At 36.4% G+C, this 72,089-nt stretch overlaps 2 protein-coding genes across 2 annotated transcripts; both read right to left on the bottom strand.

Moving 5' to 3' along the window:
• Positions 1 to 46,971: 46,971 nt before the first annotated feature.
• Positions 46,972 to 48,714, bottom strand: LOC143600113 (uncharacterized). Its single transcript, XM_077077891.1, has 4 exons — positions 48,458 to 48,714; positions 47,288 to 47,452; positions 47,153 to 47,203; positions 46,972 to 47,056 (listed from the first exon to the last, which is right to left on the bottom strand). The coding sequence occupies exons 1-4, from the start codon at positions 48,712 to 48,714 to the stop codon at positions 46,972 to 46,974; spliced, it is 558 nt and encodes a 185-aa protein (XP_076934006.1).
• Positions 48,715 to 59,539: 10,825 nt separating this feature from the next.
• LOC143600112 (mediator of RNA polymerase II transcription subunit 17-like) lies at positions 59,540 to 64,208 on the bottom strand. Its single transcript, XM_077077890.1, has 8 exons — positions 64,108 to 64,208; positions 63,805 to 64,027; positions 63,610 to 63,723; positions 62,630 to 62,715; positions 62,189 to 62,561; positions 61,391 to 61,771; positions 60,981 to 61,271; positions 59,540 to 59,863 (listed from the first exon to the last, which is right to left on the bottom strand). Exons 1-8 carry the CDS (start codon positions 64,194 to 64,196, stop codon positions 59,540 to 59,542), a joined length of 1,881 nt encoding a protein of 626 aa, XP_076934005.1. The 5' UTR covers positions 64,197 to 64,208.
• Between the last annotated feature and the right edge of the window lie 7,881 nt (positions 64,209 to 72,089).

Here is a 72,089-nt window from a genome sequence, read left to right as displayed (position 1 = left end):
GTTTCTAGAAATGCATTCTTCCCCCTCAACATGATGTTCTCAAACTCTAAGGCAACATTTTTTGAAATCAAGTCATTGGTATTTGGGCTGGATGGTGGCGTTTCTTGAGTAGGTTTAGGTGCTGGTTCTGATGATGGTTCAGATGCAGAGGTTTCTGGTGAGGGTATTCTGTATGGTTCAGGTTCTGTGGTAATGGGTTGGGAAGGTTGAGTGGTGACAATGAGAAGTGTTTGTTGTGGAGGTGAGGTTGGTGGGGTTAGAGTACATGCATCCTGAGTAGTTTGGGCTGGTGGGGAAACATGTGGTAAGGAAATGATTGGTTCTTGTATTGGGGATGGAGGTGGTGAAGGAATATTTGTATCATGAGGTTGTTCAGTGTCAGACAATGCAGGTTCAGTAGTAGCAGGGGAGGAAGGGATATTGTCATCAACATCTTCAGCCTCAAAAGAGTCAGTATAACCATTATGTTCTTCAGGTGGTGGTGACTCTGGTGGAGTGATCTTTTGGATAGTTTCAGCAACATCTGATATTACAGAGGCTATGAAGTCATCATCGTCTATCTGCTCATTTGCCTTGCTTCTTGTACCCACAACTGGTTCATTAGTCTGTTCATTCGCTTCAACTTCTGGTCCTTTACCACCTTCTTGAGTCTCCATGTTGACATCAGAATCAACACCAGTGAATATAGTCATCTCATTCCCAACAGGGTCCAACACAGGTTCATTCACTTCAGCATCGCCACCCAAATTCTCTACCACTTCCTCCTCATGAGAAATTTTTTCAATAACTGGCTCATCACCAACAACACCACCTTCATTATCATCATCACCATCAACTCCATCATTCCCAGCATCCATATCATCATCACCATCTTCACTATTATCATCTTCATCATCACTGTTTCCTGGAGTTCGAGGTAGATCAATGGCACCCAATGCAGGAACAAGCAGCCATGGGAGAACATCCCAATCATTATTTTTCAGTGAATTTGCTCTTGGCATCCTTCATTCGTTGAGATATGTTTGGATCTTGTAGTTCCAGTACTTCTCCTATCTGCTGTAGGTTCTGCAAAGACCTATTTATAAGAATCTGTAGAAATCTCGAGTACATAAGGAATCGTTGGTTTACAGCCTTCTCAGCATTGGAAACTAAACCATTGAAAATTATTCTTGAAACATTAAAAGGTTGCTGATACAGAATAGCTACTGTCAAGGTGGCAAGTTCCCTGCTCAGTAAAGTCCAAGTCCCTCTCCTTGGAGATAGAGACTGGATGACATGATGAATAAGGAATCTGTAAATCAACGGAAAGCTCCCTTTCTGGAACTGTCCTTCCTTCACACCCCTTGATAACCCATTGTTTCTTGAAATACTCTCAGCAGTCTTGGAACAGAGTATAATGGTTGATCTTCATGATTGTCGTTTAAGTGTAGTGCTGCTCGGATTGAAGCTTCAGTAACTTCAATATCATGATTTAACACAGAGGCCTCAATCCTCTTTCCATTCACATCGTCCGCATATGTAGTTGAGCCCCAAAAGTCAGTAATACGATTCCTGTAGATTGTTGAGCTCTCAATCAAAGCTACCCTCAAGTTGGAATTAGTTAGGAAATTTAGCATGAGCTCAAGTTCCATGTTGTCATTGTCAACCTCCAACCGGGCACACATGTTGTGCCTCTTTTCGAATTTCATTACCATCAGTTTTGCAAAAAAAAAAAAATAATAGTGAGTACAAGTAGATGCAGAAACAATAATCGAGGATAGTTAGAGAAGAGTAGCGTCTTCAGTAACCTGTTCTGTAGTAATATTCGTACCTGCACAAATAAGTAAATGATTAGTAAGATAATCAATTAGAAACCCTAATTCCTAAATCGGTGATATGATAATCGAGTATCGATATCTTACCAAAGTTGAAACAGAGCTAATGGCTATTCTTTCGAATTATAATCGAGCAGTGATTGAGTATTCGAGTAAGCAGGGAATGCACGAGCAAGAGGGTTTTGCAATTAGGTTTTGAGAGGGAAATGAAATGTGTAAAGAAGTTTCTAAGTCCCCCTTTTATACCTAACGTTTGGGTAGTACAGTACCCTTTTGTCGTCTAGTGCAGACAGTTGTCATTTAATTCAAATTTAATGTACCTCCCTTGCTCGAGCATACAGCCAAAAGAACAGCTGTCCCCCACTATACTCAAGGACATAGTACAATTTATTCTTGACATACTTGTATGTTTAAGATGCTTGAGAACCAGTATACTCGAGATAGGTTGCTCGAATACACTTGTGCTCGATGCCTTAAGCCAAAATGTAAATTGAAGTCTTCACTTGCTCGAGTATAGGATCATGCTCGACATGAAGTGTAATCGATAGTACTTTGCAAAATTAACAGTTATGTATACTAGAGATACACTCATTGCTGAACCTTACTCGACTATGCTTTATGCTCGACATTACTTAGAACTCTATCATGACAAAACATATGCTCATGATGTAACTCATCTTAGCAGTGTTGTAGCCTATGCTCGAATGACTTAGATTACTACACCCTGTTGTGCTCGAAATACATTCATGCTCAAAAGCCTTAGCAGATTTTATCCTTCCTATGTCTGTACTCAAACACGTAAACCTAAGAGTCTAGCACACAAGTTTGCTCGAACCACTTAATAAATATATCCATCAAGTTCCTAAGCTCGAACTCACAGGCATAGGTATCTAGCACACAAGTTTGGTCGAAATACTTAACATCTCGTATCTTTCAATTCCTTGTGCTCGAATACATAGGTCTAAGTATCAAACATGCAATCATGCTCGAAACACATAACATCGAATATCATATCATAGAAGGTGCTCGAAAATAAGATGCATGCTTGAATACTTCACAAAATTTCAGTTCATACAGGATGCTCGAAAGTAACATGCATGCTCGAAATACATAGATGAATCTAACAGTTCACATAGCATACTCGAAGCAATGTAATCACACAAACAAGCACAGTATCTTTACTCGAAACACTTAAATGCTTTTTAATTCAGACTGTGAAACCAATACATCATATGTCTATCAATCTAAACATTTTCACTCATAAACTTTGCTCAATTTTGCAATTTTGCAATTTTGCACAAAAGATAATCATTTGGAACATTGAGCTGACATAAGCAATTTGTTTAAGGTGAAATAAGAGATCAAATTTCAGTTGAATATTTCTTTAAAAACATTTTATAGAAAGATCTCAACATGGGATCAGATTGTTTAAGGCAATTTCACACCACTTCATGGTCAGTGTTATTATGACTTTAGTCAGGTTGACAGCAGGTATACTTAGCATAATTTTCATTGCTTTTCTATGATACATTTTAATGTTCAATTAAGGCATGAGTTAGGAATGGTTATCACTATATTTTCAGGTTGCCTCTAATCTCTTCTCAAGGCTTATTTAGCTTTCTCTAAGTCACCCCAATTTGACTTAAACCTAATGAAGTATGGTCAGTACATTCTAAATTCTAAGTAAACATAAAATTTGTGAAACTTTCAGAATTTTTTTTTTAAGCTCTTTAGATGACTTTGAGCTTTACATATCTATTTATTCACATTATGTGAATTATCCTTAATCATAAATACATAAGTTCCTAATGACCAATACGTCAAGAGGCTTGTGTATGACTGGATAATTACCTTTCTGCCTATCATTCGGGAAGATATGCTAGAGAACATACCTTATCTTCTAATGGTTCGCCACATCAGACTTAGCAGAATTTAGTTTTATATCACACATACCAGCTACAGATTATGGAAAGCTACCATACAATGCCAGTGACTATACTTCAAGTCTTTTAGACTTATAATCCATGGGTTAGTTATCTTAAACAATTTTCTATCATTTCCCATAGGTTGGATACGATTTCTACAAACCTTAAGCTTCTACAAAGCTTGTAACTGAATAATCTTATCATGTCTCATATGATATCACCAAAAACAGTGTTGCTTAGTCATAAACATTTTACAGTTTCAAAACCATTTCTATTGAAAGTTCATTTTAAACATTGATTTTGAAAACAGTGTCGTCATTTAAGCACATTAGACAAGCACACACTTCAACAATATCAAACACATTCATTCAGGCAGCATTAATTCATTCAGATAAGCACATAAGTCTGTCAAGCATGCTCAAAATCCATCGAGCATACTCGGAAGTCTATCGAGCAGCCTTAAAATCTATCATTACAGAGTCTGTGCTCGAGAGACTTCATGAAATTCCATGAAGTTAATAATGTGCTCGAGTTGTGGACTTGTGCTAGAAATATTTAGAAAGCTTTCCAGGACATGTCCATGCTCGAACAGCCAAACATTACTTTTGTGCTCGAAATACTTGAAAGTTCTCAAGTGTGGTTTGTTTGTGCTCGAGGAGCAACAAGACACCATCAAACACAGAATCATGCTCGACACACTTGGAAAGTTTTTAGAGCACTTTTCTATGCTCGAGCAGCTGAGTCATGCTATCTGTGCTTGAATTACTTAGAAAAGTCGTCAAGTAGCATTGTTTGTGCTCGAAGAGAAACAAACACAGTATCAAGCACAGATTCATGCTCGAAATACTTAGATCACAAAAAAATGTATCATATATGCACATATCTAAGTACAGAAAACAATAACATCAAGTTCACAATAATCAATCATACAGAAACAGTCACAAACATGATTCATGCAATCAGAATAATCAGTCAAGCAAGGCAATAAATCATGCAAACGTTCATACTAAGAAACATAGATAATCAGTAAGCACCTCACATAAGCACACATCATCAATTAACCTTCATCAGCACTTATCATACCTAGACATTTTAACAGAAAGTGAAACCTAGTCTTATCTAAAGGTTTGGTGAATAAATCAGCCAGATTATCAGAGGTATCTACCCGTTTCATTTCTATCAAGCCTTTTTCATGACAGTCCCTAATAAAGTGATGTCTAATCTCAATGTACTTAGACTTAGAATGTTGGACTGGATTCTTAACAATGAACATGGTAGCAGTATTATCAATTAAAATTGGAGTGAGTAAGAAATTAAGACCATAATACAGCAGTTGATTTTGAATCCATAGAACATGTGCACAGCAGGCAGATGCAGCAATGTATTCAGCCTCAGCGGTTGAGATAGACACTGTTGTCTGCTTCTTGCATTGCCAAGACACAAGCCTGTTCCCTAGAAACTGGCAGTCTCCTAAGGTTGATTTTCTACTCATGTTGCAACCATCATAGTCACTGTCTGTGTAGGCCATCAAATCGAAAGAGGATTTCTTTGGGTACCAAATTCACAACTCTGGCTTCCCTTTAAGATATCTGAAAATTCTTTTTACTGCTAGCATGTGTGAGACGTTGGGGTTAGCTTGGAATCTTGCACAGACACACACGGCAAACATAATATCTGGCCTAGATGCTGTCAGATACATGGCCCTATATTCATGTTGGTCCACCGGCTCCCCTTTCTCATCAGGTACCATCTTTTCATGTGTGTATATTAGTGTAGACACTGTCCTGAAATCCTGGCACTTGAACTTGTTAAGAATCTCTTGGACATACTTTGATTGATTGATAAAGATCCTATCTGCCTTTTGCTGCACTTGAAGTCCAAGGAAGAAATTCATTGTAGGTTCCCAGCCGGATCAACACAGGATTATCTCGTAACATGAGGGTGCGGAATCCCCTACGTATACGATACAAGTGTTTAAACGAGAGACACGTAAAGAAACATGTAACACGTAGGACAAAGGTTACTTTGTTATTAGATGTGAATGCCAATCACACCGAAACCTTGCTGTGGCTTACAAGACGAACACTACAAAAACCTTGGCAACAAACGGCGCAAGTTAGGTTAATATAGCACGACAACTTCGCCTAACACCCTAGGCGAAGTTGTCCCTAACTTCGCCAGAACATAAGTTCACCAAAACCAAACCAAACTAACTAGTTTATCAAAACAAAACAAACATCGTAATGATTACAGACACGATAAACTCGAGACAAATGAACTACTGGCACAATGCACCAACATTCATTTCTCCCATTGAACTCATCTTGTATTTAGACTTCATTACTTGCTCAAACTCTTTGCACATTTGTTCATTAGTAGAGCCAAATATGATGTCATCATCATAGACTTGTAACAGCAACATATCCTTCTTCCATCTCTTGTAGAACAATGTCTTGTCAATAGCTCCTCTGCAGAAACCATTGTCTAACAAATGGTTTGACAACTTATCATACCAAGCACTAGGAGCTTGATGTAGTCCATACAAAGCTTTGCTGAGTTTGTACACCTTGTTATGATGGATTGGATCTTCAAATCCTGGAGGTTGAGTCACGTACACCTCCTCATCAATCTTTCCATTCAAAAATGCAGATTTCACATCCAGTTGATAGACTATTATGTTCATGGATGCTTCATATGCTAGAAAGATCCTGATGGCCTGTAGTCTTGCAACTGGAGCAAATACTTCTTCAAAGTCCACTCCTTCTACTTGTAAGCACCCTAGAGCCACTAGCCTTGCCTTGTTTGATGACAATGCATTTTTCATCTTTCTTGTTTCTGAATACCCATTTGGTTACAATTGCATACTTGCCACTTGGTTTGTCTACCAAGTCCCAGACATGTAAGTCCCTGAACTGAGCTAACTCTTCCTGCATAGCTTTTACCCAGCTGTTGTCTTTTAACGCTTAATTAATATTCTTTGGTTCAACTTGGGATAGAAAGCAAGCATATAGACAGACGTTTGCTCTTTCAGAAGAACTTCTTGTCACTCTCTCATGCAAGTCCCCAATTATATTCTCTACAGGATGATTTCTCTCAACAGAAGCACTCTTCACAACTTGTTGTGCTAAAACCTCTGTTTCAAGATTTGTCATGTTCATTTCAGCAGCTTCACTTTCAGATCCTTCTTGATTCTAAGAAGCTTCTAGAGTTTGAATAGTTGCAAAATATGATGCCTCATTTGACCCAATTTGGAGAGAGTCAAACAAAGACTGGAACCTGTCTTCAACTTGATTTGTCATTTCAGGTTGAGCCTATTACTGACTTGGCACGGGTTCACTCTCCATATCACTTGGTCCTTCATTTGATACTTCAATGGCTGCTTCTTGACTAGTGATATCTATTTAACATGCTCCTTGATTGTTTCTTACAAAAGTAAATCCATTTGTTTCAGGAGCAAATGATGACCACAGTTTGTCCAGATCAAGTTGCTTTTGTTTTCCTTTGTCTTCAAAACTTGTTCTGTACATGTTGTCATCCATGTCTTCATTATAAATCTTGAAAGATTTGATCATCTTCTCCAAATCAAAGAGCCATTTGGGGCATTCAACATTATTGAAATAGTTTTCATTGAAGATTATGTCCGAAGATTCAATGACTACCATGTGTTCCTTCACATATACTCTGTAAGCCTTGGAATGAGATGAGTAGCCCAGAAAGAAGCATTCCGGTGATTTTGTGTCACACCCCGACTAGCACAATGCGGAAGCGTAAAACGGGAATGCAACAGACACCTCTGGTATCCACACATTGTTTATAAAGAAACATTTCAAACTAATTTACAATATATTACATTTCCTTGTTTTGTCATCGTTTTACAGTCTAGGTGATACAAACCAAACTAGTTCGTTAACTATACGATCTTACTACTAACTCCCTTGCTTCTATTCACATGGCATCAACCACACATCTTGGGCAAGTAACAGATCACCAAATCATTCCGATTTAGATACACCTGAAAAGTAGTTTAAAACGGGTCAACTACTAGAGTTGGTGAGTTTCACGAGTTTCAAGAAAACAGTTATGAATATTCAAAAATTAACACTTGTAATCATGATACAAGTATGTATGTAAATGATGTAATTATGCTAACCTACAGTGAAGCCTTGACTGTATGTGCTGCGTGCATCCATTTCCCACGTTCAATCAACCACTGTGGCTCCCTTTCCGCCCACAACAAGCCCCGGTAGCTATGTCTAACACTACATAGCCTGTTTGTATAAATATGGTCATGTGCAAACGGCGATATGTGACACGGAAACCAGGCCGATTCCGTTTGGGTTTGTCAAACCAATAGTACTATTCACAAGCCACCGGCTCGAAGTTAATCACTGTGATCGTGGGGACTTTCGTGTGTTAGCACTTAGATAATTCACGTCAATACATGTTTCAGGTATGTATATATAATCAAACATGCTTTTCACCCCAAAAGTTCGTAAAACAGTTTAGAAGTGGGGTCATGAAACTCACTGTTTAGTAGATAATTAGTAGCACGTCGGTTCGAGGTTTGTATAACTTGCAATCACAGTTTCCTATAATCAATATTATAATAATATTAATATTTTAATATTATTATAATCTCAATACTAAACTGGCCTGTATAACTAATTTGGTTATAGTTGGAATGCCCAGAAAGTGGCAATAGGCTTAGGTTGTGATGTTGTTCAATATCTAATACTTAAAACCGAACTTGGCTCAGATTCCCGTTTTCCCAACTGGCCAAGTTGTTCTTTTACGCGTTAAGAAAACAGTTATGGGAAAATAAGCTTGGATAAATGTATTGGTTAATAAAATGATTAAGTTATAAAGAAGGATCACATGCTGGGGTCTCGGATTAGCCACGGGGCCCGTTTTCGTTTATTCAATTTGATTTAAAAAGAAACGCGCACAATCCATCCGGATTGTCCAGGTTTCTCATAGAAAAGTTCGCTTTTACTTAATTAGTCCAAAAATATGATTTTTGATCACTCTTGGTGTTTTGATATTCCCGCAGGTTCGTTAATCGCGAACTTGCCGGTTTTTATAAAAACTGAATTTGTTTAATCTTCAAATTAGTTTAATTAATTAACCGTTAATCGTTAAATTATGAAATTTTAGCCACTTATCAACTAAAATATGTAGATTTTAATAAAAATATTTCTGGAATTATTTACTGATTTATTAATTTATAAAAATTCATTTTATCAGCTATATTTCGCTTGAAAATCGTCCGTTTATCCCAAACGATTTCCAAAAATTCCACAAAAATTCTTGAAAACTCAAATCACGTCCCAAAACAACCTGTATCAATTCCAGAACATAAAAAGCTCATGCAATATTCTTTTCGGCCTAAATTCGGCAATAAAAATTCACACAAACGCATATACACAAAACACCTTTAGACTTCACCAAATGATATCAAAAATCATATGTGATCAAAATACATCAAATCTGAGTTCCCAGAAAAATTTCATAATTTTTTAACTATTTTAGCACTTTTTCCCAAATAAACATCCCAATTCGGTAATAAATTCGCCAAATATTCTCGGATAGTCAAAAAATTACCAAATTTGAACAGGGACTCAATGACATGGTCCCTGATGTCCCTAAAAAATTTTAAGGCCTAAAAATATACACATCACAACCTTAACCTAAACAGCCCGTAAGCGAGTGTTTCGGCATTACCTTAGCGGTTTTGGTTCGTTTCCGCCTTTCTAATCAACTTTTCAATCTCTTGAGCTCCTATGTAGGTTAGATACAAGTCCTATATCACAAAACAAGCAATTTTCATCAACATAACAGCCCTTAACTTAGGGTTTCGGCTAGTGCACAAAATCGAAATTTTGAACCGTAAAAACGCCGTTTCAACCCTTTAATCCGTGTTTATGGCAAAAAAAACTATCAAAACAGGTTCCTTACCATGTGTATGATCAAAACATGTTTATGGACCATTTTTAGGATTTTTACACGGGTAGGAATGATTTTTGGCAATCAAACTATGTTTATTTGGTATTAATCAATGTTAAACAAGTGTAAAAGTAGCTTATTTAAGTTGTTACCTTAGGGTTTTGAAGAGTTTCTGGAAAAACTGATTTGCAGCTGCTTTGACCTCAACTTCTTATCAAATAAAATGAATAAACAAGCTTACATAACAAGTTTTATAAAAAAATGGGGGGTGGGGTGAACTGGCCGATCGGAAGACTCACGGGCCCATTTTGGCCCAAGTTTCTGATTCTAATGGCCCAAAAACGAAAAGCCCAGTCCAAATTTAGTTCGGGTTTTGTTTTTGGCGCGAAAAACTTATCGGGTGCGTTAAACAGTGCGAAAACGAGTGTTTTTCGGCTAGTTTTGTGTAAAATTATAAAAAAGATACTATACGTTTGTAAAAATCAAAAATATTTTCATGGATCGCTTAAAACATTTCAAAGAAGTGTTTGGTAAGTCTTTTTCGGCTTAACGGATGATACAATGCTTGGTTTGTAACTATCTTTCGCGTTTAAATCTATAGCGGGTAGTTAAACGAGCATGTTTTCGTTTAACTTGGTTGCTATCGAACTAAGGCCATATTACTAATATTTTAGCTTGTATTAAACGTATATCACTTATAGAAGGCCCCTGGAATATCTGGGTCATAACCCGACCCGTTCGGTTAATCGTTCGTTTGTTACGCAAAAAGCGTTTATTTGCTAAATCGGTAAATACGTACTGAGGTGTACCTTGTTTTGGTAAATACGTACTGAGGTGTACCTCGTTACGGACAGTAATGGCCCTATACCAACTGTAGAAACGAACAGTACTGAACCGATTCCTGCATCCAGGGGATGTTCAATCAAAGACTTTATGTTGTGCAAACCTCTAGAGTTTAGCGGGTCTGAAGGACCAAATGGGTTGGTTAAGTGGATCGAGAAAATAGAATCCGTTGTGAATATCAGCAACTGCCCCGAGGATTGTGTTGTTAAGTATGCTACCTGCACATTCACGGACCATGCCTTGACATGGTGGAACACGATAGTGCAGACCCGGGGTCAGGCGGCGACAAACCGCATGACCTGGACAGAGCTCAAGGCTCTTGTACTGGAACATTTCTGCCAGAAAAACGAATTGCAGAAATTAGAAAATGAATTGTGGAACCTGGAAATGCAGGGGGCAGACCATTTGGGTTATACGAACCGGTTTAATGAGTTGTCGCGATTGGTGCCATGGCTGGTCACCCCAGAGTCGAAGAGGGTTGAGCGTTATATTTGGGGGCTAACTCCAGTTGTAAGGAGTATAGTCAATTCTGGGGGACACCAGACGTATTAGGGTGCGGTGACGCAGGCTGGTATCGTCACATATGATTTCGTAAGGAGCGGTTCACTGAAGGTGGCAGGAGAATCCGCTGGGGGAAAGCGGGGTACACATGACTATAGGATCCAGGAAAAGCAGCAAAATAAACGTGCTAGGCCCACTGCCCAAAACTACGCCATGACTAGTTCAGGCGGAAGGCAAGAACCGCAGAAGGGAACATTTCCTAAGTGTGGGAAATGCGGTTACCACCATGGTGGCGTGTGCAAAGAGGTGGTGTGCCACCGGTGTGGCAGGATTGGGCACTACGCACCGAGTTGTAGGACAAACCTGAACAACCTGAACCGACAACCGCAACCTATCCGTGCTCAGCCATTTAAGACCCAACCAGCCCGACAGCAAAACCCGCAAGGAAACCAAATGGTGACCACCAGCCGTGCTTGCTATGAATGCGGCAGCACGGATCACTTCAAAAGACACTGTCCGAAACTGAACCAGGGAGGAAACGGGAGGCAACCCACGGGTCAGGCATCGTCGTCCAATCCGGCGCGAGGCCGAGCATTCGTGATGGGGGCGAACGAAGCACGCCAGGACCCCAGTGTAGTGACAGGTACATTCCTCGTCTCTGATCATTACGCTTCTGTATTATTTGATACAGGCGCCGATAGAAGTTTTGTTTCCGCTAAATTCCTGTCGATAGCAAACCTTCCAATTGGTGAGACCATAGAACCTTATACAGTAGAAGTCGCTAACGGTAAAACCATGATGGTTAATCGAATAGTTCGGAATTGCCCTTTTATTCTGAACGATCAATCCCTTCCGATTGACTTGTTACCGGTAGAATTGGGTAGTTTTGACGTGATAGTGGGAATGGATTGGTTAGCACGCAACAAAGTAGAAATAAACTGTGAAAAGAAAATCGTCAAGATCCGGGTGTCGGATGACGAAGAGATATTAGTGCAAGGAGAAAAGTCAGGCACCATGATACCATTTATATCCCACCTCAAGGTGTTAAAATACATACGCCAAGGATGCGTGGCGTATCTAGCAAGCTTGACGGCCACTGATTCTGAGGAGAAACGGGTGGATGATATTCCAGTGGTACGCGAATTTCCACAAGTTTTCCCAGAAGAACTTCCTGGATTACCGCCAACCCGACAGGTCGAATTCAGAATCGACTTATTACCTCAAGCTGGCCCTTTTGCTAAGGCGCCCTACCGACTTGCACCATCTGAGATGCAAGAATTATCCAACCAGTTGCAAGAATTGTTGGATAAAGGATTTATACGTCCCAGTTATTCCCCGTGGGGTGCACCTGTACTATTCGTGAAAAAGAAGGACGGGAGCCTTAGAATGTGCATTGATTACAGGGAATTGAACAAGTTGACAATCAAAAATAGGTATCCTCTCCCCCGAATCAATGACCTGTTCGACCAACTACAAGGTGCGAGCTACTTCTCAAAAATAGATCTTAGATCGGGATACCATCAGGTTAGAATTCAGGAGGAGGATATCCCAAAAACCGCATTCCGGACTCGCTACGGCCATTACGAGTTCTTAGTTATGCCTTTTGGGCTAACAAATGCGCCAGCAGTGTTCATGGATCTCATGAATCGAGTCTGTAAACCCTACCTTGATAAACTCGTCATCGTGTTTATTGACGATATTTTGATATACTCGAAGAGTAAAGGAGAGCACGAGCAACACTTAAGATTAATTTTAGAGCTTCTAAATCAGGAGAAGTTGTATGCAAAATTCTCCAAGTGTAACTTCTGGTAACAAGAAGTGCAATTCCTTGGTCACGTTATAAACCATCAAGGAATACACGTTGATCCAAGTAAGGTGGAAGCAGTTAAGAATTGGCAAGCGCCTAAATCGCCAAAGGAAATCCGCCAATTCTTAGGCTTAGCTGGATATTATCGTCGATTTATAGAGAACTTTTCCAGCATCGCCCAACCTTTAACCCTTCTGACCCAAAAGGATCGAAAGTATGAATGGGGTGAAGAACAGGAAACGGCGTTTCAAACGCTAAAACAAAGATTGTGCCAAGCGCCGATCTTAAGTCTCCCCGACGGAGACGATGGTTTTGTCGTGTATTGTGACGCATCCCGGAGAGGGTTAGGATGCGTATTGATGCAAAATAATAAGGTTATAGCCTATGCTTCTCGACAGTTAAAAACACACGAGAAAAATTACACTACTCATGACTTAGAACTGGGAGCAGTTATCTTCGCACTTAAAATCTGGAGACATTATCTCTACGGTACAAAGTGCACCATCTTCACCGATCATAAAAGTTTGCAACACATATTCGATTAGAAAGAACTGAATATGAGGCAACAAAGATGGGTCGAGTTGTTAAGCGACTATGACTGTGACATCCGTTATCACCCCGGCAAGGCTAGCGTCGTAGCCGATGCCTTGAGTAGGAAGGATCGGGTTAAGCCATTGCGAGTGCGAGCACTGGAAATGATAGTCCAGTCGAACCTTTCGGACCTGGTTCGAGTCGCTCAACGCGAGGCGTTGAAAGAGGAACAATTGGAAAAAGAGGGACTTTACGGTAACGAGAAGAATTTCGAACAGCGCGTGGACGAAATTCTCTATTTCAAAAATCGGATTTGGATCCCGACCCTCCATGACCTTCGAGAATTAATCATGGACGAAGCGCATAAATCGAAATATTCCATACATCCGGGATCGGATAAGATGTACAAGGATGTGAAGGAGTTCTACTGGTGGCCGGGTATGAAAAAGGATATAGCCACATACGTCGGCAAGTGTACGACGTGTGCGAGGGTTAAGGCGGAGCATAAGAAACCCTTGGGGATGTTACAACAACCGGAAATTCCCGAATGGAAATGGGAGCAAATCACGATGGATTTTGTGACACATCTCCCTAAGACGTCCCGTGGACACGATGCAATTTGGGTAATCGTGGATCGACTAACCAAGTCGGCACATTTTATTCCGATTAGAAATAATTATAACACCGAAAGACTTGCGCAGATTTATATAAATGAAATTGTGTCTCGTCATGGGATACCCATCTCAATCATCTCCGATCGAGATAGCCATTTCACCTCCAATCTTTGGCAAGCTGTACAAGAAGCGTTGGGAACGCGTATTGATCTAAGCACAGCTTACCACCCTCAGACCGACGGTCAGTCTGAGAGGACCATCCAAACACTGGAGGATTTGCTTCGTGCATGCGTACTGGATTTTAAGGGAAATTGGGATCAACATCTCCCACTCGTTGAATTTTCCTATAATAACAGTTACCATAGCAGTATAAAGGCAGCACCTTACGAAGCATTGTATGGACGGAAGTGCCGATCACCACTCTGCTGGACTGAAGTGGGCGACACACAGGTTATTAGATCAGATCTGGTCCAGGAAACGACCAGCAAAATCCTGGAAATTAAGAACAATCTGAAGGCCGCACGGGATCGGCAGAAGAGTTATGCCGATACCCGTAGAAAACCGTTATCATTTGAGAAAGGTGATAAAGTGTATTTGAAAGTATCACCTTGGAAAGGAGTAGTCAGATTTGGAAAGGCGGGGAAGTTAGCCCCTAGATACATTGGACCATTCGACATTACTGCAAAAATCGGTCCTGTAGCATACCGATTAGAACTGCCTGATGAATTAAGTGCAGTTCACAACGTGTTTCACGTGTCGAACTTGAAAAGGTGTCTGTCGGATGAGACATCGGTGTTACCCTTAGAGGGTGTCCAAATAAGTGATCAGCTTAATTTCGTAGAGGAACCCATAGAAATAGTGGACGGGAAAATCAAGCAACTTAGACACAATAAGATCTCGCTGGTCAAAGTTAGATGGAATTCGCAACGAGGCCCAGAATATACATGGGAACAAAAGGACGAATTTCGGAAGAAATACCCCCACCTATTTCCTCAAAAGGAAGTAGTTGACGCGTAAAATTTCGAGGACGAAATTTTTGTAACGGGGGGAGAATGTAACGATTCCGGCAAATTCAGGTATACCCTAGCCGGTATATACTATTTACGTGTTATTTAATACCGAATATATGAATTATAATGTGTTTGTACGAGTATATAAGATTCACAGTACGAATTATACTCGAATGTACAGTTAGTCGTATTGGAATTACGATTAACCGATGAACGGTTATTGAAACCCGAACGAATCGGGGATTACATTATAGACGAAATATATGATGTTTAGTAAGGTTTACGAATTATTAAGGCTTCGGGATAAGTGAATTATAGCACGGAAAAAAAGGATTTCGATTTATTGGTACGTCGGTACGTTAAACGAAACCTTTAACATCAAACCAAGCAAGAGACGATCGATCAAGCCGAAAAAGATGCACAACTACCGACAATATGATGTGTTAAGTCAATAAATGTCATGGTTTATGTTTTTAAAGTTTTTAAATCGGTTTTATATAAATTTCATTTTTAAGCCGAAAAAACGACCGTTTTAGCCTCGTTTTAAGCCGAATTAAACGTTTAACCGAAAAACGAACTGAACCAGATTATCCAAAACATTATCCAGATTGCGTAATCTGAACTTGTGGCCAAGAATGAGGGAGTGGGCCCCACCCCACCCCCTTAAGGTGGACCGATCGGACCAAGGGGGGAACCCCTTGGCTTCCATTTTCTTTTTTTTATCATCATACTCTCAAAATCCTCTCCATCCTCCACACATTCAACCAAAAACCTTTGATTTTTAAGAAGATCCACAAGGTATAAACATGTTGTTATGGTTTAATCTTGGTTTTTAATTCCAAAATCTTGAGAAAATGAGGTTTCAATTGAAAAATGGGTGAAAACCCGAGATGAAACCGATTCTTGCATGATCAAGTGATGCATACAAGTTATACAAGGGATCTTGGTCCAAGAAAGGAGTTAAAAGAGTCAAAAACGAATTTTTACGGTTAAAATCTTTGTTTTGATGTCTTAACCGAAACCATGAAAGAAATGGCTTGATTGTGGGTATAACTTGCTTGGTGTGGTGTTGTTGTGCTTGTAGGTGTTGTATCTAGTTGCTAGCAAAGGCTAGAAAGCAAGATCTTTGCGATCTAAAGCTAGAAACACAAGGTAGTTCGGTTTTTCGTATGATTTGTATGATTTAGACAGATTGTGGTAGACTTAGAGTTGGGTCATGAAATTTCACAGAGATGATCTACACATGAAAATATGAGATCTGTGAAAATTGGGTAATTTTTGGATAAAGGATGAATATTTGGTGAATTTAATGCTCTTTTTTGGCTAAAAATGGTGAAAAATAGCTAAACATCATGAAAAATTATGGAAAACTTCAGATAAGCTTTTTATAACATATAAAAGTCACACACAAAATTTCAGGTCCATTGGAGAAGTCTAAGTAGGCTTTTCGGTAAAACGAGTTCTAGGGTTTTCTAGCTCGGTTTTGGTGAAAATGGCATGTAAAATGAGATTTTGGTTCTGGAAAAATTACAGGGAACTATGTGGATGGCAGGGGTCATCCCAGAAAAATTTGGGATTTTTCTAAGGTCGTTTGGTATTTTCGACATATTTGGTGTTTAAATGACGTTTAAAAATAGATAAATAAATGTTAAATATAGAAATTAATTCTGGAAATATTTTTATAAAATTCCTTACTGTCAAAAACTGATTTGTGCAAAATTTCAAGATCCGAGACTAAGCGGATATTTATTTGTGCTAAAAAGAACATAAAAACAAACTTTTAAAGCTTAAAACGCGTAAACCGGTAAAGTTCGCCTAAGCGAGCTGACCGGTGTATAAAAACCTTAAAAATGGACTATTTTCATGAAACTAAGTTAATCAAGTAAAAATAAATCATCCGAAAATAATTCGGATGATTTGGGTATTTTTACCCGATTTAGCAGTTTCCGGTGTATTAAAGACGGAAACGGGCCCCGCGGCCAAACGGGGTGTCTAAACCGAGCTCTAATTTCACCACTATAATTAAAATATCAGTAACAACTATTTTCGGGTCGTATGTGACCAAACTCATTTTTGAAAACATAAAGACGGATAACCGTGCTAGGCACGCAAAACGAGAAAACAAACTAATGGTAGTTTTGACTAAAGAACTCTAAGTGATATCACAATCTAAGTCATGAGAAGTGTTTCGGGGTTAACATTGTTCCCGGATCGTGTACGGTACTGGGTTAACAGTGTCCCCAGACGTACCGGTTAACACGAATTTAAGTTATATTAATAGAAATTGTGTAGTAACGACTTAGGGATCGTATTACAGATCCGGACCGGTAGCCGCGCACAGTATTACATCTTTACTCACGAAAAGGTGAGTTTCACGAGCCCCTTTTTACTGAACTGTTTTAAATATTTTCCCGGGGCGGAAAGCATGTTTTTATCAAAGTGTTTAATTACATGCCGATCGCATGGAAATGAATGTATTTATATAATGTTTATTGTACGGGAATCGTACGGTAATGTATTAAGATGGTAATTGTCTGAGTTGCTAATATTGTAAGGCCCGAAACAGTGTTCTGGGTTAACAGTGTCCCCAGAGGTTATTAAATGTGTTTCTGGGTTAACAGTGTCCCCAGAGGTTATTAAATGTGTTTCTGGGTTAACAGTGTCCCCAGAGGTTATTAAATGTGTTTCTGGGTTAACAGTGTCCCCAGAGGTTATTAAATGTATTTCTGGGTTAACAGTGTCCCAGAGGTTATTAAATGTGTTTATGGGTTAACAGTGTCCCCAGAGGTTATTAAATGTGTTTCTGGGTTAACAGTGTCCCCAGAGGTTATTAGATGTGTTTCTTGGTTAACAGTGTCCCCAGAGGTTATTAGATGTGTTTCTGGGTTAACAGAGGTTTCACTTGTAGGCTCAGCATAATTACATCGCTAATTTATGATTATTATAATGATTTGTCATGGTTTATTTAAATTAGTGAAACTCACCAACTATTCGTAGTTGACCCGTTTCCTTTACATGCTTTCTAGGTACACCCAAATTGGAATGAGTGATACGTGCTTGATGATGTGTGCTATTTTGTGGAAGCTTAAGGGTCTATATTTTGTATTAAACATGTTAACGTACTATCGGTAAAACTTATGTGATAACGCCTAGACGGTAACGAAACTCGGAACAATGTAATACGTTTAAATTAATGTAGTGGTGTTTTCTTTATAAGCAATGCTGTTGATATCAAATGTGTCTGTTGCATCCCGTTTACGTTTCCGCTGCGGTTACGGGGTGTTACACATCTGTAGCCGGACAGATCAGGCACATTTCTGGGCAGCTCTCTACAAATAACTTCTTCTTCCACATCTTCCTCCTCCTCCGGTTCCTCTTCTAGGTCCTCCTCTTCTGGATCCTCCTCTGATTCCTCCTCTAGATCCTCCTCCTCTGGATCCTCCTCTGATTCCTCCTCTGGATCCTCCTCCTCAACAGAGATTACCGGTTCTTCTTCCAGTACGTAATCATTATTCCTTGACATGACTCTGCACAAAGGTTAGTTATAAGAATAATATCTATTGCTAGCGCTAACTATTGTCGAGAAGATTAATTAATTAAACCAAATTTAATATTAATTATATTAGAATATAATATTAGTTTTATTAAAATTTTAATTTTAATTATTATTAAAATCAATACTGAATATAAATGAATATAATATTCGTAATAAAATTTACCGTCATCAACAGTATCGTACTTACACGTATTCATACACTTTGTTCCAAATAAGCACGTATGGGTGTTAAATATATATATACTTACCCATTACCTTTTATACACATATGTTGCCATTTTTACCTAACCACACGTTCCGCGACTTCTCTCCGAATTCCCTCGTACAAGCAAGTCTATTATTATGTTCCGAACCACAATAACTCACTTGCCCTACAAGTTCATCCCGACATCCATCAGAATATAATATTAATTTATTATTTAATTATTTTCCCAGAGTTAATCGAGCCTACGGTTATATTTTAGGTACCCTAAGGGATAACCTAATCCTTTATAACCAATGGCTCTGATACCAACTTATGTCACACCCCGACTAGCACAATGCGGAAGCGTAAAACGGGAATGCAACAGAAACCTCTGGTATCAACACATTGTTTATAAAGAAACATTACAAACTAATTTACAATATATTACATTTCCTTGTTTTGTCATCGTTTTACAGTCTAGGTGATACAAACCAAACTAGTTCGTTAACTATACGATCTTACTACTAACTCCCTTGCTTCTATTCACATGGCATCAACCACACACCTTGGGCAAGTAACAGATCACCAAATCATTCCGATTTAGGTACACCTGAAAAGCAGTTTGTTGGGACATATATTTTCATTGCAACGAAAATGGGGGAGTAAAAATTCTTGAATTTCATTGCAAATTGCTTGCTTCAAACCAAGTGAAAAAACTCAAGTTAAGGAAAAGTTGATCAAGATCGATAATCCAAGATTCTTTAGAGATGTTTCAATGTTTGTGAGTTTTCAGATTTTCTAGTACGGTTGAGAAGATAGAGTCATCACTAGTAACATGGTGAACGGATGATCAGTAGAGTTTAACCTCCTATGAAAACAGTTACTTGACAATCAAGAACGGGTTATGGTTGACTTGAATGCTATATTGATTCAGGGAATGGTTTGAAGATGATTTACAAGGAAAGAAACAAGTTTGAAGAATGGAAGATTATTTGATGATCACGTTGAGTTTATTTCCCTTTGTGATGACCTTGCTACTTGAAGTTGATCTTTGAAGTTCAAAGCCTCATTCATATGCCCATACAACTGTATCCAAAAGTGATATAAGAGATATGATTCGAAATGAACAATGGCAGAAGCTTAACGTGAGGGGGAGAAGTTCAACGAAAAACAACGGGTTTTTGAGCTATGTCTAACACTACATAGCCTATTTGTATAAATATGGTCATGTACAAACGGCGCTATGTGACACGGCAACCAGGCCGATTCCGTTTGGGTTTGTCAAACCAATAGTACTATTCACAAGCCACCGGCTCGAAGTTAATCACTATGATCGTGGGAACATTCGTGTGTTAGCACTTAGATAATTCACATCAATACATGTTTCAGGTATGTATATATAATCAAACATGCTTTTCACCCCAAAAGTTCGTAAAACAGTTTAGATGTGGGGTCATGAAACTCACTGTTTAGTAGATAATCAGTAGCACGTCGGTTCGAGGTTTGTATAACTTGCAATCACGGTTTCCTATAATCAATATTATAATAATATTAATATTTTAATATTATTATAATCTCAATACTAAACTGGCCTGTATAACTAATTTGGTTATAGTTGGAATGCCCAGAAAGTGGCAATAGGCTTAGGTTGTGATGTTGTTCAATGTCTAATACTTAAAACCGAACTTGGCTCAGATTCCCGTTTTCCCAACTGGGCCAAGTTGTTCGTTTACGCGTTCAGAAAACAGTTATGGGAAAATAAGCTTGGGTAAATGTATTGGTTAATAAAATGATTAAGTTATAAATAAGGATCACATGCTGGGGTCACGGATTAGCCACGGGGCCCGTTTTCGTTTATTCAGTTTGATTTAAGAAGAAACGCGCACAATCCATCTGGATTGTCCAGGTTTCTCACAGAAAAGTTCGTTTTTACTTAATTAGTCCAAAAATATGATTTTTGATCACTCTTGGTGTTTTGATATTCCCGCAGGTTCGTTAATCGCGAACTTGCCGGTTTTTATAAAAACTGAATTTGTTTAATCTTCAAATTAGTATAATTAATTAACCGTTAATCATTAAATTATGAAAATTTAGCCACTTATCAACTAAAATATGTAGATTTTAATAAAAATATTTTTGGAATTATTTACTGATTTATTAATTTATAAAAATTCATTTTATCAGCTATATTTTGCTTGAAAATCGTCCGTTTATCCCAAACGATTTCCAAAAATTCCACAAAAATTTCTGAAAACTCAAATCACGTCCCAAAACAACCTGTATCAATTCCAGAACATAAAAAGCTCATGCAATATTCTTTTCGGCCTAAATTCGGCTATAAAAATTCACACGAACGCATATACACAAAACACCTTTAGACTTCACCAAATGATATCAAAAATCATATGTGATCAAAATACATCAAATCTGAGTTCCCAGAAAAATTTCATAATTTTTTAACTATTTTAGCACGTTTTCCCAAATAAACGTCCCAATTCGGTAATAAATTCGCCAAATATTCTCGGATGGTCGAAAAATTACCAAATTTGAACAGGGACTCAATGACATGGTCCCTGATGTCCCTAAAAAATTTTAAGGCCTAAAAATATACACATCACAACCTTAACCTAAACAGCCCGTAAGCGAGTGTTTCGGCATTACCTTAGCGGTTTTGGTTCGTTTCCGCCTTTCTAATCAACTTTTCAATCTCTTGAGCTCCTATGTAGGTTAGATACAAGTCCTATATCACAAACCAAGCAATTTTCATCAACATAACAGCCCTTAACTTAGGGTTTCGGCTAGTGCACAAAATCGAAATTTTGAACCGTAAAAACGCCGTTTCAACCCTTTAATCCGTGTTTATGGCAAAAAAAAACTATCAAAACAGGTTCCTTACCATGTGTATGATCAAAACATGTTTATGGACCATTTTTAGGATTTTTACACGGGTAGGAATGATTTTTGGCAATCAAACTATGTTTATTTGGTATTAATCAATGTTAAACAAGTGTAAAAGTAGCTTATTTAAGTTGTTGCCTTAGGGTTTTGAAGAGTTTCTGGAAAAACTGATTTGCAGCTGCTTTGACCTCAACTTCTTATCAAATAAAATGAATAAACAAGCTTACATAACAAGTTTTATAAAAAAATGGGGGGTGGGGTGAGCTGGCCGATCGGAAGACTCACGGGCCCATTTTGGCCCAAGTTTCTGATTCTAATGGCCCAAAAACGAAAAGCCCAGTCCAAATTTAGTTCGAGTTTGGTTTTTGGCGCGAAAAACTTATCGGGTGCGTTAAACAGTGCGAAAACGAGTGTTTTTCGGCTAGTTTTGTGTAAAATTATAAAAAAGATACTATACGTTTGTAAAAATCAAAAATATTTTCACGGATCGCTTAAAACATTTCAAAGAAGTGTTTGGTAAGTCTTTTTCGGCTTAACGGATGATACAATGCTTGGTTTGTAACTATCTTTCGCGTTTAAATCTATAGCGGGTAGTTAAACGAGCATGTTTTCGTTTAACTTGGTTGCTATCGAACTAAGGCCATATTACTAATATTTTAGCTTGTATTAAACGTATATCACTTATAGAAGGCCCCTGGAATATCTGGGTCATACACCGACCCGTTCGGTTAATCGTTCGTTTGTTGCGCAAAAAGCGTTTATTTGGTTAATCTGTAAATACGTACTGAGGTGTACCTTGTTTTGACTCAAATGTCACATTTTGACTGAAATTTGTTGAGATAATCCTTTGTATTCAAAAGTGAGCATCTACATCCAAAAGGCTTTAAGAACTTCACATAAGGTTTTCTTTTTAAGAAAACCTCATATGGAGTCTTATTTTGAGTCTTGTTCAGTAGAACCCTGTTCTGCACATAGCAGACAGTATTGATTGCCTCCGCCCATAATGTAAACTGGCATATTTGCATCAGCAATCATGGTCCTTGCAGCTTCAATTAATTTTTTGTTTCTTCTTTCTACGAGACCATTCTGCTCAGGAGTTCTAGGTGCACTATTTTGCTGAAAATCCCCTTCGAAGTGCAGAATTCTTCCATTAATCCATTCTTGAATTATGTGCCATTGTCACTTCTAATGACCTTCACCTTCTTATCAAGTAGATTTTCCATTCTGATCACACATCCTTTGATCAATTCAGGTGTTTCATCCTTTGTTCCCAAAAAGTAAACCCATGTGAATCTTGAGTAGTCATCAGTGATGACTAGATAGTATCTTTTCTTTCTAATGCTTGGAACACTCACAAGACCAAACAGATCCATGTGGAGTAATTCCAATACCTCATCAATTGTATTGATCAGTTTACTCTTATAAGAGGATTTATGTTGTTTTCCCTTGAGGCAAGATGTGTATTTTTCTTCAAGCTTAAATTCTCTTGTTAGAAGGCCAACAACATGTTCACCTTTCACTAGCTTGTTCATATTCTTCAAGTTGACATGACACATCTTCCTATGCCACAACTTAGTCTCATTTTCAGTGGCTTTAGAAACAAAGCATGAACCACCTCCAGATGTAGCAGTATTCATTCTAAGCTCATAGAGGTTGCCATTCCTTGGAGCCATCATCATGATCATATCAGCTGGAATCACAAATTCAGGCTTTAGGATTAGATAGTGTTCATCATTGAATGCCACTTTGTACCCTTTATCACAGACTTGAGAAATGTTTAGTAAATTGTATTGCAGTCCTTCAACATGCAGCACATTCTCAAAGGATACCTTGCCATTGGTGAGAGTGCCTCTTCCAACAATCTTCCCTCCATTTTCATCACTTCCAAAAACAACTGGACCTTCATACTTTCTTTCATAGTTGACAAGAGCTCCCCTATCACAGGTCATGTGCCTGGAACAACCACTATCCATATAACATGTATCATTGCAATTCATGGACAGTTCCTGCATAAACATACATAAGAGAATCAGTTAGATTCTGAGTCACAAACTGTATCAGTTTGCAAATCATATTCAATTGGAGATTCATCAGGAGTTGGCACTGGAGGTGGAAGTGGATCTTCATAGACTACTTCACATTCTTCATCTGAGTTTGAGTCTGACCCAACTGACAAGACTGGTGACTTAATGCTGTTTTCAATCTGATCAATCACATAGTCTTTCCACTTATTTAGCTCCTTCTTTGTCTTCCACTGAAACCCTCTTGGTTCAAACCCTTCCTTCATCAAAAATTTCTCAACACCATTAAGAACACCAAGTCTCATTTTGGCTTTTTCTTTGTTATTTGACCTTTTGTTCTTCACTAGTTTTCTTGATTCTTTTGAATCACCTTTGATTTTTAGAACCTTCTTCAATCTTCTCTACAAAAATGGTCTTTTCTCTTCATCACTTGAGCTATTCTTCTCTTCATTCAAATACCTTTGATACATCTGTTTGTATCCTTTCATATCAAACCACAAGCAACATCTGGCACAACAAACTCATCTTCCTCAAACCAGCAGGAATCTGTATAATGACTATAAGCATCACATTTTTTGCACCATACCTTAGCATAACTTCCCATATCTTCAAGCAATTGCTTGTCTTTGATTCTGTCACTTGGCTTGGGAAAGTCAAAGCCTAGGGATGTCTTTCGGCACAAGGTGTTGCTAAAATCCATTTTGATTGGCCTATTCACATCAGGCACTAAAGGATATTTCTCCTTGACAAACACAATTGGCTTCACTTTAGATGCTGATATTGAGGAGCTTCTTTCTGGTTCATCAGCAAATCTTCTCATGGGCACATAATCCACATCCCCAATATCAAACAGCTCATGATTAGAGAAAACGGGAAAAATTGGCGGATGGGTTTGATCATATGTGGACTTCTTTGGTACATCATTCCTTTTCTTGATTTTTGACTGAGGTCTGGCACATATATCAAACACCACATGCTCTCTTCTCATCTTCTCAAAGTTCTTTTTCATTTTTGAGGTTATTTTTGGCAACATTGAAATCTTTTCTTCATTCTTTTTGCTTGATCCCTTCTTCTTTTTATTTCCTTTTGATGATTTGGTACTGCCACAGCTGCAAGTACTCCCCTCACTGGAGTATTCACTCCATTTCTTCTTCACATCATCATTCTTTGCAACTTTCTTCTCCTCTGATTTCTTATTTTGCTTCATTACAAACTTTCCTTCTTCGTCAACAATCACATTTTCATCCTGTTTTACAAACTCAGTTCTGTCTTCAAAACATTCTTAAATTGTTTCAAATACTCATTCCTGCTCTCCTTGTCTACTCTTAGTGGATACTGTTACACATAGGTGGTGGAACCTTCTTGTATTTCTCTTCATCTGTCATTTTGTCCATGAATCCAACTATATTTCCAGTAGATACCAGTTTCTTTAGGAATTCCATTTGAATCATCAATTCAGCATTCTTAAGCTTCTCATCAGCATATATCTTTTTTAGTCTCTCAATCTCAACAGTCATTCTTGATTGAGTTCTGTATGCTTGCATACAATCTTCTTCTAATCCCTTAATCTGGTTTTCGTAGGTTGCCTCACTAGTCTCATACACATTCAGAAAGGCTTCCTTTCTACCACATTCTGACTTCTACTTTCCAATCTCCTGATTAAGTTCATCAATAGTCAAGGAAGATCAGACATAGAGATATCAGAATGTACCTGTGCATTTGAAGATTCTGCTTTGTCCTACACTTTGGCCATGAAAGCAACGTTTGCTTTTTCCATCTCTGTCGCATGATTACTCCAGTCAAACTCCCCATCTTGAGGTACTTTTGTGACTGCAACATTCCCTTGGTCTCTAACCAGATTCACAGTATTTGGATTGACTCTTTTCTGGTTGTTATGAATCTGTATTTGGTTATTTCTTTGAGGTTGGAAAGGTTGTTGCTGTGGTCTGTTCTGTTGTTGGTATGGGTTTTGATTGGCCATTTGATTTCTCTGATGCTGGAAGTTTGGTTTTGATTCTGGTAGAACTGATTTTGATTAACCTGGATTCCCACTTGCTTGGTTTGATTGCATTCTCTGGCAAAGTGACCAGGTTGCTGACAGTTGTAGCAAATTGCTTTTGATTTGTCAAACCCTATTCTATCATTAGGTCTAGAGAAGCTTGTTCTTCATGTCCTGTTGTATAACCTCTTGCTTCTTACAGCTAACATTGCAGCCTGCCATTTGACGTCCATATCTTCTAATTCATCTGCATCAATTTGCTCAAGATCTTCCCGCACAATGCTTGTGTTGATCATGTTCTTGGCCACAAAGGCATGATATGAATCAGTGAACATAGAAAATAGAGCTTGATAGTCTGTTCCATGGCTTGCATTGCTTGGCATGTACGGAGGGTGTCCACTTGCTGATGAGATGTTGTCATCTTCTATCATTTATACATTGAACCTTGACTGACTTCCTCTACACACCGAGCTTGTTTCAGCTGGTTCTTCAATAATTGGTTGTTGCTGGTTCTTGACAGAAAGATTTCCCATTGGTGCTACAAGAGCATTTGTCACTGGGAAGTTGGGCTTATCCTCTCTGATCATGTGATTTTCAATCATCTCATGCTCAGCAGCTTTTAGGAAAGCTAACACATCATCCAACTTAAAGTTGGGAAAATTGGCCTTTTCCTTGATAAATTTGCTAGTTGTATACCATTCACCAAATAACGAAGATAACAGTTTCTTGTTTAGGTCAAAGTCAGAGATTTGCAAGTTAGTCGTCCTAATCTCATTTACAATGACCATGAATCTCTGCAGCACAGACTTCAATCTTTCGCCTTCCTTGAATTGAATTTATCCAACTATTGCTTCAGTCTATCCTTTTTAATGTCGCTTAGTTCAGTATTTCCCTCAAACATGTCAATAACTGCATCATACATCTCCTTTTCATTTTTGTGATGATTGACAGTTGTCAGTATTTCCTAGGATAGACCTAGCTTCAGCATAGATAGAGCTTTGTCATCTCTTTTCTTCATTTTCAGTTCAATAGTAGCACTGTTGTATGCAGCAGTAGAAGGAACATACTGTCCTTCTGTGATAGAAGTCCAGAGTTTGGGGTCTTTGTAGTTCACAGCCGCTTCAAAAAGCACCTTCCATTTTATGAAGTTCTCTTGTCCAACAAGTCTTGGAATCTTGTTTGTAGATACTTCCTGGTCTTCCATTTCAGCAGATCTGACCTTTCAAGCAGTCAAACACAGTAAAGCTTCAAGATTTATCACAAACCTTCAGTCCTGTGGCCTTCAGGGAGCTTCCAAAGCTCTGATACCACTTGTCAGGACCGGGAGTCTGGTGCAAACCTTAGTAAAGCTGACAAGAACACACAGACTCAATAACCCAAAGGCCTATTGAATATCCCGGCGGAATCAGGATATCCAACGGATGGGAGTGAAGGCGTGATAAAATAACAAACAAAACAATAAATGATAATTAGTAAAGACAGATTCAAAGACAAAGATTCACTGTATTTAATACATCATTCAATGAAACAGTGAAAGGAATGTCTAGGGTTTCGTAAAAGGCGGTGGCGGCTCTACGAGGAGACAAAATGAATATTCATTAGAATGTTTCTCGTAATCCGTGTCTACCCTAAATGGAAACCTAGGACCCTATTTGTAGAACCCTGACATTCCTTCTAGAATCCCTAATTATTACATAATGATTGACAAAATAAAATACAAGTGTTAAGTGTCTTCGAGCATGATGTGTATCTTGCTCGAGCACACTTCTTTGTGAAGAGTATACTCGATGAGTGTCTTCCAGTATACTTTACTTAGAATATTTTCAGAGAAAATATTCTCCTCTGGCAGACTTCATTCTTCTTGACTAATCCATGCTTTGCTCAAACTAGTCCATCGAGCAAGCTCTGTAGGTTCCTGGACGGATCGTACACGGGATATCGCTAACAACGCAGGTGCGGAATCCCTGCGTAGGTAGTTACGAGTGTAGAGATAGAATCACACGAGCAATAAATCAACCACGTTATATTGATAACCGAACACGTGACTCACGGTCACTATTACAGAAAATAACACGTAACACCAATATGAAACACACTGAAACAAACCCTAAACTACCAACACTCAAACTGTTTCAGCGAAACAGTTTTATACACGACAACTTCGCCATTGGCGAAGTTGTCCATAACTTCGCTGATTCAACAAGTTCGCCATAGCGAACTTGTTGACAACTTCGCGTATTACAAAACAATCATAAACAAAACATAATTACCTTACAGACTCGATTACAAATGCTAGACTATGAACTACTGACACACATGTACCAACAGACTCCCCCTTGGCAGTAGCTTCATATCTTGATCTTCAAATCTTGAGTCTTGTAATCTTCACCTCTACGCGTGCGCCCCTTCTCTCACACATACCGACACTACCCCTTGATATTTCCTAGCTTGATCCTTCCAAGCAGGAATGTAGAAGATCTTCTTCTCGTTGAGCACTTTCAAATCAGCCTGCGACAGATTAACAAGATGCATCGGGTCGTACACCCGAAGTACTTCTTGTTCATCCTCATCTTCCATTACCGCCTCAGCTGTCTCACAATCCACGTACCACCATTTTAAATCTTTTAGGACGTTCTTGGGCATAACTTTCATCGGTACTTCTTTCAAATGACGGACTGGTTTATACTTCATAACCATCCATGGTTTGCCGTCAGCCCTCATTCCACGATCTTTGTCTTCTATCAACTTTCCTTTTTGAGGCTTTAGCAGTTCAAACTTTTTGTCTTTAATGGCTTCTTTCCATACGATCTTCTCAATGATTCTTGCCATATCATCATTGCTTCTATTGATCAGCCCCAATCTCGCTAAATCTTTCACCTCACATTCTGGTAAGGAATTCAGAGATCTCAACAATCTCTTAAAGTACTGAATGCCGTCGTACCGTTTGATCACAAATAGTTTCAGCTCTTTGTCGTACAACCAGCATATGATTCCCTTCTTTGACTCTGCATAGCCCTTTATATTATAAGTCTTTCTGAACATCGTTGGCACTGCAGGCTTCTTGGTTTTAACAAACCACTGAGCACAGCCTTCTTTCCAGTTCGGCTGCTCCTCCCATACTGTATCTTCTATCACGCTCTCATCCCCCAATTCTGATCTCTCAACAGCTGGAATCTCATGTTCCACTGAATCATCCACAATCTCACCTTCTTCTAATACATCTTCCACATTAATCTGTTCTCCAATCCTCTCAATCTCATCCATAGGCAACACGTCGTCATCATCCATCAACTCATCGTCCTCCTCCTCATCCAACTCCTTCAAAGCATCGATAACGTCTTCAACATCAGCGTCGTCATCCACAACTACAACATCATCACCAGCTGCATTTGTAGACTCCCCCTCAGTTGTGGAAGCCCCAAGAGCCTGAGAGGTTCTTGGCAGCTCACCACCTGCACCGGAAGGTGCATTGGGATCATCGTCATGATCTTCTCGTCTTTTCGTTCTCAACTCATCGCCCCTACAAGTATTCTCCCCCTGAGATGCCAAGTAATCCTTGAAGGCATCTATTATTCTTCCATGTTCAACCAGGAGGGCAGCTTGTAGTCGATTGGATTCCACTAGGCGGTCAATAGTCTTTGACTGTTCAGTAACAATCCGCTCTAGCGAAAGAATCCTCTCGGTATCTGAAGTAGGCAATGGAGTTGGTGGAACATCAGTAGCTGAAGTGACCGCATGTGGTACACTTGGTAATCCTGCAGTTGTTGTAATTGTAGAATCAACGAATCGTGCAACTACCACCGGTGGATTAAACGGTTGGGGTGGTAGAGACATAACTGCCGGTGCCGACGCCTCGACAGCAGTAGTAGTAACCCGTTCTGATGAAGGAATAAGAGACATACCGGACAAGGCAGGCGGAGCAAAACGTACTAGTCTTGAAGATTCTCCCGCTCCCGAACCCCTACCTGTCCGTTCTCTACGTGAACGTCTGAGCACAATCTGTACTGCCTCCTCTTCATCCACTTCATCCTCATCCTCCTCCACAGTTCTCGGCCTCTTTCCCGTAATCCTTTCCCGAGATACCATGAGCCGTCTCGCCTCAGCAAACGTTTCGTCTAAATCGGAGTCAGCTACCGAAGTAGCTTCTCTAGTAACATCAACCAACTGAGGACCCGAGACATCTATATCAAACAAACCATGTCCACTAAAAGCAGCATCTAGATCAACGTGTTCAGCAGTGGACACAGCCTGAGATATAGTAGCTGGCACAGCAGCAGAAGATACAACAGGCGCAGCTGATACAGCATGAGGTGCTGCCGCCTGATGTGGTTGCGGATCCCTGAACTCGTCCCCTCCTGCAGGAACATACTCCGGGTTGATGAGATACCCGAAAAGTGGAGTATGCCTGGGACGCCGCTCAGGGTTGCTACGAGTGCTCGACGTCCTGTACTGAGCAAAGATACGTTTTGTTACGCACTCAACGTATCTGATAGGGCGTCTTTGCGGTATAGACGGAGCGACATGATTAATAATCATTTGTAGAAACCGAGGATACATAATAAATCGCTCGCGCGCCGTCGCCCGTCTCTGACGATCAATCTCGTAAAAGATTAGCTGACTAAAAGAATATCTGCGGTTGTAAGTCAGCGCAATCATGGCCGATTGCATCGTCGCACCCATCCCGTCTGTTCCTGCCTTTCTGCCGGACATGCATACTATTAACACATGCATCAGAAAGCGCCATTGATCCAGCAGAAAGCCTTTCCTCCTCTGCGAGTCCCCCAGCGGACCCGAATAACCCATCCTCAAGTAAGCTCCGTCACGGAAAGGAGCTACGAACTCCGTTGGGTCGTCTCTCGTTTCATCACCGAACTGCAGAGCCAACCGTATGTCTTCCGAGGAAAACTGTATGTCTTGACCATTGACAGTTGCTCGCATCACTGGAGGCTCAGGTCTGCAATCATAATACACCGTCTGCCAGAAATCTTCAATGTTAGGCAGAGATATGGGTAGTGTATTAGTGATCGCGTGAAAAACTCGTGATCGTTGGAGAAATGTGATAATCTCCCTATAGTCTTCAACGCCTCGTGCGTCTGGATCCAAAGTGATGTATTGGTTATGGGCTGGAAAGAATTGTCGTTGCTCATCACCATCATCACCACCAGCACCTCCAACAGCAGCCATATCTGCATAAAACAAATCAAGTTAGAGACCATATAACCATCTCACAAGTTCGCTGTGTACCATGTGCGAAGTTGTGATGTAAACAGAACAGGCGAATTTAAAGGTGAGGCGAAGTTGGGAACAACTTCGCTTCATCTGTAAGTTCGTCTGAAATCTTATAAAAAATTTGAAATAGGCGAAGTTGTGTTCAAGGCGAAGTTATGGATAACTTCGCCATAGGCGAAATTAAGCTTCAAGCGAAGTTGTGGATAACTTCGCTGAAGGCGAACTTAAGCCACTGGCGAAGTTGAGAATAACTTCGCGTAAACCTTAACTTCGCCTGAATCTGAAACGGCGACTGTTCAGATTCAAACAAGTTTTATCCGACGTTTCGGACCGATTTAAGGATATAACAATGAAGTCCAACATATTTCAATGGTGTTAGGACGAAAAGGTCGTCCATGAACACGTAACGTGAGGTCGAAAAACTTGGTTTCGAAGGTTCGACGACCCGAGGTCTCGAACCGGGTAAAACTATAAAGAGAAAGATAGGATGATATTGACAACACATACCACTAGTATAGTAGAAACAAGGAACACAAGATCGAAATCGAAAGTGAATAACAAGATCGCCGGAGAAAAAATAAAAAAAATATAAGTTCGCCGGAAAAGTTAAAATCTGAAACTGTTACTGTTCAAAATCCCTTATATAGGGCAGAGTTGGTTCAGGCGAAGTTACGCTTAACTTCGCCAAGGCGAAGTTAAGCACAACTTCGCCGAATTCAACAACTTCGCCCGTAATTTTCAAAATCAGCCCTTTAAGTTTGAATAATCTTGAATTTAACCTTATAAGTTACCAAAAAGAGTTAAACAAATATGATCAAGACCCAGTAACCAACAATAAAATAATATAACTACAAAAACTAAAAAAAACTTAGAAAAATTTTAACGAAATAAGGGATCAAATTTCAGTCTAGTCAGGGACCACTACGTTTTAGAAAAGATCCTAACAGGAATCATACTAACGATGTGACTGTCACTTAGATCCGTGTTTAGCTGTATTATGACATAGAGACACAGGTTGTAAGCATGTAAATAACGTAAATGGTTTTCATCGTTTCTGTGATACGGATTAAGGTTCAGTTAAGCTCAAAAATTTAAGTTGGCAACATTTCAGAGATAATGATGTCTTCTATCTATTCTCAAAGCGTATTTGGCTATACCCAAGTCACCCCGAATTGACTTCGACCCATAGTGTCTGATTATCTTGTAGATACACGATGTCTGCCTCCCGTTTTCTTCTAACTCCAGACTTGAGAAGTCTTGATTGTTACTATGTCTCATAAGTATTTAAAAATATACACGTATATATATATATATATATATATATATATATATATATATATATATATATATATATATATATATATATATATATTTTTTTTTTTTTTTTTAAACAAACATTTTTATCGACTTCGGAGTACTAAACCACTGCAAGTCCCGAATCTGGATCACTGCAGTATCTTGAAATGCTTTCTTCACGGGAATCAGAACACTCACGGGCTCGTGTATGACTGGGTAGTCGCTTTTCTGCCTATCCTTCGAAAAGATATGTATGAAGACATACAAAACTCTTAAGGAGTTTCCACGTAAATTCGAGTAAATTTAAGTTAGTATCACATACACTTTTACGCACCATAAAAATTACCATGACATACAATGACTGTTCTAAAGCCTTTTAAGCCTAATAACTTCACTAGTTAAGCACACACAATCAGTATATATATCATTTTCCAAGGTTGGATCAATTTTCTGTTAAACACAGCATAGAACTTCTTACGAAGTAACAGACTTGAAAAGTAATTTCATTTCCCGAAAAAAACTTTAATTTCAATCGCCCCAATCACGTCAAAGTCGTCAGGTAAACGGCTATCCTGAAGATCCAATGGATCAACTGGACCGACCACATACAAGTATGTGTCCTTCTTACTAAGTATGACCGACTAATTTTCAGCAACTGAAAGAACACACGTCATAGCTGCCCCGGGTACTTTCAGTCTTCCGGTTAATGGCTATCCTTATTTTCTAAGTCGAAAAACGAGGACCAAAACATATCCGAGGATATGTCCATCAAACTGAGGTAACCGACTAATTTTAAGCAACAATGACCCTTGTTTTTTTTTTTTTTTTTTTTTTTTTTTTTTTTTTTTTTTTAAAACAAAGACATGGTTACTCGGGATTGATCATCCCGTTTAGCTCAATTAGGTTTTGAAATCTGGATTTATCAAACGCTTTTGTAAACAAGTCAGCAAAATTTTCAAGTGTATCAACTTTTTCTATCTTTATCAGTTTCTTCTCAGCACAATCACGTATGAAGTGATGACGAATGTCAATATGCTTAGTTTTACTGTGCTTCACGGGATTGTTAATTACTGAGATGGCGGCAGTGTTATCAATTAAAATAGGAGTAAGTAAGAAATTCAGACCATAGTCGCGCAATTGTTGCTGAATCCACAAAACCTGAGAGCAGCAGTTGGATGCTGCCATGTATTCAGCTTCGCATGTTGAAATTGCAACTGATGTCTGTTTCTTGCACTGCCAGGAAACTAATCTTCCTCCAAGAAACTGACAGCCTCCTGTTGTTGACTTCCGACTCTGATTACATCCACCATAATCAGAATCTGTATATGCCACCAGTTCAACGTCTCCTCCCTTTGGGTACCACAACCCTAGTTTCGGCTTGCCCTTAAGATACCGCAAAATCCTCTTCACACCTTTCATGTGAGATTCCTTTGGGTTTGCCTGAAAACGAGCACAAAGACAAACAGAAAACATTATATCGGGCCTAGAAGCAGTTAAATACATTAATGAACCTATTATCGCCCGATACAGAGTAGGGTCCACATCTGCGTCACCATCTGATTCAGCGCCCAATTTGTGATTGACGCAGATTGGGGTGTCATATGGAGAACTGTCCTCCATCTTGAATCTCTTCAGCACATCATGAACGTACTTTGTTTGATGAATGAACATCCCATCCTTCTTCTGATCAACCTGCAATCCTAGAAAGAAGGTTAGTTCACCCATAGCACTCATCTCGAATCGTTTCTTCATGACCGCCTCAAAATCCTGACACATGGATACTCTTGATGCAGCAAAAATGATATCATCCACGTAGACTTGAACCAGTAAGAAGTCACATCCTTCTTTCTTCACAAACAGCGTACTGTCGATCAATCCCCTTGCAAAACCATTTTCCAGCAAGTAGTCTGATAACGTTGAATACCAGGCACGAGGTGCCTGATGTAACCCATATAACGCCTTGCTCAACCTGTATACGTGATCCGGAAAGTCTGGGTCAGGAAAACCCGGAGGTTGCTCAACAAACACAACCTCATCAACTTTCCCGTTAAGAAACGCGCTCTTCACATCCAACTGAAACACCTTCATCTTTTTAGATGCAGCAAACGCCAAAAACAATCTAATCGCTTCTAACCGGGCAACAGGAGCGAAAACCTCATTGTAGTCAATACCCTCTTGCTGATTAAAACCTTTAACAACCAGCCTCGCCTTATTTCTCACGATAATCCCCTTTTCATCTCTCTTGCACTTGAACACCCATTTCGTGCCTATAGCATGCACATTCTTTGGTTTTTCAACCAAAGTCCAAACTTCCATTTTCTCGAACTGAGCCAACTCTTCTTGCATGGCTTCGACCCACGAGCTGTCCTTTAAAGCCATTTGATAATTCTTCGGTTCAACTTGGCTTATGAAGCAAGAGTACAAACATTCGTTCATGATACCTGTATCTTTAATGCTTGTATAAACACAGGTGTGCTCATTCAAGCTACTTCTGGTTTGTACACTAGAGGACACATCACCTATAACATTCTCCAATGGGTGATCTTTGTGAATTCTCGTGGTCGGAACAGCACCGACATGCAAATTGTCTTCCAAGTTTGAAGAGATCTCATCTATGGTAGTTTCAGGCTGAGAGTGAAAAGGATTAATAAACTCATCTTCAGTTGAGGCCGCAGGGGTATCGATAGGGTTTGATGTGGAAGGCTGAGATTTTTCTGTCATCTGATGTTGCACTACCTCCTCTTCCTCATCAAATATCATCTTCGTCACAGCTCTTTCGTCTTCTTCAGAAATTTCCAAAGTAGGTACGTTAAACGACTTAAAAAGTTTAACATAGTCAAACAGCTCAGCAGGTCCATTGCTTGGTTTTGGCGGTTGGTAACTAGTAATGTCGGTGTTACAAACCACCTCCACCTTGCAAGTTGTCGTATTGAAGACCCGTCTGTTGGGAGTCCCAACAACATAACCGACTAGGATTCCCTCATCAGCTACTTCACCAAATTTCGAATTAGTCTTCAAAATCGAACAAGGAGACCCAAAAGGTTCAAGACCGCACAAGTTGGGCTTCCTTCCGTGCATAAGCTCGTAACAAGTTTTTCCAAGTCTCTTAACGGTTAACACCCGATTCAGAACATAGCAGGCTGTAGCAACTGCTTCAGCCCAGAACATCACAGGAAGCTTTGAGTCTGCCAGCATAGTTCTTGCTCCTTCAATCAACGTTCGGTTCTTCCTTTCAGCTACTCCGTTCTGTTGTGGAGTATACGGAGCGCTGTATTGATGCTCAATACCCTTCTGAAGACAAAAGATTTCCATCTCAAAGTTCTTGAACTCTGTCCCATTGTCGCTTCTGATGAATTTAACTGATTTACTCATGACGTTCTCGACTTTTGTAATTAGATTCTTCACCATCTGAGTCGTCTCGTCTTTCGTTTTCAGAAAATATACCCACGAGTATCGCGAGTAATCATCAGTTATCACCAAGCAGTAAGAAGTACCGCCTAGACTTTGTACATTCACCGGACCGAAGAGATCCATATGAAGTAGTTCTAGAGTACCAGCAATTGAGTTGATCGTCTTTGTGAGATGGCTTTTCTTGTGTTGTTTTCCCTTCTTGCACGCTATGCATTTATCTTCAAAGTTAAAACTCTTTAAGGGAACGCCCATCACAAGCCCATTTTTGACAATGAAGTTCATCTTACGAAGATGAATATGTCCCATTCTCATGTGCCATAATTCTGATTCTGATTCGCTTGCCTTTGTCATTAAACAGGATTCTCCGGTGGCCATTTCAGTAGACCTCATATCCATCACGTATGTATTCGTTTCACGTGGAGCTTTCATTACTATCCATTCTTCTGGTATATGAAAACCAGGCTTCAATACAATCGCTTCATTCTTAGTGAAATGGACAGTGTATTCTTTATCACAAATCTGCGACACACTCAGCAGATTGTGCTTTAATTCCTCCACAAAGTTTACATTTTCAAGTGTCATCTTCCCATTTGACACAGTTCCTCTACCAGTTATCCTTCCTCCGCTATCACCAGCAAAACTAACTCTAGCTCCCTGAACAGGTTTTAAATCTTGCAACAAGTGTTTGTTGCCAGTCATGTGCCGGGAACAGCCGCTATCTACAATCCAAAGATTGTTGGCAGCCCTGTTCAACTGTTCCTGCACAATAAAACAAAGAGTTAGAATCTTGGGACCCAAGACCAATTGGTCTTGGATCGATACGTCCCGTACCCTGGCTTTCTCAAGTTAGCATCAGGATAAGTTCTGTAAGCCCTGTTAGGGTATCTCCTTGCAGATTGGGCGTAATGTCTTCCAAACCTTTGAGAGTTGAAAGTATTATATCTTGTGGTTTGGTTGAAAAACTGAGGTTTGTATTTATGAAAACTTGAATTAGTTACATTTTTGTTCTTTGAAAAGTTTCCATTTTTAGCAGTAACAAAATTACGCTCATCCGCAGTTTTGTTTGGCCTCACACCTCTGAATCTAGGCTTCAGAGGGCAGTCTGCAACTAAATGCCCTAATTTGTTACATCTAAAGCAACATCGTCTCTCAATTTTCTTGTCAAATGTTGGCTTGGATGTAGAGGCAGTGTTACCATCCGTTTGTCTCACATAAGGTGGGACGTACGGATTGAGTGGAGAACTCTTTTTAGAAATTTTAAATTTTTCTCCTCCGGTGGGTAACTCTACCTTCTCTTTTGTCTGACCAGATTCGGACAGCTTATCCGAATCCGATGAGACTGGACTTGAAACAGAAATATTTACACTAGAAACAGACGAACTCATTTCGCCACAGCTAACACTTGATTCTACCCTTGAAATCTTAATTGGAGTTGTCTGAGTAACCTCGAAATCAACAGATTTCTGAACACTCGGATTATATGTATAATTGTGGTTAAAGGGTGGTGGAACTTCGTGATATCCGATTCCTCCCCTCTTTGCAGAGGTACCTGGATCACTCACGAGGTGATCAAGGATGGTTGAGGAATTCCTGAACTGCTCAAGTTTGCGGTTCAGTTCCACCACCTTTACCTGATGGTCAGCAATCTGTTTATCCCGATCAGCAATCAATTTAGTTTTTTCTTCTAAAACTTCATAACTAAGATCAATTATTTCAATTTTCTCAGCAAGTTTAGTTTTCAAGCTTTGAATGTCCTTTTCACATGCTTTAATCTTAATTTTATAACTGTTTTCTCTTGATTTAGTAAAATGGTGATCTTCTTTAATAGTTTTAAAATCAGCATCTAAACGGACGTACTGATCAGTTATCGTAGTGAGTTGCTCAGACAAATTTTCACAACTAGTACAAATAGTTTTAGGACTTACCTCAGAGCGATTATCTTTGTCATTTGCCATAAAAGCGGTTTCTTCTTCATTTGCTTTCTCAATTTCTTCAACCTTCTCACATTCTTCAGCTTCAGACTCAGCCATGTTTGCTTGCTCACCAGAACCACTTGAGCGTTGATTCCAGTTGTACTCTCCTGCCTCTCTGGTCAACATGGCATTTATCTCTCTGTTAACTCCTGAGTGTTGTGTAGGCCGACCTTGTCCTCGTTCAACCCTCTCATTTCTGCATTCCTTTGCAAAGTGCCCATACTGTTGACAGTTATAGCACCTTACCTTGGATTTGTCGAACCCGGGCCTACCACCAACAAACTTTCTTCCAGTTTTGTGCATAAACCGTTTAACACGCCTCACAATCATTGCCATTTGCCATTGCAAATCCATCTCCTCCAGATCATCAGCATCGATCTGGTCGTAGTCCTCATCCAGAACAGCAGGGTCCACAATCTTCCCCTGGATGTAGTTTTCATAGGAAGCAATAAATGATGCATAGACTGCAAACTGCTCTTCAGCAGATTTTACACTCATAGGCATCTTGGAATAATTATTGCTTGAGGCATGTGCAGAAAAACCACTTGAGGATGCTTGAGGCTTTGAAGTACTAGATCCTCCAGCAACGAAACATACATTACCATTCATGTTTACAGAAACATTTCCTTCATGAGGTGAGTCAGGACCCGACTCCCCTTTCGAGTAAAAAGCAGCAGATTCAGGCCTTGAACTTGAGCCTGAGTTAACCTTAGCACCATACATACCAGGGTCTTGTATCTGATCTGTTGGTGTTTCCTTTCGAACCATATTAAGCTCATAAGTTCTGAGCTTGTTTACTGTTGTTTCTAGATCATAGGTTGGAAAGTCTCTGTCTTCCCTCATAAGGACGGTGTACATTTCCCACTTCAGTGGGAGAGCATCGAGAAGCTTTTCAACAATCTCTTCTTCTCGGTAGGCAATCGAATAATTGCTAAGCTCTGTCATTAGATGATAGTATCTGGTGATAATATCATCCAAAGATTCATTCTTCAAAAATTTGAAGACGGAGAACTGGGTCTTTAAGAGTTTAATCTTTGAGGCACGGATACCCACGTTCCCCTCGAATCTGTTTTCCAGAGCATCCCAAAGCTCTCTTGCAGAAGTGTACTTTCGGAACGTATGGAGAACTTCTTGAGGAAGTGCCATGGTTATAGCTGCATGGGCCTTGCTCTCAGCCTCATACATTTTCTTTTCTTCGTCCTCCATTTTACTGTACTTCTTAACCACGTCTCGGCCTTCGTATTGCATGGTTGGAGGGATATATCCATCCTGGATGCACACCCACATTTTGGCATCCTGGTATTTAATGTACTGGATGAATCTGTCCTTCCATGCCACGAAGTCAGTTCCTTTCATCAATCTCGGGGCCTTAGTGGCTGACCCCGCCTCAACTTCCATCTTGACCAAATCGGAGATGTTGATCGACGACATCCTTGCAAAAACCTGAAAAACCTGGAAAAAACAAAAAAATATTAAAACAGCTCAGTAGGCGAAGTTAAGAATAACTTCGCTTGAAGGTTAACTTCGCTGAAAAGAGAACTTCGCTGACATCTTAAATTCGCTTGAATTTGGCGAAGTTAAAAATAACTTCGCTTAGCTCTGGCGAACTTATGAGTTGAGCGAACTTGGGTATGAAGCGAAGTTGCGGATAACTTCGCTAAGGCGAACTTATGAAGTGAGCGAAGTTGTGGTTAACTTCGCTAATCCTTATATCTTCGCCAAAAACCCTAATTCCAGCGACGGCAACTTCGCCTGAAGAATGGTAACTTCGCCCGATGAACGGTAACTTCGCCCGATGAACAGGGAAGTTTGTTCAGATCTGTTTTCGTCAATCCAGCAGCTCCCGATCAATGCAAAGGCTTGAAAATGACTGTCAAGCACTAGCAAAACTCAATCCCAACAAAAACACGTCCCGCGAATAGGTCAAACGAGACGTTTTCTACACCCGCGTGAAATCCCGAACCTCACAATCGAGCCGATTGGCTCTGATACCAATTGTAGGTTCCTGGACGGATCGTACACGGGATATCGCTAACAACGCAGGTGCGGAATCCCTGCGCAGGTAGTTACGAGTGTAGAGATAAAATCACACGAGCAATAAATCAACCACGTTATATTGATAACCGAACACGTGACTCACGGTCACTATTACAGAAAATAACACGTAACACCAATATGAAACACACTGAAACAAACCCTAAACTACCAACACTCAAACTGTTTCAGCGAAACAGTTTTATACACGACAACTTCGCCATTGGTGAAGTTGTCCATAACTTCGCTGATTCAACAAGTTCGCCATAGCGAACTTGTTGACAACTTCGCGTATTACAAAACAATCATAAACAAAACATAATTACATTACAGACTCGATTACAAATGCTAGACTATGAACTACTGACACACATGTACCAACAAGCTCATTCTTCTTGATGCCTTCAATCTTGTCTTATTCAGCAATCTTTAGCATGCTCGGATGTAAATCTTTCTTGGGAGATTGAACCATGCTCGTAGTCCATGCTTCGAGCATATGACATCTTCTTGTTGCATCCATGCTTGTCATCATGTGCTCGGACATCCTGTGCTCGTAGCACTTGGTTAAAACATGTATGATCAAGTTGTTTGCTCGATTGGCAATTGATGTGTTGTAAAACACACGAATTTTCCGTACGTTTTATCTACGTATTATATTATATTTTATATGTTTTAACTCGTTTTAGATAGGTTTTACATACATTTATTAATCTTGTAGGTTTTGGGTAAAAGAAAGGAAGAAACCGGGACTTTTCGAGCATTTTACGAGCCTTTTACGCATACATGTTCAAGACAAAGCTCAAGGCCCGGCCCGTATGCATCATGGAGGCCCAAATCTACATTATAATATAATATATAAAAAATAAAAAAAACCCTAGCAAGAGGGCAGGAGCTGCGATCGCAGCAGGAGGCAGCAAGGGGAACAAGAAAAACTTTTTTCGGCTTAAGGTTTGAAGGTTTTATCCGCTAGGGAAGGAAGAACAAACAAGAACAAGCCTCGGTGATCGTTTACCATCATTTTACAGCAGCAAAAAGCAGCCCGGAACACCCAATATCCTTTCTTTCATAACATTGTTCAACAACTTTAATTCTCTTGTTTAATTGTTAACTAGTTTTGCACTTGATTGAGAGATTGAATTGTTTATGATTAGTATTGATCATTGGATGATTATTATGATGATTGGTATGATTTTAATGATGATTTTGTTAAGTGTTTGCTGCTGTCCAAAAAATATGATCGGCTAAACTTGTTAGTTCTACCTAGGAATGATGGTAATTGTTAGGTTTTGATAGGTTTTATGGATTGTTTGATTAATAGAACTTAATTGTTATTGTAAAGTTTGATTTAGACTTCAAATAGGTTGTGTTTAAGGGCTGGAATTATTGGTTAATTGATTGCATAAACCCCGTGTGTTGATTGATTAGTTTTGTATTGATTGATCGGTGCATTGTTTGATTCTAGACTTGGTGTTTAGGGTTTGTTTGCGGTAGGAACAACCGTAGGGTTTTGTTGCATGATTAATTGATTTAATTACAGCGGTTAAACACCTTCTTTGAGACCGAGAGGTGATAAGAAGTAGGGTCGTCTCATTACCTTTGCATGTTAGAATAAGGATTGCGCGAGAGCGAGTTCATTTCTTGTCAGGTTTAGGTGTTTTGAGCGATTAGTTGATCTATTTTAGTTTAAGTTGAATTGTTCCTCTATTCTAGGTTGTGTAGTATTCATTACCATTAGGGTCGAGTGTTGGTGAGACCGAGAGGTGATCCTTCATTAGAACACGTTAGCAATTGTTTCCCGGTTTGGTCGTTTTAGGCGATTTTGAGTAGTTTAGACTTGTTGAGTGAGACCGATAGGTGATCCAGTGAGCCCGAGCGATCCTTAGTCGTGTCATCTTTAGGGACCGGTGTCTTGAAGTCAACCAATCCATTAGCTTGTTAGGCCTACAATTTGATTCAGACCTAGGTAGACGTTTTTCTCCAACCTAAGTCAACTCAGTTAGTTTATCGTTAAGTTTTCTATTTTAGGTAACTTTTGTCAGTTAGTCTAGTTAGTTCAGTTAAGTTAAAAGAATTCAAAAATCAATTAAATATTATTCTAAGGTAGGTCTTGTCTAGGGTTTGTAATCGTTAGCGTCTTACGTGTCCACGTGTTCGATACTCGGACTTCCTAGGTCTATACTACTTGCGATCGGTACACTTGCCGGTTGTGTGTGGTTTTAGGATTTTCGTTTTAATATTAAAGCTTAGTTGTGAGGGTCATTATTATAGGGTTATTATACACACATCAGCAATCCATACTTGATAAAAGAACACTCTTGCTCGTTGAAGTGTAGCTTGCTTGAAGCTTTAACACATAGAAGAATCAACCAGAAATGGTTCTGAAGACCTTGCTCAAAGTAGTAAAACCTTGCTCAATAGTCTAAGCTTGCTCCAAGTCCATACTTAGCAGTTTCCAGAGGATGTTGAGAAGATTCCAATCTTCCTTATCGAAAATCCGATTCAACTCAAAGGATACTTCGCGTGGCACGAAGTTTCTCAATAGGCTTGGTGAGTCAGCCGCTAGACCTGCCACGTGGCGACACGTGGTGACACGTATCAGCACCAGATGAGGTTACTTCAAGCTTCTTCTCTTCGCGTCGCGCGAAGTTGCCTTACCTATTTTCTTCGCGTCGCGCGAAGATGTTAAATTTTCATTTTCAGTCCCGGGTCTTTGGTAGTTCGTCACATCATAGTTCAAAAATACTAAATCGGCCCTTATGCGGCTCGCGGCGATGTGAGCATGAGAAGTGCAAAGTGCGCCATCAAAACGCCACATTACGCCCATCGTCCGAGTCCGTGTGCGTCGGGTGCTTTGCACCCTCAGCTAGGACTAATGAGAGTGGTTAGGCATACAAGAACATTACCATGGAAAACTCATTCCTTATAAAGTGCTTCATTTCTTTCCCACTTTCCATATGGGATGGAGTTTCCTTCCTTATTCCTTTAACATATAATACTTTCTTTTCTTTCTCTCATTTATTCCCATTACTTATTTCGAAAGTATTTTTAGTCCTTTAACTTTATAAATTTGTCAAATTTAAACTGAAATTTGTGGGTGTTACACGACTTCCGACTCGCTGTTTAGATTCTGGTCTGTAACAGCTCGCTTAAACGTTTATTATCTCAAAACCGGAGTTCAATACATCCGTTTGGATCAATTCCAACAGCTATGTTCTTGGTTTTAATCGTAGTTTATTATCTCTAAGTTTCAGGTCTGTTCGGTTTATCTCAGTCAGCATGTTAAAGGACGGTTCGTTCGTTTAATTGTGTTTATATTCTATTTCTCGCACACTCGCCTAAGCAATGAGGTGAGATATCATTCCCCTTTTATTTTACTGTTTTCAAATGTTATGGGGACATATGCGTATCTATTCATATTTTTATATCATATATATACACAAACTCGGAAACGTAAATATTGTGTGTATTTCAATTAAATGCTAATTGCTATTTGTTTATGTGTTTATTTTATCGCATTAAGTGAGGTCCATCATAATTTATCGCATTAAGTGAGGTCCATCATAATTTATCGCACTAAATATGATCACACACCTTCTTAGTAGCCAAAGCTCGTTCGCATGGCGATGGTCAACCGACAATCACATTTATACACCATCTTAGTAACCAAAGCCTGATTCACATGGCGATAGTCAACCAACACTCACATTTTTATGCTAGTCATAGTAGCCAATGCCCAATTTCGCAAGGCAACGGTCAAGTGACATAACAATTTGCTCATGGTTTGATTGAATTATTACTCACATTATTTTGTTTGTGCATTTATTATTTATTATATATTATTATTAGTGTCAAAATTGATGGTTATCAGTCGATTTGAAGCTAAGAGAAGAACGCATTAAAAGTCCTTAGAAAATAAAATAAAGAATATTTGCTCTATCATTTAGTTTGGGATTATTTATTTCTTTGGAATTGTTATTATCATATTTTGAAAATTATGCACTTTCATTGAATTTTGAAATAAATTAATTAATTAGATATTGTCATATTTTATATTGTATGATAGTACCTTGTGAACTGTGAACCACGGTTCGTACCCCGGCATTTCCGCCTTATGTTGGGGTGTGACACCATCCACCCACCACCACCATCATTTCCATTTTTCCGACAAACATCACCTCTAGTATGACACCAAACAAAACCCTCCCATCATCATCACCTTTCCAGAAAACCACCAAACGGGGATGAAGCCAAAGGTGTTTTGAAGCTAATGAATGTTAGAGGGTTGACAAATTATCATGTGAAAGGCCAATTGCTAGTATGAGGTGTGTAATAAAGTAATTTGTAGCATTCACTTTTCACTGAAGATAGTTGATTTGGCCACCAAAGTCAAGTAAATGACCTATTTCATATTGATATTTTTTTTTTGTTTTGATTGAGAGTTGTTTCCGGCAAATCTCCAAAACAACCCTCAAAACAACCTCTTGTGGCGGCGGAGACGATGGTTTCGGTGACTTTTCTTTTGCTTAATCTCCGGTTAGTGGTTTGCGGGAAAGGTGGTGATGATGATGATGGGAGGGTAATGGTGGTGATGTTTGCCGGAAAAGTGGGAATAGTGGTGGTGGTGTTGGGTAGGTGGGTGGGTGGTGGCCAGAAAGTGGAGATCATGATGATGGTGGTGGTGACGGTGCATGTTTTTTTTTAAATCGTATTCGAAGACGAAATTCATTTGAAATTCGTCAGCTCAGATGAATTTAAAAAAAACACGGATTTCGATGATTTTTGCAGATGGTTTTCGTGGATATGATGTTCATTCCAAAATTATTGGTCCATACAGATTTCACTGGAAAACCATCGGAATGCGCCAACTCTTTTACACGTGCCGTTGTAGCATTGGTAGACAAAAACCATCGGCGAGAATCCAAAGGCGTCGATGCAGCTGGTTTTCGAAGGATTACTTTTGGAATTTGATCAAACTTTTGACAATTTTGAGACTCTCTCTCCTCATTTGGCCTATTTTGAGAATTTACCCAAGGGTAAAACAATATGACAATAACTAATCAACCACCATTATTTTTATATGGGAAAGGTGAATATGAGGCTATTACGCATATAAGTTGTATGCGAAACTCATTAAAACTATGTCGTTTTGATTAAAACTTATTAAAAGTTAATTAAAATGTTTTCCTTTTCAAGAGTTAATTAAAACAATTCATATCCGATTTGGTGTTTTTATTTTACAGGTTAATGGTATTTACTACAACTCTGCAAGTAAATTACGCAATTGGCGCTACTTTCAGAAAGAAATGCATCCAATCCTTCTTCCCGATTAATTAATTATTAAATTCATAAGCGGTGAATATATTATATATATATCAAAATATAATAACAAAAGCTATTAAACCCATTTGATTATTATCTCTCCAGATTTACTACTTTTAATTTGACTATTCTAGGACGTAGAGATTATGCTCACTAACTTCTAATTTCTAAAAGAAAATTATTTATCTTTGATACATGATAAAAACCCAAGGTCTGTAGAAAAAGAATGAAAGAGGGATGGGGTATTGGTTCATTATTTTGATTTTTCAATTCAATGCTGGGATTTTGAATCTGGAATAAAACCCCCAAATTCAATGTTAGAGGTAATTTAAGGAAGAAAGATGGTTAAAGTAGGAAACAATCTATTAATTAAAAGGATTAAAGTAAATTTTTAATAGCTTTTAATCAAAACGATGTAGTTTTTGAGTTTCGCAAACAACTTAGATGTATAACAGCTTCATATTCACTTTTCTCTTTTTATATTTGCCCTTAAAATATTAACATTCATCAACTTAATTTAAAATTCTAATGATCAAATCATTCCATACAAGCGTCAGATGGTCAAATACCACATGATATATATGTAATGGTTGATATATTTATGGTAAGAATGTGTGGTTGATGGAATGATGGTGGTGGTGGTGTTTGCGTGTTTGTTTATAGATAGATTTAGGATTTGTGTTTATAACTTTATCTACTATCTTGTGGTGGTTTAGTTGTAAAAGATGGTGGCAGCAGTTGCAGGTAGTGGCAACAATAATTATCAAACTTATATTACACAAAAAGAACAAAAACCAAAAGTATTAGTAGAATTATGGTCAAATAGAAAGCCATGTGTCCCTTGGAGAGAAACAAGGGTAAGAGAGTGTAGACAAAAACTCACCAAAACCATTTTCCAATGGGACCCAAAAGGTGCTATATTCCTTCCACCAATTTTTCTCAAAAGTTGCAAAATATAATTACTTATGCCAAAATATTAATTTTGATATTTTTATCATAAATGAATTAAATATTTATAAGATAGAGGCATAGAGCCATATAGGAGTCTGGTTTAGATTTTATCCAATTACCATTTAAATTCCCATGAATCCTCATTTGGTTGATAGTTTTATATATTTTCCAATTTTTTGGGATTCTCATTCTCGTAAAGGACCAAAACCCTAATTAAAAAAAATAATAATCCTTCCAAAAGGTATGGAATTTCAATTTTAAATTCAATTAAATGCAATAAGGTAGAAAATAAACAAAATCTCCTAACAAAAAAATGGTAGCATCTTAAATAATTCATTCTAGCTCAACAAGAAGAACCAATTCGGTAAAAAAAATAAAATAAAATAAAAAAATCCTAGAGGTTAAAGAACAAGAGGTAGACAATTCCCATCCCATGTTAAAAGTTACCAATTGAGATAATATGCACCATAAGTAAAAAATATGTATGCCCATATATCAATCAACTAATTTGAGGCCCGTCTATTACACGAGAAATTAATAAAAATTACAATAGTTAAACGTTAAACAAAATACAATCAATAACACAATTATCATATATTGTTAATATAATTTCAACTTTCATTAAAATTACAGGAATTACAAAGCAAAACATTACGCAATAAGTCTACAAATAAAAAAAAATTTCCATATACACTACATTTGTGGTTGTATTGGTCAGATTATCTTGTTTATTCAACTAATTAAAACCCCTACATTTGAAATTAAAAAGCTTTAAACTTGGACAAATTCAACAAAAATAAACATATATCATCATGTATTTAACTTAACAATAGCTTTATAACTATAAAAAACACATTAACACAACCCTGTTTACCAAACTAACCCCCCTAACAAATTTAACTATTTGAGAAAAACAACACCAAAAGATTTTTTTTAGTTGGAGAAATCATTAAGGCGTGCATGATCATATATGTTTACTTTATTAGAATAGTAAGATAGTAAGATAAGATGTGTCATCATCTATAAGAAAACTAGCATGCTAAATAACTGATAACCAGCAGGAAGACGTAAAAGAAATATTAAAGGGTCAACTCATATTTGAACAAAGGATTTTAGTCTAAACGAAGAATATCTGATGATGATTGCTGCCTGGCCAAATTAGACAATATCACCATTGAAGCCATTAACAATGTGAAATGTGACAAATGAAGTTCTAGTCAGTACAACGTTTCATAAAACAACATGCTCAATAAATTAAAAACGAAAGAAATCGATCAATCAAATTAATGTACCACAAGAGGAAGAGTGAAGAAACTCCAAATCGGCCATAAAGCAAAACAGAATCTGCAACCAAAATGTTATAACAAATTAAAACACAAACTAGAATTTTTGACATTTAAGAAAAGCTACGAAGGTTGTTTGTCTTACAGACAAAAAGACAAGAGTCCGAGGATGGTGACAAATGTCAAACCAAATGTTGTTGATATCTCCCACTTTTCACTTGATTTTCCGACATCCAATGCTAACACCCCCGTATACAAGAAATAAACAATATTCAAAATAACCCCAAATAGCCCAACATACATATGCAATCTGCAAGTATCATAAAACTATGTTTATCTTGTGAACCACATAAACATGCATTTAGGGGTGACGATGTTTGACACCACCCAAAACATAATAATATCCTAGAGCACAACTACAAATAATCAATTTTTTAGTTGGCATATCTAACCCATTAAAATAGGCCGTGTTCTAGTTGATATGTTTAATTAAAGAGGTCGAGACACCAACCCGTTTATGAACTGTTTAACCCATATCTTTTACAACCCAGAGCTGGCAAACATGTTATGATAAACTAGTGCTAAACACGAACACCTTATGATAAACTAATTGTGTCATATTTTTGACATTTAAGCAGGTCAAACACGGCACAACACGATCAACACTAGTGCTAAACACGAACATCTTATGATAAACTAATTGTGTCATATTCTTCAAGCAATAATACAAGCATGTTCATAAAGGTGCTACATGGAGCTACCTATTTAACACGATTAACATCACCTATTCAGTGGCATGACCCGACCATAAAAGAAGCGGTAGGAGTGTAGAACCGTAGAAGCATAAAGGAATGAAAGAGTTAGAATATATGACTAATTGACTAAAGGAAACGTATAAGGTTTTAGTAATGTAAATATGTATATCTTTTGAAAATTTTAAAAAATGTATAGGTATAGTCGGCTCTAAACAGGTTAAGACCTATTTAGACACGCTTAAACGTGTTGACCTGTTAATGACACGAAACATGTTAAGCTCAAATCCACACTTGTTCGACTCCTTGTCATGGCGTGTTAGCATGTCCACGTCAAAATTTGGCAGCCATACAATCCACCAACTCAACTAACACAATTAAAACTTGGTTACACCGGTCAACCCGTTTGACATGTTTAGATAAATGGTTTAAACGTGTCATGATCATGTTAGTGTGCTTTCTGACACAATAAATTAAAACATAGGTCTTCTTCAGGTTAAACAATTCAACTGACACAATTAATGCACAATATGATGTTACTATTCGATACATAACATCTATACCTTCTTATTCTGTCATCCTGAAACAAGATGTAAACCAAATTTGATTGGCAATCGCCTAAATACACGATGAAACCGGCGCAAACAATCCAAGCAACATTCTCAAAAATCTCGTTCCACGTTGTCGTTAAAACAGGGGATTGAACCACTAGAAACGAACTCTCATCTTCTTCAAGATCATCGCCACTTGAAGCATACCCATGGCTGTACCTCTGCCTCATATTCCGACCACCCGTAGGTGTTTCACTTCCACCTGACATTGATTTTCAAATAACAAAGTGAGTTGCAAAGAATTTGAGTGAAACAGAGGTTGTTGGGGAGTGCCGGATTCGTTACTTATAACTTGCAACAATGTTTCTTTTATTATTACTTTAGTTTAAAAAAAGTTATCACTTCTTTTATTTACATTATTATATTATATGGTTTTGGTTATTTTTATGGTGTATGGATATTTTCATTAAATAAGTGTATTAGAGGTACGTTACAATTCATATATGTAAAAGAAGTAAAAATATGCTGGGAGTTTTAAGTATTTTTAAAACATACCTATTTTTATGAAAGTTGTTTTGGTAAATTAATAAATTACAAACTATTTTTTAAATGGTTTAAACTTAAAAGTTATGAAATCAACTTTGTAAAAATCTATAAACATTGTTAAAACACTAAGAGTCATCTTATATTCGGAAATAAGATATCTAAGATTTGAAGATGGAAAAATACCGTGTTTGGTCCCTAAACAAATTTGAATGATGAAATCAAATCGGAGGCGTTGGACCAGTGGCGAAGTTTGGACTAAGAAACCGGAGGAGCCGGACTCAAATTGCATACAAAATTTCACAAACGAAAGGGGCCGTGCTCAAATTTTCGGCCGTAAACGGCTAAATTTACACTACGAATAAAAAATTTCGGCCGAAAACGGCTAAATTTTACACCACGTATAAAAAATTTCAGCCGAAAACAGCTAAATTTACATTATGTATAAAAATTTTCGGACAAAATCGGGTAAATTTACACTACTACGTAAAAAATCAGGAGGGGACCGGGGCCTCCCCTGGCCCTAAGTATCCTCCGGCATTACGTTGGACTAAGTTAGCATGTCTTGACCTATAAAACTGTAGGGAATTTGTATTTTAGAGGTTGTTGGTTTTGTTTATTGTCTTTCTGCTTCTTTATTTGTTAATATATTTTTTTTAACAACTTTGTACCCTATGGATATGCTACTATTAACATTTTATTACTATTGTTTGGTTTTTGTTTTGAGGCTAGTAGCCATATTTTATGTCGCATGATTTGCTATATTGTAACCTCTCTATTTATGGGATGGAGGTAGGATCTGCCTTCGTCCTATTCTTCCTATACTCTAACAGCAGTATTACGATAAGTGAGATTTTACTGGATATGTTTGTTTTTTTTACGTGACTTTCATCAAATATATCAAAATCAACTTAAATAATATTAGACTTTAAAACAAAATAAGAAGAATGATGATTAATGATAACGCTATATTTAAGATGAGGGCATCATCATCTGTTTGTTTGTTTTTTTTTTTTCCAGTTTAATACATACTTAATAGGTAATTAGGGCCCACCATTGCTTCCATACCAGATCACTAGTGGTCAAGGTCATGAATGTGTTCATTCCTCACAATGATATACCATGGTTTGTAATGGGGAGTTGTATGCAAGCAATACAAATAATGTATTTTCATTATGTACAACCCCAATTACTATTAGCGATTTTTACGAATGTAAATGACTCAAATCACCTGTATATTATACGAGAAACTCGTCAAAAAATTAATCGTATGAAGCTTAACGATAACACCGTATGAAACTATATATTAAAAAGAAGCTTACACATGTGAGAGGAATTCACTATTCCTCTATGTTTGGTGTTTTTATGTATGCAGTACAACATCCTAATGCGTATTTCTGATTTATAACTTTTTTCATTTGTCATGCTTTCTTTCTTCACTTTAAGAGCTTTCTCAAACTAACCATCATCCTCATCTCTATAATTACATTAATTACATTAAAAAACACTACATTACTCTTCCCTATTCAATTAAATAATATTTTTTAAGACTCTATCATTGCAGTTTTCTCTCTCCTATACTCACAGCAATTCAACAAGTATTAAAAAGTAAATAGGGGCAAACAAGGTTTCCCCAAATTTACAAAAAAAAATCACTACTTTTTCTCTCTTCACCTATAATGGACACTCACAATCATTGAAAACCCCACCTTATAATTTGCAAACTCCTAACACAAGATTTTAAGAGATAGGATGAGACTACTCTTAACACGTGTTGTATCCTTTCCCAACCAACTTCACCAAATTCAGTTTTACCATATTAGAAAAAGTCTATGTGAGAGATAGAGAAAGAGATATATGTGCATCACACTCTTTCTTTATTTATTTGTGTTTAATTATAAAATTAAAATGATAATGTACAATAAAAAAATAATTAATTCAAATGATCTAACTAAATTAATTATACATTAATTTTTTAAACTATGTTTTGTAATCTGTATGTTCGGTTCTAATATTATTAGATATGTTTTTTTATCGGTTTAATGATTCGGCTTCAACTTGTTATAATTAGTCTTTGGTGACTATAAATACCGATACGAATCGAATTTCCATCACCTCTATGAGTTAATGCATGACTTAAGAATACAATTCCAACGACATAATATAACTAGCGCGAGTCATAAATCCTACTTTTAAGATATTAGCAACCTCAAATCAAAACTAGTGGCATCTAACAAAAGAAATCAAGCTTCATGCATTGAGCTTGATCAGATCCGCAAATATATATATATATATATAGAAAAGTTAACGTACAAATGAAATTAACGTGCTAAACGTGAGAATCAAGTAGAGTAATTATATATACAAGTAGAGTAATTATGTAATTACATCATAGAGTACTTACACACACACACACACACACACACATATATATATATACGTAAGTACTCTATGATGTAATTACATAATTACTCCACTTGTATATATAATTACTCTACTTGATTCTCACGTTTAGCACGTTAATTTCATTTGTATTTGATCCAAACCCTATATATATATATATGTGTGTGTGTGTGTGTGTGTGTGTGTGTGTGTGTGTGTGTGTGTGTGTGTGAGAAATATAGTTTAAAAACCCTTTTGAGTTGAGAAAATTCGTGAAAACCCAATGTAACATCGTTTTTTTTACATATGTAATATATGTTGTTACATATAATACAAAATATAAAAAAAATGTTTAGTATTTTCTTATATATATTTTTTAACTTTTAAACATATTTTTCAAAAGAGAAAAAGTGCAAATTTACATTTACATTTTTTATTAACTTTAATTGTGGAATAAAAGTTTCAAAATTTAATTAAAAACATACAATTGAGAATGAGTTTCTAGAGTTTTCACAACTCAAGCGGGTTTTTATTTTATTCGTATATATATATATATATATGTATGCATGCATGTATGTATGTGTGTATGTGTGTATGTATAAGGGTCGGATCAAATGAAAACTCCTCTTAAAGAGAAAACTTAACAACTCCTAAAGAAATATTTTGAGCATTAAAAAAAAACCTCATCGCTATAGTACACATGTGTAATAGTGTGCATTGCATATATGCAATAGTGTTTTATTGCATAGAATACAACACTATTGCATATATTTTATACACATTATTGTATATATGCAATATAAGACTAATATGCGCATCGAATACGCATTAGTACGTATGCGTAATACAACATTGATGCACATGCGCGCTACATCGACTTTCATTTTATTATTATTATTATTATTATTATTATTATTATTATTTTGCATATAATACAAGACTATTGCACATATCAAATATACAAATATTGAATATACACAACCAAACATTATTGAACGTAACAATACGTAGTAGTACACATATATAATACAATAGTATCGCTCAGTAATACGTATGTGCATTACAATGTCATTTTTTAGTTTTTTTCGAGTGAAGGGTAACAAATATAAGAATAATGGCAAAAACGGAAATTTGAAAATATTTTTTTATCTTTAATTAAAAATAATTCTTTAGAAGTTTTTAAGTTTTCTCTCTAATGATGGGTTTTCTCTTGATTCCCCTATATATATATATATATATATATATATATATATATATATATATATATATAGGGGTGAGATCTGGTGAAAACTACTCTTAAAGAGAAAACTTAAAAACTCATAAAAAACTATTTTTAACTTTTAAAAAAAAAAATTTTGAAGTTTCTTTTTTTTCTATTATTCTTATATGTAGTTATTGGTTCCAAAAAAAAAAAAACCTTTTCGGTAACCTCGTCGGTATAATGCGCATGTGTAATAATAAGCACTACGTATATGCAAAAGTATTTGTATTGCATAGAATACAACACTATTGCACATATTTGATACACACTATTGTATATATGCAATATAAGACTAATACACATTAGTACGTATGTGTAATACAACATTAACGCACATGTGCGCCACATCGACTTTTATTTTATTATTTTTTTTCCATATAATACAATACTACTACACATATACAATATACAAATATTGAATATATGCAATTAAACACTATTAAACTAAAAAATACATAGTAATACACATGTGTAATACAATGGCATCGCACAGTAATACGTATGTGCATTACAGCGGTTTTTTTTTATTTTTTTCGAGCAAAGGGTAAGAAAATATAAGAATAATGGCAAAAACAGAAATTTGAAAATATTTTTTTATTTTTAAAAATTAATTCTTTAGGAGTTTTTAAGTTTTTTCTCTAAAGATGAGTTTTCTCTTGATCCTCTCCCTATATATATATATATAGTATGTATAATGTGTGTAACGCCCGTTAATTTCCGATAAATGATTTAAAGCATGTAAAGTATGTACATCTCTCGGGATTTATCCGGCATCCCTCAGTGACTTTCTCATCTTCCCGGTACGTTAAATTAATTAACTTTTCAACCAAGCTGCTACTTCTTTCTAATTGGAGGGGCTAGAGTGTAAAATTTTTATGTTATAATCAAAACCCTAACCCCACCGCCCCTTTTATCTTTGTCTGATTGGCAGGCAGTAGCCTCCTCCCACCTTCGTTTTTCTTTTTTGCAGCCAAGATTAGGGTGTAAAACTTCAATTGAAGGTTAGTCCCATGTTCCCTCAAGTCTTTTACACCTTAATTGGTCATTATAACTAGCTTATTGATCGTTAAATCGTATGTTTTAGGCTTACCGGGTGGCTGTCCATTCAAGCACTTTCGGGGCTGTTTTGGTTAAGGTTTTTGCTCCATAATCTTCCTAGGTATGTATTGTATATCATACTTTACTATCGTGAATTTTGGCATTCGTTAGGTTGGTCAATTGTTGATGTAGTGAAAACTAGAATTCGGTTGACTAGTTTGTGAATTGTGGTGTCTAGCGCGTTGTTTGAGAGAATTAACAACCAATTCGAACGTTGTAGCCTCGGTATAATTTTTTGGCTGTGAGAAACTGATTTTTAAAGGTATTGGGGCTGAATTAGTTGTCGGTTACTCAAACAGGTCGGTACCACGCGTATTCGCGTTTATTGAATAATTGGTGTATTGTGCTTGCGAGTTACCGACCCATTCAACTCGTGTAGTGTCGTGTGGGCTAGTAGGCTGTGAATTTATCAAATTGGGTCCACACGGGGCTGAGTTGGATGTTAAGTGCCTAAACAACTCTTAAACGCGCATATTAGTCTCACCTAGTACTTCCGGGGTAATTTGGGAATTCTTTATTCTCGGGGGTATCTAAGGGTCGTGTTGGTAGATATGAGGCCCCGGGGGCTGTTTTAATCGAACTTGGTGAGGTTGAGGCTTTTATATATATATATATATAGTATTGGGTTCATTTCAGAAGTGTTTTTAGTGTGAGAAGTGCGAGAAGAGATTCTGACAAATCATAAGTTTTCTTTTTAATTTCGGATTATTTAATTGTAGAAGTATATTAGTAAAAAGTTTAGGAGTTTCTTTTGGTAATTAATACTAATTAATGTTAAGTTACAAATGATTATACATTTATTTTTATTTTTTAATTTGATTTAATCATTAAACAATTCATAAAACAAAACCATCATACTCATACTATAGAAAATATAAATATATCAACCGTCATAAAAACAAATACATACGCAAATCATAATATTAACCTACACATACAAAAACTAGTTCATGTTATCACCTACACAGATGACAATATTTATATACATACACATAACTAGTTCATGTTAACCTACACAAATCACAATATAACATACATATACAAATTTACTTCATGTAGCCTATCCATTTGTATTTACCTACACCTATCAGAATATTAACCTACTCAAACAAACCTTGTATATGATATCACATACAATTAATAGTATTAACCTAAACTTGTAAAATATTCGGAATGTAGAAACACATCATATTTTTTTATAATTTTAATTATTTTATAATCTATCTTTTATGTGTAGACAAATACGGGTTATGTGTAGATGAATATTATTTATATGTAGGTGAAAATAAAATGAACTAGCAAGTTGTGTAGGTTAATACGATATATGTGTAGGTAAATATTAGTGTGTTTTGGTGAAAAATAAAAGAAACAAAATTAGTGTAGGAGAAAATAAGTTGTGTTGGTAAATACGAGTTACATTTTGATAAAAATAAAAATAACTAACAATTTGTATAATTGAATATGAGCTATGTGTAGATTATTATGTTACTTGTGTAGGTGATCAATTTAATACAATTCACCTACATATATATTTTTTTATATGTAGGTAATAGATAATTCAAATTTGTAACTTTCTACAAGAATTAATGTGGAGAATATTTTAGGAGTAATTAGAGGAATTAATGCATTGAACAAATCAGAGATAATCAATGGTTGAGATCAACTTCTCGCACTTCTTGCTATAATATCACTTCTCGCATGATCCATCCCCTATATATATATACTAATAATAATAATTATAGTAATATATATATATATTACTATAATTATTATTAGTATATATATGTGTGTGTGTGTGTGCGTGTGTGTTGATAAAGCTGTTAGTTATTATTATTAAATATATATATATATATATATATATATATTACTATAATTATTATTATTTGTGTGTGTATATATATATGTGTGTGTGTGTGTGTGTTTTGATAAAGCTATTAGTTATTATTATTATTATTATTATTATTATTATTATTATTCAATCGACTAAAACGAAGTGAAGCTTTTAAATTCATTGCAAGGTACCTCAGTAGGAAAAAAATAAATCAAATAATATATATATATATATATATATATTATGTTCATTTGTTTGTCATCAATTAGTTATAATTTGTCAAAACCCGATAGATCCGGATGGGTTATTGGTCGGGTATACCTGATGGATACCCGAAACCCGACGGGTAATTACTCGAAAAAACCTAACGGATTTGGGATAGGTTTTACTAATCGGATATGGGTTTGGGAATGCATAAATTAGCCCCAGACCCAACTCTTCGCCATCTATAGTATCAGTTTTGTTCTGGTCAACGAGTCAATATAAAAAGGTATCGATTTAGTTTGGGTTTCAACGAGTCTTTTTTAAAATCGTATCGATTTGGTTTGAGTCATACTGGGTCAATTTGAGAAGATATCGATTTAGTTCGGGTTAGCACAAGTCATTCTCAAAACGTATCCATTTGGTTATAGTCAAAGCAGGTTATTTTAAAAGAGTATCGGTTTAGTTTTGGTCAGCGAGTTAATATAATAAGGTCTCGATTTAGTTTGGGTTACAACGGGTTTTTTTAAAATCATTTCGATTTGGTTTGGGTTATATTGGGGTTAGAAGATATCTTTTTGGTTCAGGTTAACACGAGTCATATTCAAAACGTATCGATTTGTATCTGGTCAAAATAAGTCATTTTAAAAAAAGTTTCGATTTGGTTCTGGTTCTTAAATGTGGTTTGGACGTGCTTCAGTTTATTAGGGTGGAAGACTTTTCACATGAAATGTAAAACAATTTTTATAGTCAGTTGATCACTATGTTTGTTAGATTGGTGTATGAATGTTTATATCCTCAAGTGTGTTCCCCCGTATAGGAAGAAAAGAAGCCTGAAGATGGTTAAAACCCAAATCATTGTTGGATGCTTATCGAAAATCTTTCCTGGATGCTTATTTTCTAATTTGCTTGATTCCTAGACTAATGTTAGTGAAGTTTGTTCGTTTTCTATTAATATTAGTTTTTATAGTTTATGAAGTTTATGCTTTAAAGTTTAAATTTTCTTCATAAACATTTTACTATGTAAACTCACTTTTTTTAAGTTTGTGTAGTTGCTGACGTAGTGTAATAGGAGGAAGACCCTTAAACTTCTCGTCGGTAGTGTAAAAACAATTTAGGTCGGTTTTTGTGTTTTGTTACCCTTGAAAAAAATAACGTTACCCCTATGCGTTTTAAGCCCAACCATTTTAAATATTCAACCCAACTAAAGCCCAAACCAATAAAACCCATTAACCTTTGAAATAATATATGTTACACTTAAAACGAAATTGTCGGTCCTCAATTAATCAAAAACTGCCACCACTGTGACCAGACACCACTGCGCTGCTGTGGGCTACCCTCTGTCAGTCTGCCCTTCTCCTCCTCCGGTCACCTGACCAGGTGACCTCAACCGCTCCACACTGCAGCCGAGAAGAGGTGGTTCACCGGTTCGAACCCTCTTTCACGGTTCGACCTATAGTTTCTCAATTTAGGTATTTTTCAACTTTTAACTAAAATTATAATTGTTTATATAAATTGTCAATATAGAACAATCGTAATTTTGTTAAAATTATTTCCGAAAGTTGTTGAAGTACTTGCTTTTATTAATGAAGATGGAGTGTGCAACAACGAACTAATGCGAAAAGTATTTTTAAGTATTTTAAGAGTATTGATTTTGTGTTTATATACACTTGTTAGACGATATTTTAGGCCTCACAAATGCTCTATCAAAACATCCTAAAAAAATCAAGATTTGTTAGAAGCATCTAAGTTGATAAGCGGGACAAACCAAGCATTGAATAATCTAAGACAAAACGAGTTTGACAATATGTTGGCTAGAGTGACATTTTTTTGTGAAATAAAAATAAGATTAAGAGGTTAGATATGACGGAAAGTTATGGTAATCAACAAAACCGAAAGAATATCATTATTAATCGACATCATTTTGAGGTTGAAGTTTTTAATACTGTTCGGATATGCAAATTCAAGAACTTGGAAATAGATTTAGTGAGGTCTCAACTAGTTTGATAGAAAATATGTCTGGTTTAAATCCTTGTGATTCGTTTTCTAAGTTTGACATATCGAAGATAGTGGCATTTTCTTATATGTATCCGAATGACTTTAGTAATGAAGAAAGATGGTGTATTTCTGGTGATCTTACGACCTTTTATCACACTTTAAAGGAAGATGCTAAATTTGCAAAATTGGGTGTAATGTGTGACCTTGCTCGTGTAATAGTGAAAACCGGAAAAAACACCACTTTTCCTTTGGTTTATCGTATATTGAAGCTAGCTTTGGTTTTATCGGTTGCAACCGCAACCGTTGAAAGATGTTTTTCTAAAATGAAGTTTATCAAGACGGATTTGCGCAATCGAATGGGTGATGAGTATTTGAACGATGCTTTAATTTGTGCGGTCAAAAGAGAAACGCTTGATAAAGTAAAAGAAGAGAATGTGATAGCTCGATTTCAAGCTTTCATTAACCGAAGGGGAGAAATATGCAGCCCATGCGTTTAAATTTATTTATCATTGTATTTCTATTTTTGTTTAGTTTCTATTGTATGAAATACGGTTAAAATATTTTTTTTGAGTGCCACCCCTGACATTTGGTTCTAGATCCGCCACTGAGTTTGTGTACTTCAATACTTTGTTTGCATATGAATATGAATATGAATTACAATTAAAAATCATATTGAGGTCTCAAAAATATATATAAAAATATAACTTGTCGTTTGAAATTTTATATATGTATAATATGTTTATTTGACAATTTCTATATTTCCGTTCATGTTGTGCACGGACCAATAACCTAATGCATCAATATATAAGTTCAAAATCTACCCGGTTTCTCTTCAAATACAACCATCTTCATATGAAGATAACATTTTGTAAAATTTTGAAAAAATAAGTTACTGTGTGATACAAGTCTCGAACCTGAAACCTCATCTTTCAAACTAAAGATGCTTACTAACTCCACTTAAGTTTTCTTGAATTCTAAATGATATATTGTTAATTCACTTATAATTAATGTTATATCACAATTTTTTATTTGTATTATATTTTTCATCTGTGTAGAACACGGTCTCTAACCTAGTATAAATTTAAAGGAATATCATATTGTGATTTATACCTTTATAATTGTTTTAACTCTTGTTAATTATATTTCCATGTTATAAGGAGGATATTTTGTGAGATCGATGCAGACGAAGTTATAAAGGATTATGACCTGTTTAAAAGCAAGAGTACAATCATATCAAAAACATGATTTTCTTTTTTCAAGTGGCGTTTCAAACTACCTTCAATACCTAAGTGGCTCTTTCTAAAACAGATTGTGCAACCATTCATACTGATTTTGACACTCTAGGTTTAACTCATTAAAAAACACCATCGAAAAAACCCACAACTGTAAGAAAAACCCCCTGAATTAAGTTTCAAACATGAGATATCAATGATCCCAAGCCCGAGTTAGGTTTCAAACATGAGATCTCAAGGATCCTAATCCTTAATCGTTGCCACAATTCATTAGACCATAAAGTCAATTTGCCTATAAGTTTTAAACAAATTCTTTTTTCCTATTTTACAAAATATACAAAATAATGAAATCCGAATGTTTGGAAGACAAGCAATTGAAAATATAAAATAGACAACTTTACTGGATAAACAAAGCAATCAAATAGTATGCTTGCACCCCACTCTTATCTCAATTTCACCGTCCAAATCCACCACCCAAATAATTATAAAAGATAAGATAAATGTATTTTAAATGTTCAAATTACTTCTAAAATAACATTAAAAACCTGTCAAAGGTTCCCACCATTGTTGTTACACATGGTCACAAGGTCCAACAATGTTGCATACAACACATCTAAAGACAAATGACCTAAATATCTCTTTGTTTCACCATCCAAATCCTCTTTTTGAAGCTTGCATTCCTCCGCCGCCTCGTTCCCCACCATCAACCACCACGATATGCCACCTTCAGTGTCGTCTAGATCCACCTGTGCCACCAGACCTACCACTTCACCTTGATCCAACTCAAAAGATAAACTTAAGAAATCTCGGCTCGCTTTCATTCCGACAATCGATGCTTCCTCATGCAACCAACGTATTATTTGACTCGCAACCTGTTTTCAAAAATAACAAAATGAACATAAATTTTATTTCTACACCTAAGTGGTGACCTTGTTTTCCTTAACACATACATGAGCACGTTCATTTCATAACCAATAATATGTGGGCATCCACGAGAATCAGTTACATAACCATCTTATATAACAACAATAGGTATAAATGCATTTAACTATTATTTGTTCTAAAGGTAAAACCCATAGATATATACATATAGAGAGAACATTAACTTCAGAACGAACATGTTAAAAAAACAGCATGGCTTCCCTCCCACTACATCTAATTATCTTCTATTTGGTTCTTTCTTTCTCCATATACACACACACATATATTAAATAGAAAAACTTGTTGATTTTACTTTAACCGAACACGAACAATTAAGCGAATGAATTCTTTTGCTCGTGTTCATTTGTTAAGAGAATGAGCATGTTCTTGTTCGTTAAAAAACTAAACAAACAGTTCACGAACGTAAATGAACAGGCGTAAACAAAGACAAACAAACATATGGGCTTGTAATTTAAAGTTTAAACTTAAAACTAAAAAACATAGCATAAATAATCATCATCATCGTACTCAATAAATCCCATCAATAGCAAAGCTATGGTAGGGTCTGAGGAGGGTAAGATGTAGACAGCCTTACCTCTACCCCGTAGGAATAGAGAGGCTGCTTCCGGTGGATCCCCGGCTCGATAGTAGTTTTGCATCAAGCCTTGGACATAAGCAAACGGGCAAAAACATACAAACATAATTGAACGAACGAAACATGTTTTCATGTTCGTTCGTTTAATTGAATGAACAAAAAACTTTGTTCATGCTAGTTCGCTTATTAAACAAAAGAACATAAACGAATTAGTATTAAATAAAAGAACATGAATGCTCGGTTGGTTTACAGGCCTAGGAACTAGTATTTTATGAAAAAAGTCAACGCAAGTGACCACTTCTCTCTTTTACCTCTTCCAGCTTTACTAACTTTAAAATAATTACAGAACCACCACCAAACTGATCTTAAACATTAAACTAATCTTATCAAAGCCCAGAATGTTACCTACTTTTTCAGATTAACATGTTTTTATATGTATGTGTGTGTGTGTGTGTGTGTATTACAAAACATACCTGCTGGAGAAGTATGACATGAAGATCAGCTAGATTGCATTCAAATCGGTTAATCGAATAACTGTTTTCAGATTTCCCTTTGAAAAGACCAACCACATTTGGAGCACCTTCCCCTTCTATGGTTATGCAATCATCATTCACCACAACTTTGGTTAAAAACTGTGACAAGGATGCCACGCAGGATGAGGTATGCAAAATCGACTGAGGAACATCAACCACCAGTGTCCACGTAGAAGTACGAGAGTGCCACGTAGGATGAGACATCAAACCAACATACGATACACTCCTCGCCTACATGTACCATATAATAACAAAATAATATAATCCAACACATGTTAATAATAATAATAATAATAATAATAATAATAATAATAATAATAATAATAATAATAATAAATTAAGGCTATTACCAGATCTTCTAGTTTTGTTAGAACTTTGGATGAAAATATTCTGTGAGCCAATGACATGCAAAAATGTCCGAGAAGGTTTGGGCTGTTTTTTGGCGGTTGACCGAACAAACTTCGGTTCTTAGCTCGAACAAACACGTGTTCATGAAATAACTGTTTCAGGAGAATTTCCGAACTAATTCGATTAGGAAGATATAACTGCTTCTGCTTTTCTTCATCTTCAGTCATCGGCATGACATCATCTTCATTAGATGATGATGCCACAAGTGTAACAAAAACAGATGCTTCTTGATCTATGTTTAACTGCAAATGGTTTTCCCGAATACCCGTCACATTCATACCTAATGATGGGACAAATGCCTCTTGATTTATCAAATTAAAAACCTGCAAATAACCCATATATAAAAATTAAGATATAAAATTATACCCGTCTTTTCTGCTTTAATATTAACTTTTAAGAGTTAACTTCACGGATGGTCCATGTAGTATACCCAAATTGCAAGCATGGCCATTAGCTTTGAGAAATTACATCTACATTCCCAAACAGTTTAAAAATGTAACAAGGATGGGCATTAATTTCTCCAAATAAGCATGTGAAATGACTAAAATGCCCTTACTACTCAAAAATAAAAATTAAAAAAAAACTATAGCTGGAAAAGCTAACGCCCATCCATTTCAAGGGCCATCTGTGTCACACTTTCAAACTATTCAGGACCATAGATGTAATTTCTCAAAGTTATAGACCATACTAGCAATATGGACTTACCACAAGGCTATATAACTAAAAGTTTAATATAATACCTGCTCATCAAAAACGGCTCGATGAACTTCACGAAGGTCAGAATGCCTTTGTTTTACACCGCCATTGTCACTTTCATCTTCTTTATCAGAATCTTCTGAAAATTCTGAAACTCTTGTATTTGATCTTCGTATAATATTATTGGAATTTCCATTAACGAATCCGAATCGAAGAATGTGACACGGTTTTGAAGACAAATTCAACGCAAGCATTCCAGCATTATCATGTTCAACACGAACCGCTGACAGTGAAGTTGGTCGAAACACAGATTTTGGATCATATAATGTATAATCAAATAAATCAATGTAAAACCCTTCGTTCCCAGCAGCAGTTGCAGCCATTCGGTGCCTTTTAATTTTCCAATTCTGTTGCAGTCTGTTAAAACTAGTTAGGTTTTTTAAAAAAAATAGAATAATAATAATAATTGTTAAATTATAACTGACCTAATTAGAGCTCCATAGAATCGAGCCTCTCTGGCAACTTGCTTCTCTAATGATTTGGCAGATTGATTAAAATACTTACCAAGGTGCTGAAATACAGAAATAGACAATTTTTCAAATATATCATGTTATTAAGAGCTTTGTAAATTAGGGTATTTGGTCCGCACAATTATAAATAGGGGGTGTAAACAAGCTAAGTCACTCATAAAATAAGCTTGATTAATAAACAACCCTGGCCCGAGCTTCATTTATCGAGCTCGAGCTGGCTCACAAGCCTATCATTTATATAATTATTTTTAATGTATTATATATTTATATTAATTAATATTTTATATAGAACTACAATGAAAATTAACTAGCAATATATATTTATTTTAATAAATATAAATGTAGATAAACTAAATAATGATCAATAAACGAGCCGAGCTCAAGGCCTAGCTTCACGTATCGAGCTCGAGTTGGCTTGCGAGCCTAAACTAGCCTAAAAACTATATACAGAAATTTCATTTAATATGTTAAATGTATATCTTAATAGTAATTATTGTATATTAAAATAATTATAAATGAATATAAACTCACTGATAAATAAAAATCAATCCAAGCTCGAGCTCTTGTAAGTTAAACGAGCCGAGCTTAAACGAGCTCAAGCTCATGTTTAAAAAACGAGCCTGAGCACGAGCTTCACTTACTGAGCTTGAGCTGGCTCACGAGCCTAACATTTACATAACTTTTTAAGATGTTCGAAATATATGTGTGTGTGTGTATTTATATATATATTCTACTAATTATTAGTATACATTAAATTATAATAAAAAACAACTAAAAACATATATTATGCTATATATAAAAATTGTAAACAAAATACATATAAAATAATTACAAACTAGAAAAAATATAATAACTTGCCTAGCTCAAGCCTAGTGGAGCTTGGCTCGGCTCTACAACCCTAATTATAATGCATAAGGGTGTTTTAGTCTTTTTACCCGGAAGCATTGTAGTTTTGTAGCGGTAGATACTGCGAGGTCAGACAAGAGTTCATTAGGCAACTGTTTTGGTCTGGTCATGCCCGCCACTGTGACAGCATCATTAACTTCAACCTACAAACAAAACTTATAAATGTAACATCATAACACATTTTTTTAGACATGTCATAAATAATAAACAACTATTTGACTTACGGTGTTAATAAGATCAATAATAACAGAAAGCTCCTGATGAGCCAACTGTAAATTCTCAATCATGTTCTGCCATGGCCACGGTTGTGATGATGATGCATCTTTTGAAGAAGAAGCGGTTGTTTCACCTTTTTTCTGCTTTTTGTTTGTATCTTCTCTCTCTAAGGCCCAAGCAAAGTCTATTCGGCGGATTAAATTTTCTCGATTATCATCATAACTTAAATCCCTGCAATAAAATAAATTATATAAAGATTTAGAAATAGATTGATTGGAAAGTTGTTAAATTGGATGTGATGGTGTTCATACGGAGGGAATCTTTCGGCTCCATTTTCTTCGATTACTTCTAAGCGTTTGACTGGGAGTTTGTCGAGAGAGATACTCAAAGCATCATCCATTTCTTGAATGTTTCTCACTGAGTAAAACAATAAAAGTAATACCGTAAATAAACGCCCAATTGGTTAATAATCTTGCTTAAAGAACTCATGTAATATAGCGTGTAAGCAGTGACAGACCCAAAAAAATTTTCAGCGAGATCACGATTGTTCAGTTTCATTTGTCTATCAACTATCAACAGTGAGCTTTTACGAGTCGGGTCACAAGTTTTTTGTTTTCTGAATTAAGTTGGGCCACTGCAAACTTGAAGTTTAAACCTAATTTAACTTACTCTCCTTTTATACGTAATTAGCCCTAAGTTATGAATCAATCAATCTATTATAAAATGATTATATATTCGTCGTCCTATTTAAAGAACAAATGAATAATGTATGCATACTGCAGAGCATCATAAACAATGATACAAAAATATGGCATATATTCGATTAAAATGGTAAATGAATTCCGATTTAAGCATCTTAGTTTCTTTTGTTACATGTTACATGTTATGTTGGTGTATGATAGAATTTGGGATTTCAAAGAAGCGAACTACTGGAACTGGGAACAAACTAGCCAAATCGAGAAAGTCTAGATCTCCAAATACAATATGATTAACTGAACAAAAATATCGACAACTATAAAAGTAGAATGGTCTGTCTACTAATACTACTGCTACTTAACGATTTAACGGTTATTGGGCTTAACTCCCCACTACGCTTTTTCCTACTAGTTTTCTCCGTCAATTAGGTTTAGGCGAGTATCGGGAGCAGGAACTACAAACCCAGCTACCAATGTGCAAGTGAATCAATCGGGTCGAGTCAGATCGGCTCGTTAGACTTTTCTGAAGCTCGGGCTCGGCTGGAGTTGAGCCATGTTTCTGAAACCGAGCTCGGCTCGTATAGACAACTTAAAGCTGGGAGTTCAAGTAACGATGAACAAGGTAATTTTAACACTCATGATCTACCTAAAAGTTGGTTACATGATTCACAGTGAATATAATATATAACTTTTTATCTTGAAGATAACATTATTTGAAAACCCCATATTATGTTAAATATACAAACTTTTTTATAGATACATTGAAGTTTAGTTTTGAACATCAGCTGCTTTAGAATCCCCTGGGCTGGGTTTTGAGTGAAACTTATTAAAACTTCACCAAAATAAGCATTATAAATTCATAAGTATTTGCCTTATGCTTCAAATCAAATCATTAGATTAGCTAAACGAAAACTCATCTATGATGGCCTCAAAATCCAAATCACCAACTCTCAAAAGCGAGAAATAATAAACAGAAAGCTGGATTGGTTTCAATTATTATTATTATTATTATTATTATTATTATTATTATTATATCTGATTTATCAATTTATTGATTCTATTCTAACATTAAACGCTGAATCAGAAACAACCCACCTTAATATGATTGCAAAAATCAAATAGATTGATGTGTGCGACTTTATATTTGATGAATTATTAGGGATTACAATCTCTAAATCAATTTCTGATAATGAAACCCGATTTTGAGATCATATTTAACAGAGGTTATACATAATAAATTAGATAATACATACCTTCAGAATCCTAATGCTGATTCTTAATTAGTTGCTGTGAATCGATATTTAAGTTAGGATGAGATGGAAATCAATACAAATCGAATGAGGGAGGGAGGTAGAGGCTGGTGACGGAGGAGATGATGAAGAAGAAGAAGAAGGCCGCTTTAGGCTTTGTTAAGTGATGGCATAACTCAGGGTGTGCTTGGGATTCCTCATGTCTTATGACGATTTTGAATAAGTTGTTTTTGTGTTAACAAAGTGTCTGAAAACACATAACGCCTTTTTCATATGTTCTTATCAACAAAGTCAACATAAGGGTTTCGGAGTTTGCTAACTTATCTCCTTAAGGATTAGAATACCCACTACACCCTTCCAAGTTCCATTCACCCAACTTATTCACTTATACAAAAATATCCTTTTTGGTCATTTTACATCAATAAGTTAAATCAAACACTTTTTAAAAAATAACTTATTGTCATATGTTAATCCAAACACTTTTTTGGAAACTCCTTATTAGAAAGCCATAAGACCTTTTCAACTTATCACAAAAAGGCCTTTTTAGCTTAAATAAGGAATCCCAAACACACCCTCATATTCACATGCTATAACCCGTTTCAGCTAACAAAAGGAACCTGGAACAACAACACTGCAGGTCGACCGGCTCTAGATCGTTGCACCTCCAATTAGAGTTTAACAAATAAGAACTCTTGTGGCAAAATGAATGACTCTTAAGTGTATGCTGGTAATTAAACAAATATATAATACTGAAAGTAAAGTAAGAACTTTAATATTCAACAGCATGAAACTAATTCCATTCCCTCAAGTAAATTACCTGATTTCGTTGGATCTAGGGTTTGAAAATCACAAGCACGTGTACAAGAGACTCTGCTTTACCAGAAGAAACAAGTCGTATAAATATATCAGAGCTCAAATAACGGCCGATCGGAGGAGCCTGGTCGACGAAATGTTAACTGAAAATGAACTACTGCTTTAAGTTTAAACATCTGAACTCAATACATAATAACATGTTTTGATGCTTTTCTCTCTCTTTCTGGATAAACAAGATGTGGGCCTGATTAATATTGGGCCGGCCCATGAAACCCAACAAAAACCCGGTTAAATACCTGACCATATCTAAACAGGCTTCTACCTCCTACCCTGTTCCTGTTCATAAAAATACTTGGTTTGTGCACCTATATCGTGTGCATGGTTTTTCAATAAAGATAATATATAAAATCAATAATAAATAAAACTATAAACGAATAATCTAATCTAACTATACTAATAAAAGAAAATAATGAGGATGATGTGACAATCTCACATTCATTCTTGGCCTAATATCTCTTCTCATTTATCCTACTTATCCATGGGTTATGAGTCAAAACCATTTTGACAAATAGGTTATAATTTCCTTTCTAATTCTCTAATCTCTCATCTTATTCACCATATCTATCAATGGGTTATCGCCCAAAATAATTTCGACGAATGGGTTTTCCTTTATAATTATCTAGTTTCTCATTTTATTTATCCTACCTATCCATGAGTCATGGGTCCAGGGCCGGCTCAACGATTTTGAAAGCCAAAATCGAAATGATATTGTATGGTCCTTTCATGACAGTTATAAAAAAATAAAAATAAAAATAAAATAAATGTTTATTAACAGGCCTTGAGTTCGTGACCAGTCGCTTAGCAACAAGCAAGCTAACCATCAGATCAGCATATAGCTATGACTTTATTTTGCCCATTATGTAACATCTTAGATTTTTCGTATTTGTATTCGTTTATGTTTAACCCGATTCAAGATTTTATTCGGATCTTTCTTTATCATTAAAACACACATTTAGTTAGTAATTATTGGTGGTAAATTCATTTTATATTAATGTATCTTCTAAACATGTCAAACAACCTTTAAAATCGCTTAAAACGGATAAAAATCGCGTTTATGGAAGTACATAGACTAATTTTGCTAAATCTTTCCTATTTTCGACTAAATTAACGAAACTTAAGCTCCAAGATGTGTCAATTAATGTTGTAAAATAGCGCAATTCCTTTTCTTGATGCTGAAGACGTGATCTTTAAGATATTGGACATGATTCCGTCGTAAAAATTGATTATTCAGTTTTCCTAAAATGAGTTAGTAACTAAAACAAAAATATAAAAGGTTTGTATTTCAAGACATGTTTTAAACCTAAAATCTATTGGAAATGGCAGCGATCACTTCTGTAACTCGAAATCCCTCTCCTCCATTGTCGGTTTCTTCAAGATCAAGAACTTTAAGCTTTAGTTTGACTTGGGTGTTCAAGACCCCTTTGGCCTTGATTATCTCCTTATTCTATTCATCTTCCAGGTAAGTTGTCTTTGTAAAATCATAGATTTTCATATCATAAACAAAAACCCTCAATCAATTTCAGTGATTTAGGGAGTTTTTGTGATTAATTTGATCCCGACCCATTTAAGAACATAAAAGTTAAATATTAAGACTATGCGATTACTCTATCTTCTAGTCAAAACTAACTTTCAGGCCAGAAGAATTTTTTGTTCACCATAAATTTTGTGTGTACTGGTCAGAGCCCGACTCCTAACTTGATGTTCAGATTTTAAACAGTACCAGCTCGCTTATATATTAAAAATCTCATGACTTGAGTTTCACATATCCAATTAACCTAATTCCAGCGGATTTGTTCTTGTTTTTAATTCTAGTATAATGAATTAAAGTTCCAGGTCAGTTTGTGTTGGATCAGTTAGCGCGTTAAAGGCTCGGGATTCGTTTATTACTGTTATTTTACTGTTTAACTCACCAATCATTATGGTGAGTTATCACTCCCCTATTTTACTGATTTCAAAACCATTTTGGGGACTTTACGCGTACCATATTATATTAAACATATTATTATCTCAATTTATTTATTTCATTTAAACTAGAAAATCGTGACTTGTTGTGTTGAACGATTAAATGCTACCTGCTTATTTGCTTACTTGTGTATTTTATCGCATTTGGAAAGGTCCATCATAATATATCGCAGTAAGTATGATCATATGTCGTCTTAGTAGCCAAAGACTGATTCGCAAGGCAATGGTTAAACGGCACCCATTATTTGCTCATTATTTAACTGTTGATCCTCACAATATTGATTTGTAGTTTTTCTTATGTGTTATATTATTACATCAAAATCTGGTGATTACTTACTCAACATGTGCTGTTGACAAATAAAGCTATTTTCGACGCATATTACAGGTTGTTTTTTTGGTTCGAAGTGAATGTTGAAGATCACATAGAATGGGCTTTAAGTTAATAAAAAGACAAGTTGATATTACATTATTTGTCTTGGTTATATTTGTAATTGTCTGAGATGATGTGTATTTGTTTGAAATTAATAAAGTAATTTTAGATATCGTCATTTAAATAGTATGATAGTGTCTTGTGAGTTGTGAACCAACAGTTCACGCCCCGACATATTCCACCGTAGGTTGGGGTGTGATAGATTGATATCAGAGACGAAGGTTATAAGATAGGACATTAGAAATTGCATAGTAGCATGCTTAGGACCCTATACATGCTTATGTGTGGCCTAATGTGTTTATTTAAAAGTTTTACATCTTATTTAATATTTATTTATTTTATTTTTTAATCATGTACGCGCACACACAAACTCTGAGGCTATGCCTTTCTCTCTTAAATTTTTATAAAAACCCTAGATTTTTATTATTCTTTCATTTATGGGAAATTCCTTGATAATTCCCTTACTTTTTTTACCCCTTCACCTTAAAGCAAGGGAGTATGACAAGTTCTCGTAGTTACTGAAAGGGGGAGAGAACTGTGAGTAGGGCCACAAAATAATTCCGAGAATCAAAGGGAAGATGATATTCCTTTCCTGGAGGATAACCCGACCATAGCACTCGATCTTATTGGCCAAAGCGGAACAAATGTCATATGACCGGGACTTTAAGTGGTCAACTTAATCTGTTAAACGTTTACATTCCATATATAAAAACTGAATTCACGGTGATATGTAGCTAAATTCGGAAATTTTCAAATATTTATATTAATTTCTAAGTGTTTAGTTGGGTGAAAAACCCATGTCAACCCATGGACATTCGAACTATCCATTTCCTCAACCCATTTAGATTATGATATTTTGTTGGAGTGTTACCATTCGTGGTGGTTCACGAGATGCTCCAACAACCCATATTTGATTTTGTTAGTTTGTTATTTAGTTGGATCAGTTAAAATGCTATGTGGAGCTCATGGGCTGTCCAACTCAATTGTTTTGATAATTCGTTAATTTGTTGGGTCATTTAGAATGCCATGGAACGCTCATGGCCTTATAGGGGGCTCAACTCACAAATTGATGTTATGTTATTATAATTGGCCATTTAAATTGCCATGTTATGCTCATGGGAGGCCCAATTCGTAAATTTTAAATCACATTATTTAGTTGAGGCAATAACATGTCATGGAAGGCTCATGGAAAGCCTAACCCATCAAAGAAAATTCATTTGCCCATTTAGTTACTTGACTTTATCAAACTTTCAGGACTTGATTTATTCACTTTACTTTAATCAAAGTATTTTTAATTCTCATGATCCGACACAATCCTCCAGACACATTTATCACAGTTTATTTAAAACAGTTATCAGTTTATTATTTTATTTAACTGTCTTCTCTCATTTATTTTATTTTCAAACTATTAAACACGTTTCAATTTTTACCCTTAACTTTAATTATTAGCATTTTAGTACTTTACGTTTTGGTTAATCTTGTGTTACTTCTCATGTTTCATAACTTATCTTTCATCTTATAAATCTTTATTATTTAGATTCAAATATTGGAATTTTATTATTAAATTGAATTTTATTTTTTTTCCTTTTTCATCATTTAAATTTAATATTTACTATTAAATTAAATTTTCTGTTACTCAATTTAATTTTTATTAACAAATTGAATATTTCTCTAATTGAATTTCCATGGTGATCCATGGATAACTTAATCACTTATTTTATTTATTGATATTTTCACGATTCTTGTTAAAAACCTACGGCGGTTTGTGGGTATCACAATGATCCATTTTCATTTTTATTAAATTTTGTTATTTAGTTGAAATTTATACGGTGGTTCGTGGATATTTCAACGCCCTACTTTGATTTTTGATATATTTTAAGAATTATGAATGTTTCGATGATGACTTCATTAGTTTGTTGGAATAGTCATGGTGATTCATGCATTTCTAACCCCACTTTTTCTTTATTTTATTATATTATTTCACAACCCATGTTTTTTCATTGTTACTTTAATATTCGTTATTTATTTAAACTTCCATGATAAACCATGGATACTTCAATTTATTTATTTCATCTTATTTATAATGATTTTGTGGAAATAGAAAAATCCCTTGTAATTTGTGAATACTCCAATGACCCCACCTTATACTATATCTAATTTGAAGATTTGTTTGGAATAGGACTATCTCGGTGATATGAGAATACCCGCATCCCAATTTAATCTATTAACAATTTGTTTGAATATGTAAATTTTCGCATTTCCATTAATGATTTAATTATTTACCTATTTTAATATTTTGATCTTGTAATTTAGATTTATCTCATCTCAAATTCACAATTGCAATGCTACAATTTCATATCAGTTCACTTTAAATTTAATAAGTTCCTCATCTAACAAAACTCGAATGATCAAAATCTTCATTTAGCCTTGTTCAAATCTATACTCTTGTTCTTAAGAATTTCATTTCTTATATCTACAATACTTAAAGGTTTCACATGTTATTTCTCATATTAACATTTGTTGTTAATCAAACTATTAATTAAATCATTCACTTAATTTTTATTGTGAAATTTTTCATACATTTATAAAAAATCTTGTTTGTTATTTTCTTTTATTTGTTGAAAGTTTGTTGGTTATCATATATTCTTATCCTCGCTTATCACAATCAATCTTGTCTAAATATCATTCAAAAATTTATTCCAACTTAATGGGTTTCGTTTTCTTTCACTTTTAAGATGTTTTAAAAATTTAACTATTTTCATTAATCAAACTCGAAAGTTCACCTTATTGCTTTATTTGAAATATTTTGTACATTTATAATCTTTTGATTATACCTTTACGATTAATTAAAAACTTTACTTTCTCACAAAGTTATATCTTTAAAATGTTTTATAACTCACATGATGGAACAAATTATGTGGGCCATCAGACGTTAAAAGTAATTATGGTCTAGAACATAATTATCCAAGTCATTGCATGGAAATCATAGTACGTGCAATTATGTGTTATAATCTAGAACCTAAAGTGGTTTTGGGTAACGATACCAATGCTAAGATGATGAGGACATGGTGGATACGCCGCTG

This window comes from Bidens hawaiensis, unplaced genomic scaffold, assembly GCF_021521415.1.
Source record: "Bidens hawaiensis isolate Kalapana, Puna unplaced genomic scaffold, B.hawaiensis_p1.1 tig00053362_1, whole genome shotgun sequence".
In the NCBI taxonomy this organism is placed as follows: domain Eukaryota; kingdom Viridiplantae; phylum Streptophyta; class Magnoliopsida; order Asterales; family Asteraceae; genus Bidens; species Bidens hawaiensis.
Note: the sequence above shows the minus strand (reverse complement) of the source record. Positions and strands in the feature narration are given on the sequence as shown.

Coding starts and splice junctions, on each gene's coding strand:
- LOC143600113 (XM_077077891.1), bottom strand. CDS start 48,714: ATGTCAGGTGGAAGTGAAACACCTACGGGTGGTCGGAATATGAGGCAG. Junction 47,453..48,457: donor CAGGATGACAGAATAAGAAG/GTATAGATGTTA, acceptor TGATACTTGCAG/ATTGCATATGTATGTTGGGC. Junction 47,057..47,152: donor TTCTTCACTCTTCCTCTTGT/GGTACATTAATT, acceptor TCATTTGTCACA/TTTCACATTGTTAATGGCTT.
- LOC143600112 (XM_077077890.1), bottom strand. CDS start 64,196: ATGGATGATGCTTTGAGTATCTCTCTCGACAAACTCCCAGTCAAACGC. Junction 63,724..63,804: donor TTATTGATCTTATTAACACC/GTAAGTCAAATA, acceptor TTTTGTTTGTAG/GTTGAAGTTAATGATGCTGT. Junction 59,864..60,980: donor ATGTCATACTTCTCCAGCAG/GTATGTTTTGTA, acceptor TTTTGAAAACAG/GTTGCGAGTCAAATAATACG.